The sequence below is a fragment of the Prinia subflava genome (assembly GCF_021018805.1).
Source record: "Prinia subflava isolate CZ2003 ecotype Zambia chromosome W unlocalized genomic scaffold, Cam_Psub_1.2 scaffold_43_NEW, whole genome shotgun sequence".
Classification (NCBI taxonomy): domain Eukaryota; kingdom Metazoa; phylum Chordata; class Aves; order Passeriformes; family Cisticolidae; genus Prinia; species Prinia subflava.
Genome location: NW_026960615.1, coordinates 794,826 through 863,714, shown reverse-complemented (window position 1 = coordinate 863,714; position 68,889 = coordinate 794,826). Strand labels below are relative to the sequence as shown.

The 68,889-nt window shown below is 42.4% G+C and overlaps 1 protein-coding gene and 1 long non-coding RNA gene across 5 annotated transcripts; one reads left to right on the top strand and one right to left on the bottom strand.

Moving 5' to 3' along the window:
• The first annotated feature begins 17,570 nt into the window (after nt 1-17,570).
• On the top strand, nt 17,571-18,898 carry LOC134565245 (uncharacterized). The gene is made up of 2 exons (XR_010083829.1): nt 17,571-17,830; nt 18,007-18,898. It is a non-coding gene; the product is annotated as an uncharacterized LOC134565245 (long non-coding RNA).
• A 15,243-nt stretch (nt 18,899-34,141) lies between these two features.
• LOC134565248 (PHD finger protein 6-like) lies at nt 34,142-64,178 on the bottom strand. 4 transcript variants are annotated; one of them, XM_063424753.1, is made up of 14 exons: nt 63,867-64,178; nt 61,786-61,867; nt 58,911-59,090; nt 58,630-58,731; nt 55,479-55,612; nt 55,142-55,185; nt 48,258-48,313; nt 45,355-45,487; nt 42,285-42,448; nt 41,964-42,107; nt 40,637-40,741; nt 39,201-39,334; nt 38,433-38,562; nt 34,142-38,145 (listed from the first exon to the last, which is right to left on the bottom strand). In XM_063424753.1, exons 3-13 carry the CDS (start codon nt 59,046-59,048, stop codon nt 38,433-38,435), a joined length of 1,284 nt encoding a protein of 427 aa, XP_063280823.1. In that variant the 5' UTR covers nt 59,049-59,090; nt 61,786-61,867; nt 63,867-64,178; the 3' UTR covers nt 34,142-38,145. The 4 variants fall into 4 exon arrangements, with proteins under 4 accessions (XP_063280823.1, XP_063280822.1, XP_063280824.1 ...); XM_063424752.1 differs by lacking the exon at nt 61,786-61,867 and having other exon boundaries at nt 63,867-64,176; XM_063424754.1 differs by lacking the exons at nt 45,355-45,487; nt 48,258-48,313; nt 61,786-61,867 and having other exon boundaries at nt 42,285-42,451; nt 63,867-64,172.
• Between the last annotated feature and the right edge of the window lie 4,711 nt (nt 64,179-68,889).

The window sequence follows — 68,889 nt, the reverse complement described above, 5'->3', positions numbered from 1 at the left end:
TCCCTGGCACAGCAGGATGCCCCATCAGGCAGGCGAGGGATGATCGCCGGCAGAGCAGGTGCAAGGTAATGTCCCTGGCATAACAAGACAAGATGCTCCAGTAGGCAGGCGAGAGAAGATCCCCAGCAGGGCAAGTGAGAGGCCCCTGGCAGGGTTACTCCAGAAGGCAGATGAGAGAAGATCCTCAGCAGGGCAGGTGAGAGGTCCCTGGCAGGGCTGCTCCAGAAGGGAATTGAAAGAGGATCCCTGGCACGGCAAGATGCCCCATCAGGCAGACGAGGAAAGATCCCCGGCAGAGCAGGTGCAAGGTAATGTCCCCGGCATGGCAAAACAAGATGCCCCAGTAGGCAGGTGAGAAAAAGTCCCTGGCAGGGCAGGTAGAAAGTCTCGGGCAGGGCAGGTTGCCCTGACAGGCAGGCAAGGAAGATCCCTAATAGGGCAAGTGGGAAGTCCCTGGCAGAATAGGGCATGATGTCCCAGGAGGCAGGTGGGCTGTCCCCAAGAGAGTTTAAGCATATCCGGGCAAGCAAGTAAGATATCATTAGCAAGCAGGAAAGCAGGCATAAAGGTGAGGAAACAGACAAGAAAGCAGACAGGCAAGCAAGAAGGAAAGCAAGATTTATGAGCAAAAAAAAAAAAAAAGGCAAACAAAAAGAGCAGCCAGATAAACAAAAAGGGAGGCGAAGGGGACTCGGCCGGAGTTCAGGTGTGAGGCTCGGCAGGACGTTCGACCTCACCCCGGCAGGGAGTTCGAGTCTCCTAAGCCTAGGGGGCAAGGGGGGCTTGGCCGGAGTTCAGGTGTGAGGCTCGGCAGGACGTTTGACCTCAGCCTGGCAGGGAGTTCAAGCCTCCTAAGCCTTGTAGGAAAGGGAGGCGAAGGGGACTCGGCCGGAGTTCGGGTGTGAGGCTCGGCAGGACGTTCGACCTCACCCCGGCAGGGAGTTCGAGTCTCCTAAGCCTAGGGGGCAAGGGGGGCTTGGCCGGAGTTCAGGTGTGAGGCTCGGCAGGACGTTCGACCTCAGCCTGGCAGGGAGTTCAAGCCTCCTAAGCCTTGTAGGAAAGGGAGGCGAAGGGGACTCGGCCGGAGTTCGGGTGTGAGGCTCGGCAGGACATTCGACCTCACCCCGGCAGGGAGTTCGAGTCTCCTAAGCCTAGGGGGCAAGGGGGGCTTGGCCGGAGTTCAGGTGTGAGGCTCGGCAGGACGTTCGACCTCAGCCTGGCAGGGAGTTCAAGCCTCCTAAGCCTTGTAGGAAAGGGAGGCGAAGGGGACTCGGCCGGAGTTCGGGAGTGAGGCTCGGCAGGACGTTCGACCTCACCCCGGCAGGGAGTTCGAGTCTCCTAAGCCTAGGGGGCAAGGGGGGCTTGGCCGGAGTTCAGGTGTGAGGCTCGGCAGGACGTTTGACCTCAGCCTGGCAGGGAGTTCAAGCCTCCTAAGCCTTGTAGGAAAGGGAGGCGAAGGGGACTCGGCCGGAGTTCGGGAGTGAGGCTCGGCAGGACGTTCGACCTCACCCCGGCAGGGAGTTCGAGTCTCCTAAGCCTAGGGGGCAAGGGGGGCTTGGCCGGAGTTCAGGTGTGAGGCTCGGCAGGACGTTTGACCTCAGCCTGGCAGGGAGTTCAAGCCTCCTAAGCCTTGTAGGAAAGGGAGGCGAAGGGGACTCGGCCGGAGTTCGGGTGTGAGGCTCGGCAGGACGTTCGACCTCACCCCGGCAGGGAGTTCGAGTCTCCTAAGCCTAGGGGGCAAGGGGGGCTTGGCCGGAGTTCAGGTGTGAGGCTCGGCAGGACGTTCGACCTCAGCCTGGCAGGGAGTTCAAGCCTCCTAAGCCTTGTAGGAAAGGGAGGCGAAGGGGACTCGGCCGGAGTTCGGGTGTGAGGCTCGGCAGGACGTTCGACCTCACCCCGGCAGGGAGTTCGAGTCTCCTAAGCCTAGGGGGCAAGGGGGGCTTGGCCGGAGTTCAGGTGTGAGGCTCGGCAGGACGTTCGACCTCAGCCTGGCAGGGAGTTCAAGCCTCCTAAGCCTTGTGAAGTTAGAGAGTTCAAACAAGACTCAGCAGGGGTCCAAGCCTAGAAAGCCTAGAAAGAAGTTCAGACTTAAGTCGAAAAGTTAAGAGAGATACCCTTAGCAGAAAAAATGGGTGTGATTCATAGTAGTACGTGTCATAGCCAAGAGAGAATTTTAAAAAGAGACAGACGAAAAAGTGTCAAAAGTGGGTTGCCAAGAAATTATATTCTGACCCTTTAAAGTTCAGCAAAGAGATTCAGAATGTTTAGTTGTGAGAGATCAGACAACCTTTAGTTATCTTAAAGTTTAGATTGCCAATCAGAATATTCCAGTTTAGATTGAAGCATTGTTAAAGTACTTCGTTTTTCCTTTTATTTTAAGGTCTAAAAACTGAGATGATGTTATAGTAAACAAGCAGACCCTTCCAAAAGGACAGTAAAGAAGATTCTTCCTAACATCCCCCTAGAACAATTGTCAGACCAATAATATCCTTAAAAGACCACAAAGAGTCCAGATAAAGTTAAGATGACATGTTATAGTAAAAGAATATAGCTGAGATTAAAATTACAAAGAGAGTAGTCATAGTGTAAGACCTGAATTCAGTAAATGTGTAACCACTTAAACCAACATCTCTAAGCCCAAGAAGACCCTGATGTAAAACCACTATCTTATGCAGCCTGCTGGCTAGAAAACTATAAGTAATGAAAATGTGAAAATATGCAAACTCTCCCTCCTACCCCAGCTGTACCTCCAGTCTCTTCCTTAACCTCTCCAACAGTTCCCCTTCACCAATTGTGATACCCTCACTTCCCCACTTGGGAGTGGGAACCACCCCTGCCCAGTGTTTCTCTTGGCCTGTCTCCACTACTGCTCCCTCTACCTGGTGTTTTAGAGGAAGAGACAGATTACAACACCCAGTCCAAAGCACCAAGAACAGAGGAGGTCTTTCCCCTTAGAAAAGTTCCTATAGATTAATTAAAAAGATTAAAATTTATAAATGCACCTTTGACAGCCCCTGAAGCCCAAGACTCTAAGAAAGAGAGAGGGTTTAGTAGAAGCCCCCATTGGAATGTCTAACCAGCTAGACCAGCTTCTGAGGCCAAATAGTTATTTCTAGAGAGAGTTAAACTCTATTCTAATAGTTCTGTTCACTCCAGAAGAAGCCCGGATAGTCCAGATAGCAAAAATAAAAAAAAATAGACTGTGACACCCAAGAGACCATAAGATGCCCTTAATAGACACCAGCTAAAATTCAGACCAAGAAAAAAAAAAAAAAAGCAAAGCATGAGAGACTATAGATCCCTGATAGTGAGAATCAAAGTCTACGGTCTATCTCTCAAAACTACTAGACCCAGTAGTTAAGAGATAACCAACTTGCCTGCAAACAGTTGCAGTAACAGCTACCCTAATAAAAGAAGTCTAAAAGGTTGATCCTGCAAAAGAAAAATTGCTAAGCCAGAAGACTTTACACTAGTTGACTGACTCTAAAATAATGAACACAAGTGACTTAGAATTAATCACCCTATGCAGTTTCTCGCTAGAGAACCCCTAGCCAATCTAGAACATGATTCAAAGTAAGAAGAAAATTAGTAATTGCAGACAAAGAGAAAGCAGAAGTACTTTATGCTTTGTTTTGCTGCTATCTTTAGTGAGAAGACAGCTTGTCTTCAAGACAGTGGTCATACTGAGTCAGTAGATATTTTTAAAGAACAGAATAGTCCTCCTGTTATCAAAACCAAAGTAGTCAGAGAAGTAGTAATTTGCTTGAATGCCCACTCACATGAAATCCATCCCAAAGAGATGAGAGCTAACTGATAAGTTTGCAAAGCCACTCTATCATCTACCAACAGTCTCAACTCACTAGTGAAGTTCTAGATGACTGAGAGCTAGCCAATGTAATTCCCATTCATAAAGAGTAGAGAAGAGCCTAGTAATTGTATGCCAGTTAGCCTGACCAAAGTACCGAGTAAGATGATAAAGCAGTTTATACTGAGAGCTATTGTGCAGCACTGATGAGATAAACAGAGTATCAGACCCAGTCAGCATGAGCTTAAGAGAAGTAAGTAGTGTTCGACCCCACTAGCCTCCTCTTCTGACCAGGTGACCTGCCTGGTGGATACATGAAAAGTTGTTTATGTTGTCTATTCAGACTTCAGCAAAGTCTTTGACACTGTTTCCCACAGCTTATACAAGAACACTCTTTGCTAAGTTAAGAACTGGCTAGATACCCAAGCCCAGAGGGTAGTAATGAATAGTGCTGCATCCAGCAGGCAACCAGCCACCAGTGGTGTCCCTCAAAAGTCTGTGCTGAAGCCAGTTCTATTTATTATATTTATTAATAACACAGATGAAAATATTGAGTCCTTCATTAGTAAATTTACAGATGACACTAAGCTGAGAGCACGTGTCCATCTGTTAGAGAGTAAGAAGACTCTGTAGAGAAACCTAAAATGATTAGATAGATAAGCAAAATCCAAGAAGATAACGTTTAATAAGTCCAAATCCCAGGTGTTGCATTTTAGCCACAATAACCCCCTGCAACCTTACAAGTTGAAGGTAGTGTAGCTAGACAGTACCCAAGCAGAAAAAGACCTGAAAGTGCTAGTTGATAACCAACTAAATATGAGCCAGCAGTATGCCCTGATGGCCAAAGCTAACAATATCGTAGGCTGTATTGAGAATAATGTGGCCAGCAGAAGCAGAAAGGTCATCCTTTCCTTACACATAGCATTGGTGAGGCCACTCCTTGAGTACTGTGCCCAGTTCTGAGCCCCTCAGTTTAAAAAAGACATTAAGATGCTTGAGCGTGTCAAAAGAAAGCAACAAAGCTAGTGAGAAGCTTAGAACACTAGCCCTATAAATACTAGCTGGAAGAGCTGAAGTTGTTTAGCCTAGAGAAAAAGAGATTCAGAAGTAACATTATCACTACAACTCCCTGAAAGGTAGTTATAGTAAAGTGAGAGTGAGTCTTGTTCTTCAAGCAGCAACTGATAGAACAAGAAGACACAGTCTTCAGCGGTGCCAAAAAAAAAAAAAAAAAAAAAAAAAAAAAAAAAAAAAAAAATTCTGCCTTGAGAAGTAGTAAAGTCACCATTCCTAGATGTGTGTAAGAAGAGAGTAGATGTAGCACTTAGTGACATCATGTAATTAGAGTTAGACTTAATCCTAGAAGTCTCTTCCAGCCTAGTGATTCTGTAATTCTGTAACTAAGAAGAGGAAAATTATGAAAGTCTCTTCCAGGTGCTGCTCACCACACATACCGCAGTGCGAACTCCAGAGAGAAGTCAGACCCACGTTACCGGAGTCACAGGACCAGTACCGCCCCTGATGCCGAACCAGACCCAACAGGACCACCTGCCACCTCTTCTACGTAGACAGCAATTGAGGGACCAAGAGACCTATCCCTAGTTAAATTGTTATCGAGTGTGTCTTAATTCCTGATAAAAAAACCAAGTTTAAAGGCACCCCTCCCACATCTGCTCAGTCTCCCGCTGGGCAATTCCCCTAGAGAACTCCTAAATTTCTTTGAGCAGTGTCTACTGAGAAGATACACAGTAGGAAGCTGCAAGTTGATGCGGGCTACAGCCCGATCAAAGAAATAGAGGAGGGATTTGTTAGGAACGAAAGAAAAAAAAAAACAAAACAAAACAAAACAAAACAAAACCAAAAAAAAAAAAAAAACAAACAAAACAACAAAACAACCACCCCACAACTGACCCTCTCCTGGCTAGAGTAACACCCCCCCCACACCCCAGACAATCTGAGCAGGGAGAGCTGCCCTGAAGGCAAGTTGCCTGGCAACTTTTCCCTACCTAATTGAAATGTGAAAAGAAGCTGCCCACACCTAGATAGCCCTATTGTCCTTTGTAACTACCTCATTTAGCAAGAGTAACCTCGGCTACAACCAGGACAAATGCATATGCATTTGGATATCCAGATAGGGCAGGGCCGCCCCCGTGGATCCTGGGAGGTTTTTTTGGGGAAACTGCACCCCAGGACAGGAAGCTGGATTCGTCAGAAGAGAATTGGATAGTGCCCTGGCTGAGCGGGGAGTGGATGCACCTCCTGGCCTGGTTTGAAGATTGGCCATGACCTGTGAGGAGCCTGAATGGAATGGGAACCGGCCAGCTGAGCTGACTGATGCAGAGAATGGGAAACTCTTGAAACTTTTCCCTGAGGGCAAAGAGCTGACTGCCAGTGCTCTGCCTTCTGATGGTTGACCAGAGAGAACTGCCAGCTGTTTCTATGGGAACAAGGACTCAGCATCCATTGGGACAGCACCTGCTCCTTCAGATGGCTGCAGTAGTGTGGAAAACTCCGATCGGACTTTGCAATCCTGCTGATGATTTTAATAATGAGCTGATCACTTTAATAAAGAGCTGAATATTAATAAAGGCATATGACCTGTTCTTTTCAGGCCAAGTAACCCCTCTCCTGCCCTCGGACCCTTTCTTATCTCCCTGTAAGACAATAGGTCACATTTACCCCGACTCATTTGACCATTTCTCAAAACCTTGGTACCCTATATAAACCTCACTTCTGCCCAGTTCAGCAGAAGAGCTGTCACTGAAACCCTTCGCAGAGGATGCCAATAAAGACTCATCTGTGGAACCTCATACAGCGCTTCTCCTCTCCCTGCGTCTGCTAAAGGCACTTAGCAAGCTAATAAGCTGAAATCACTAAGAGCTGAACCTGCTAAGAGCTGGAAATCACTTATAGCTGAGCTGCTAAGTATTGCCTGTGTCTGGGAGCTTTGCCTGAGGTACTTGGACAGGAGGTACTTAGCGGTACCCCTCTATCCAGAAATACCTAGGCAGCCGGGATCGGACTGACCCTGAAGCCCCAGGCAGGATAAAGAGTGGGTGGAAGGAGCCTTTATCGAGTTGCCTGGAGCAGCAGAATGAAACGCCCTGCAGCTAGCTAAGGGATATCAGGAACGTGTCATAGCTGGACTGTTTCCAGAAGGCCAGGAAGAACAGCTGCCCTGTCAAGTTCAGGGAGAGCCTGACATTAGTGGGCAGTTCTTGTGAGGGTTTTCCAGAGAAATATGGGTTTGAGTCTTTTTTCCTTTGAATGCCCATGCCAGAAGCAAAAGAAAGAGTCAGAGTTCACCATCTCAAGTTTCTCAAGGTTGTTTATTGTTTCTTGTCTCTAAGTTTCTTCTGTGCAGCAGGCTGTTTCTACAGGTTAAAAGATCTTAAAGGTCCAAAAGCATTTTAAGGTTTATGCAAAGCTGTTTATTACATAAATGCATAGGTCTGAAGGCAAAAGAGTTCTGAATGAGCAGTCTTACAATGGTTATGAGTATAAAATCCCAGAAAGATGAAACACCAGGATAAACAGTAATTTAGCACAGATGCCAACACAGAATCCCAGCCTCTGAGCAAAGAAACCTCCCTCTCCAGCTCCTGTGCCCAAGCAGCATTCCCAGCAGCAGGGCCGCAGTGGCAGGAAGGTGTTCTGGGGTCCCAAGCCCCGAGCAGCTTTCCAGCTGCAGGGCCGTGGTGGCAGGAAGGGGTCCCAGGGTCCTGAGTCCCAAGCCGAGTTCCGGTGGCAAGCGGCGCAAAGGCAGAGGGGGACCCCGGGGCCTTGATCCCAAGCGGCAAGGACTGCAATAGATAGTACATTATAAATCCCGTCTCAGCTCCCAGGCAGGGCTTTTCCCTCAGGCTGTGGAAGGTGGAGGTTGGATCCATAGATCGGAAACCGATCAATCGACGCCTCCACTCCCAATCCAGAGGCTTTTTATCCGTAAGTCATAAATGCATATTCATACCTTTATCTATAAACTACCCAATCTAAGTCCAATTCTTAAAGTTCGTAAAACTACAAAAAACTATGAAAAACAGTATCAAAAACCTACGCATATAGCATATCATATAGCATATCTATTAACGTAAAAAGCTCTATCTTACTAACATAAAAACTCTATCTTATTGTGTGTAAAAACTATCTTATTGTACGTAAAAAACTTTATCTTACTTGCGTAAAAACTATATCTAAAGTTATAAGGAGTACTCTACTATATTTTTGTTATGTCTAAAGTTATCACTAAGCCTGAAGCTCTTGAACTCTATGCTAGTAATTAGGCACTTGGAGTGTCTTTTCTTAAAGTTAAAGCTTAAATCTCTATATATGCGTGGCTTTATATATTCTAATTTCTCTAAAGGCTTTATTTCAACTTCTGTACTTTTCTCTCTCTGTGGAGAATCCATGGAAACATGGACCCAACCATCATGCACAACGTATTTCTTATTTACAGTCTATTACCAATACCTACTATCTATACTAGACATGTCAATTCTGTCCTAAACCAATCCCTTGTGACCCACCACAGCAGAAGATAGAGGACAAGGACAAGAAGGAAGAAGGACAGGGCCACACCCTGATTCCTCCATCTTGCCTTTCCCATTAGCACCTGGTGATAAACTAACTACTATTTACATCAAACTCTTGGGGTCTGTAGTTCTTTGTGCAAAGCTGGTAATTTTCCCCATGGGCAGAGATCAAAGACGGCGTCACTTTGGGCCCTGTGCCAGGGTCTCAGACCACCCTGGCAGGGTCCCGGACCATCCAGGGCAGCCAGAGGGATGCCCTGGACTCTGACAGGCAGTGGGCAGTATCTATGGAGAGACTCTGCAACCTCAGAAGAATTGCAGGATCTGATTGTATTTGTTACTGAAGACATTTCTCATTAATGATTAATATCAATGTCTCCCATGAAAAGTAGCATCCAACAGCATCTTTCTGATGGCATGCAGGAGTTATTGGCTTGACTTCCATGTGGTTTCTCCCCAGCAAACAAAACCATTAGTTCTGTTTTGCCCTTCTGGATGAGCAATTTCTTTGTTCCTCCTGTCAAACAACACATTCCTGAATCCAAAGCATTTCTCATCCCGCTGGCACTTCATTATGGAGGGGAAAACATATTTACAAAAGCAAAAGTATTTGCTGATATTACAGGAAGATGATTAGCTGAGATCAGCACCAGATTTAGTAGATGAACAGGTTTGCTCTTACTGGTTATGAGGCCACTGAGGCTTGCAGGGCAGGGTGAGGGAGGGGGTTCAGAGGTACCTGGGAACTGCACATTTTCTGTCTAGATGATGCATAAGGTGGGAAAGCCAAAGTTTTGATTTCTCTGGTATGTGATGCCACAGCTTTTTACAAGGCAAAATAATGTAATAAGTGTGCAGAGTGTTTTGTCTCTGAGTAGACTCTTAATTTCATAATTATTTTGTCCTCTTGCCAGGCAGGCATATCTCAGTGCTTAGGCACAGTGAACCATGGCCTGTGTGAGCAGCAGTTGTAAATATTTTTGTTAACAAACTTTTAAAAACTTTTCTTGCTAACCACGTCCCCACTGGTGGGGTACCTGGAGGTATCAGCTGAGTATTCATCTTTTGGAAGCCCCTGAAATGGTGTGCACTGGGTCATATCTTCTGGTCAGTGCCCATTCTCCAATCCCCTGCTTTTCTCTCCATTTTTCCCTCCCAGCTTTGCCATTGCTGCTGGGTGACTCACAGGGAATCAGCAGAATTTATCTGCTGGTTTTGTTTCACAAAACAAGTCTCCTAAAAAAAGCAGAGTACAATTTTCAGCAGATTAACTAGATCAGCAAGACTCCCTTGTGACCAGAAATTTGTCTGTGCAGACAGAATGGGGGGAAATGGAGAATTCCAGGGATGTTAATCCAGTCCTGAGAGGAGCACCACCATTTTTAATCAAGAGGAAAACCAAAAAGAAGTATCTGAGTAAATTATATAGAGAGCATTCACTAGAATGTGAATTTAGCGCATGACTGTGACTGAGCACGTGTGGTGAACCTTCCCCCAGCAGCTCTGGGGTCTGGGCTTGCTCCTCTCCCTGCTCTCCAGAGACCTTGTTCCCTGGCACAGAAGAGCTATGAGAAGTGGCTTGGATGGAGAGGAAGGTGCGCCTGAAATTGAGAGACCTATCCAAAGGACACTGTGTTTGTTTGAACCTGTCCTGACACAAGGGTTGAAGCCTGAGCAATGAAACTATCAGTGTTATAAATGCCAATCCAAAAGTCCAATTGAAATTATGATTTGGTTCATTGAAAGATCAAATTACAGAATTTCAGTAAAAAACCCCAGTGGAGTTATGCTGACGATATACCCGGGATTGTCAATGGGTCAACAGGGACGCAGTCTCTAGCACACTGCAGCCCCCCCCAAAAGTTCACAAATTTGCCTCATTTGGGGCTCAGGTTTTATACACTTTATTTTGCCCCTGGCACAAGATTTCCCCACAGTCTCTCTGTTCCCGGGACTGGTTATTCGAATTCATAGTCATCGTTGGTCTGTTGAAAAGATTTTCCTCCGGTAGGGAGAGGTGCCAATTTCGGGCTTCCCGTGGGTGAATGGAAACCGAGGTTTGTGAATGGAAAGGCGTTCTTCTCCAGAGATCCAGGCGATGATGGTGCTCTGATGGCTCTGCTGTCCACGGGAGGAAGGACTGATTGCTTATCTTAATGTGTCCTCCTTTCTGATGCCAACGACGGAGCCCAGATTTCCCAGCAATTCTTTGTCTTTTCCTAAATGGTAATTCTAGGGTAGTGCCTGCCTCGGGAATTCCAAGGCGGGCTGGAACTAAGGTTACATTTTCATATAACATATTTACAGTGGTTACTTATGATTTTTAACATACCATAACCCATAAGAACATGAATTAACATTCCATGTTTTTTACAATCAGGAAGGTATTTTTCTTTTTTCTTGTTGGAAATGGCTGTTTTCCGAGCTCAGCTTGACTCACTGGATGGTATGCCCTGATGGAGTTGCTGACTGAGTAAGAAAATAAGAAAGTTCTTAAATACAACCACAGCTCAGGACCAGCAGCAGAGCCACTTTAAGAGCTGCAGCACCAACCCTTTGCTGCATGAGCACCATCCCTGCTGCCACAGTGTTATGAACAAATTTCCCGGTCGGGAGGGGCTGGGCTATCTCTGTCCTAGCTCCATAGCAAGACAGTCCCCCCATCCCCCCAGAGGAAAACTCAGAGCACCCATTAGCATATTAAAAGAGCTCTGAGCTCTCAGAATGCAACCCCACCCTCCTCCCAATTTGTGCCATCTCCCTGCCTTTTAGAAAAATGGGGGTTTTTCCTTTTTGCAGAGAACCCCATAGCTGGGGTGAGGCTGCTGTCCCTCAAAAGCAGCTGGCCCCCTCCCGGCTAGAGGTAACCCCCACACCCCAGCAAGTTTGAGGACAGAGGGAAGCTGCCCTGAAGAAAAGTGGCCCGGCAGCATTTCCCTACCTCATTAAAATGTGAAAAGAAGCTGCCCATGCCTAGATAGCCCTGTCATTGTTCTCTGTAACTACCTCCTGCAGCAGGAATACCTCTGCTGCGACCAGGACAAATGCATATGCATTTATATATGCAAATAAAACCACCCCTGTGAATCCTGGGAGGGTTTTTTTAGAGAAACTGCACCCCAAGACAAGAAGCTAGATGCATCAGAGGAGAATTAGATAGTGCCCTGGCCGAGCAAGAAGTGGACGCACCCCCTGACCTGGTTTGAAGATTCACCATGACCTATGAGGAGTTTGGATGGAATGGGAACCAGCTAGCTGAAGTGATTGAGACAGACAACGGGAAACTCTCAAGGTTTTTCCCCAAGGGAAAAGAGCTGACGTCTGTTATGCTGGACTCCAGTGAAAGACTCTTCATGGCTCTGCCCTCTGATGGTTGAACAGAGAGAGCTTCTGGCTGTTCCTGTGGGGACAGGGACTCGGCACCTACTGCGGGCAGCTGAGTGAAGAACTGCAACAGCACCTGCTCCTTCAGATTACCACAGCAGTGAGAAAAACTGATCGGACTCTGCAATCCTGCTGATGACTTTAATAATGAGCTGATCACTTTAATAAAGAGCTGAATATTAATAAAGGCATATGCCCTGTTCTTTTCAACAGGAGGGGGACACCAGTGTTTATCAGCCACTGTCACGTGGTGTTGCAAACCCATCGGAGGACACCATAAGGCCCAGGCTGACCTCCTTCCACTCCTCCCACACCTCCATTGACTGCAGCACAGCCCTTTCCACCCTCAAGGAGACACCTGAGGTCCCCAGTAATCCCTTGTAATAGCAAAGCAGAACAAAGAGCAGGGCCATGGAAGTTACAACAATCAGATTCCTTTCTTTGCTCTACAGCAAGGAATAGTGAGAGGTACATTTTCTCCAAGGGAACCTTTTCTGCTCCCCTCATTCAGCAGCACACACATCAGCAAGATACCTGGGTGACCCAAAAGATTTTATGTGGCATATTTCAGTGTAAACTACCAAAATTAATGTGACTGATGGCAGCCACATTACCCCGCTTGTTTTCTCAAAATTAAATGGTCTCTGGGAGCACAGGAGAGGACAGATGTCCACATTGCAACATGCATGTGCAGCGAACTCCCAGGGCTACAAAGGAGTAAAAGGGCTTCTGGGAGTTGAGCTGTGCATGGGAAGTGCTCTTGCTCTTAGTCTGGCAGCTTATTTTAGCCAACAACTTAGTGAACACAGCCTCTGTTTTTTCAGTCACTCCTTAGATGGAGCCATGAAGCAAGAAACCAAAGAAACCCTGCAGCAGGACTTCAGCCTGGGATATCTGCACTGGAAGCTCATTTGCACACACCTTCCACTGAAGCCTGAGGGAAGGCTGGACTACTCCAAATGCAGGTGGTTGGTGCTGGCAGGTCCTCTCACTAGGGAAGGGCGATTGAGGGAGGAGAATTGTGGAGTTCTCCCCCTTGCTCAGTTGTTTTCAGAGAAGTGAACAGGTTAATCTGCTTCCACTAGGCATCTGAGTGCGGGAGCTGCCTGCAAACCACAGGAGCATTTCTAAAAAGCTGTAAAACACTTGCTGTGTTGTGTGTCTGAGAAGAGGGGTCTGTACAGCCACATACAGGTGAGACAGGTGCAAGGATTGCTTAAAAAAAAACCCCAAACATGGAGCCTGTTGACACCAGCATGGACAAAGGGGCCAACAGATGTGAGGACAGAAACTCGAGAGAAGGCAGGAGGCAGTGGCAAGGCTGTTTGAGTACCAGGGAAGAAGGAAGAGGAAGAGAAAGACGGAGCACAGCCAGCAGCCTGATCAGGTAACTTGCTGATGAGACAGAAGGGCTGCACTCACCAGGGCTGGCAGATCCAGCTGGCACTGCCTCAATGTACACTAAGCATCAGGTGTCAGGGCTCACATGCCAAGGCCCCTGCCTCCCATGCAGATCCTGGCAGCCGTTCAAGTATCTCAGAAATCTTCTCTGGGCAGATTACAAGGGAAGCAGAGATGAGACACAAACACCAGGCCAGCAGGGAGCTGCACTTCAGGACTCCCCTCTCCTTTGCAAGTCTTGAGATGTGTGGTATGAGCTGGCAAGATTGTAATTCAGATCCTCAAATATGAAATGCTGTTCTAGGAGTAAAGCCTGATCTGAATCTGGATTTGTGTTAAGGGTGCAAGACTGGATGAGGTGCCTAGCAAGGATAGAGTCCAATAGTTCAGTTGAAGAGTGCTTTTAGAACTCAGTTTATATTTGAAAGGGAAAATAGATTAATTTTTAGAGTCCCAAGCTAAATGCCCAGGCAGCAGGAGCTAGAATTCCTGCTGTCTGTTACCCATACAGAACCTGCTTGAGCCAGTGGAAAACACCTTCAGAAATCTATCCTCAAAAAGTCTCATGAAACAGGGGTGGGAAGGGGGAGAACTGCTCTCAAAGGACTGCCAGACCCCATAGCACTGAGAGAAAACTTTTTTTCTGGGACAGAGAAAACAGGACCTCACCTGAACCCTCCCTCCAGACAGCTAGAAAGCTGAAGGTCCCCAGAAAAAGAAATAGACTTGATGCTTTTTAAAGCTGTCTGGCTGCAGATGCTGACCTGACTTAGTGAACAGTATGTTCCCATGCTTGCAGAACAGAGCATCTGTATCTGTGACTGCAGAAATGTAAGATGTCATAAAGTGCTTAACAGAGATGACAATAGGAGAATTTTGCTCCAAATAGCACTTTTTTTTTTGTTTGTTTTTTGCCAAATCTCTGCTCTTATCTCTTAACTGAAATCCATTCCTCAAATTGTAAATCTGTGATATCTGATGGGCTAATACAAGTTTTACACAGTGATAGCATCAAGAGTTTAAATTTACCAAGGCTTATCAAAGTCTCAGGTTGCTTGGTTTCTTCAGAGCCTGGGAAAGTTTTCCAAAACTCAGTTCCCTGCTGGTGTAAATATTGTTTGGCAGCATCAGAAAGGCTTTCCAAGGGGAAATGAGAAAGACTGGAGCTCCTGTCTCTTTGAACCCCAGCCAAATGCATCTTAAATTACAAACTTAGACTAGTGTGGTCCTGTTCCTGATGAGAGTTTAAAGAGAATGTAAAACACAATGACACTGATCTTCTGTTTAATTGCCACACAAACCAGATAATTGGATACAAAGGATTAAAATAAAAACTGAGTATTTCATAATACAAAATGTAGAGGGAAAAAAACAGCTGTGCAAAATTACTGTGTTATCAGTGATTCTTGATCATTTTCATAGCTGAAAATGACCCAGAGATTTAATTAGTCTTGGAAAATGTTCTTCCTATAAACTTGTGATAAAGGAAAATGTGAATCTTGTTATGTCTAAACAATCAGCAACTGTGGTGGTGTGGAATTAAGTTCATGGTTTATTGGGTTTGTGCAGGTTGATTGTACAGTGGTATGTTCCTTGTACCCCATTTTTCTCCTGTTGGTATTATCCTGTAATTCCCCAAAGTCATGTAGCTATTCAGTTATTTGTCAATCTTTTCTCATAGTCTGTGTAAATCCCTCCCTGTTGTCCCTGATTGGTTTCGGTTATGTCACCCCATGTTCGTACCACCTCTTTAGTTGAAACCCATTGGTTGTAACCTCCTTACCACGCCCCATTTCACTGCTGTATAAAACGGCAGGTCAGAAGAGCCTCGGGGGCAGTCTGAGCATCTGGCAGGTGGTAAGGAGGTCCCGTGGGACCCCCCAAAAAATCTGTCATTTTACTGGACTGGCTCCTCCCTTCTTCTTCTCCGTCGTTGTCAGCATTCTCCACCACCTCACACAGCCTCCCAGGACAAGAACTCACAGGGATCAGCAGGCTTGCGTGACTTGCCTGGCTGTACCCTTTAGCCTGCTTCGGTGTCTGAGCTAGCCAGGCAGGCAGGCAGACTAAGTTCTCTTAAAGGCACCGTGACAAGCAACTATTGAAATGAAGGAAGATTGATACTGAAACTGAAACATCAGTCTTCACAGTCAATATGTACAGAAGAATGTGACGTGATTTTAGGGCAAAATGTTGGCACTAATAAGCAGTAAAAACACTGAAAAATATGGCAAACTCAGCTCATAGGCTACAATGCCTGAATGAATCACTGCTGTCATTCAATCCAATTGCTCAGAGTCTTGTGTTTATTCTTTTTAAAGTAGTTTTATTTAAGGAACCAACTTTCCAATTTCATATCACCACAGTGGGATTTAAGTATGTTTAGTTAAGAGCAATCTGGAGAATTTTAAAACCTTTTGCAGCCCAGCTACTGCACTTCCAACTCTGCAGGAAAGTGTCACCTGAGCATTTCAGTTTTAGATCAGAGGCCTCCTCCCTGCTTTGAACTTTGCAGACTCCAGGGATTGACAGTGCCAGTCTCAACCATGGTTCAGGTTAAAAAAACTCCTGACCTTAGATCCTGAGTAAGCTACCTGCGCAGTGGAAGAAGCTGAAACTGAGACAACACAGCAGGGAATAGTAAGATTAAAAGCATTGCTAACTATAACGGCGCGTGACTGGGAGGGGTCCCGGAGCATGCAGCACCTAGGGGAGCGACACTTCCCCCCGGAGCTCTGATCCTCTCAGCTGTTGCTTCCCAGTGCGCAGACGTGACACAGAGACGGGATGGGTCTTGGGGTGGAACTGAGGAGGTTTATTAAAGGTGTTGAAGCTATCGAGACCAGACGCCCAAGACCCTGAGCAGGGGTCAGGCAGTGGGTTTTATGAGGGGGAGGTGCAAAACAAACAAGCCATGAGGGTACATCTAGGGAGGAGTCCAAGGCGGGGTTTACATCTTACAAACTTATCCGGGGGGAACAGGGGAGAGGAATGATACACAGGGACAAATAGGGCATCAAGTAACTAAAGATTGATAGGGAAGGTTCTCGAGAGAGGGATAGGAATACAGGAGATTGACATATAATCTGAATGAATAGCAATTAGGGTACGAGTCAAAATATAGTACAAACTGATACAAATAAAGACAGGCACCATTATAGGGAATGGGGGAAGATAGGTCTCAGGAAGACATACAGCAACTCATAAAGCATAATCATAATTTCAACCAATCCCCTTATGATTGCTAACTCACACATAAAACAGAAGGCTAGCCAAGAACCTAAAGCAGAAGCACACTGCAACAGCTAACTGTGCTTAACTTCAGTGACTTTCTGTTTTGGAGAGGTATTTCGGCTTAAAACTCTCAGGCAGCTGCATGGGTGCCTGACATAGCTGGAAGAATCCTAGCTAGCTCTGACTCCCGGCTGTGCCAAGGACCAATCCCAAATCTGCCAGCAGATTTAGGTAACGGTGCAGAACAAGGCTGTTCTTCTACAGCAACAGGTGTTGCAGTGTCTAGACTTCAGAGCAAGGACTAGAGAAGACTCTTTTCCATACGATTTCTCAGAGACCTTTATTCCCCAAGAGGGGGGTATGAAAAGGAGCCAGGAACAAAGCCCACGCCCACTTTTAACAGCGAGGGGTGGGGGATGTGGAACAAGCAGGTGATTGGTTCCAGGACAGATGGACAGGGGTTTTTCCATAACATAGGGCAGGGTCAGGGGAAAGATGGACAGCTGACCGAAGCTTCTAGGGACAGGACAGGGGTAGGAGAGGTAGACAAAGAGACAAAAAGGGGGACATGCCTGGACAGCACCCGACGCATTGAGCGGGGAGAAACAGGGAAGAACCATTGAAATACAGAACTCAAAACAGCTTAACAAAAACCCACGACCACAGCTGCCTGTCAGAAGGAAGTTCACAGCAAAGCTGTTTGCACAGCATCAGCCTATTTTTAGTGTATGGTTTGGGAGGGAGTTTCTTCCTCCCCCTGTCCCAAGCCTCTGAAATTCTCTTCACTGGCAGGCAGAGCCAAATGGGAGTCTTTGCACAGGAATATGGATTTTCTTTTGGCCAGCAGAGTAAAACTGGGTTTTGCATGTGTGCCAAGCAACCTGCACGTCTACCCAGGGTATGAAAAGCTGGGCAGCACCAGCCCTGGTTGCTTTCTTCTCAGCTGGAATGTTGTTTTAGGAAAAATAAAAGCAGAGAACCCAGTTTAAACAAAGTAAGATACCATCTCAGGCAAAAATTCAGATAAAGGTTTAAGATTCCTGCCACAGTAATTGGGTAAGAGAGCAGCCACTCCAAACTCTGTATCATCCCAGTGCATACACACACACAATTAAGAAATGGTTTGTGTGCATTAATCCTACATTCATATGAAGTCCTGCTATCACTTTGCTTATTTTTGCACAACAAAAATGTACATTTAAGGTGTGGGATTGTCGTGGTTTGAAGGGAAGTGAGTTTTTTTTGGAAGTAGTGGTCAAACCAATCAGTCTTTAGATTTGACTATTGGCACCTTTGCTGGCCACTAAGAGGGTGGACACGCCTCTGAGGACACGAGGGGTTAAAAGCCGGATTTCCCAGCAGGACGCTCTCTTTCCTGCTCTGCTTTCGGAGAGGGAGCGTCTTCTCCTCTCCCCTGTCCGGGCCTGGTTAGGCCGGGTGGGGGAGGGGAGCAAGGTGGGCCTGGCTGGGCAAGGTGGGCCTCGGGGTGGGGAACAGAGGGAGCTGGAGTGGAGCTGGTCCAGCTTCCATCTAGAATGGAGGGGTGGAGGGAGAACTTTGGAGGTGCCTTCCGTCCCCCTCCCTGTCCCATCCCGTTCCCCCCCCCCTCCTTCCCCCCCCCCCGGTCCCGTCTCTCTCCTCCCCCCACAGAGAGAAGGTGCCGAGCTGGAGCTGCTTGTGAGACCTGCAGTGCCTGCGATCGCCTGTGCCTGACCTTGGTGGTGGGAGATAAAGCTTTTAACTCTTTCTAAGGCAGAAGAGAGTTATCCCTGGACGCTGTATTCTCATAGTTGGTGGTTTTAGAAGAGAGAGGACAGCCTGGGACCGAGAGGGTAATGTGAGATGAAAAGAAGCCCCTTCGATTGCCGGAATGAAGAGGAGTGGCTTATGAGGCCGGACTTTTCCTGCATAATGATAGCCATAGACGGACCTTGGACCCTCCTGACTATAAATAAGACTGTGTTTGGGTGGATGTTTTTGGCTCAAACCCAGAGACGTTTTGGCCTGCTTCGTGGAGCCCCCGGCCCCAGGGGTAAATGGGGGGGACCTGAGTCCCAAAATGAGAAGATGGCTGGTTTTTGGTACTTGGCCAAAACATCCTTAAAAAGAGCCCTGTTGCAGTGCAGGTCCATGGACGGCAGTGAGAGTGCCGGACATGGAAAGGAGGGTGTCACCCTGGCAGACTCTTCGAGGCAGTGCCATGGGTGACGTGGGAACACGGGATGGTGGACCTGTGTTTCCTGTGGGGGGGGCGGTCTGTGGTGCGAGAGAGACTCCTCTCGTCCTGGATGGAATGTGGATTGTCTGAATTTTAAAGGATGATGGTTTGGATTAGGAACCCAGGGTTGTTGAGGGATTAAGCAAGTAGATGAAGGTAATGTGCCGGAGTCAACTGAGTGAGCATGTATGGAATGGAATTGGGGGGAGGAGAAGCAGTGTTTTTGGGAGGTTTTCTCTTCTGCTTTTGGGTGGCTGGGTTTTTCTTTCCTTTTCTATTGTCCATTGTTATGTAATATAATAAATTGTCTGTCTGTTTCAAGAAGTAGGCCTGCTCTGCTCTGTTCTTGACCACATCTCACAGGAGTTCATTAGGTAAAATATATCCTCATGGGTGCATTGGCATTTTGTCAAATGTCAACCCATGACAGGGATGCATTCACTGTGAAAGCTGAAGTACTCCCAAAAATTTGAAACGGAAGCATGGAGAGTGCCTTGCACTGGGCAGTGTCAGGAAGTTTGTACTAACTCTGCAGATGTGGGCCACACTGCCAGTGTGCCCACAGATGTTATTACCACAAGTGCTATTTTAAAAGAAGGGATGAAAAAAGAAACACATGGCTGTGAGCCCCAGGGCCGTGGTCCAGAGCTTTGCCAGTGCAGTGTTTACTCCAGGGCAGCTCTGACTCCCTCACAGGCCTGGGTATGAGAGGGTCACAGGGCAGTGTACGTACTGGGAGCTCTATACTGCTCTTATCCCTAGCACCTCCAACTCTCCTCTGTGCCAGCCCTGTACCATGCCCAAAGACTCCTCCTTTAAAATCTCAAATTCCAGAGATTCCACAGCCTACCCAGGAAAGGTATTCCAGAGCTTTGCTGTTCCTGCTGTCAAGGCCAATTGCCCATTTGGATGTCTCAGCTCAGTATCTCGCTGTAATAGAATCTCTTTTCCTTGTCCTACCCACAGCAGTGGGAGAAAGCATTTATTTCCTTCTTTGCACCCACCACTAACTGATTTGAAAACATCTCTCCCATCACCTTGAAACCAGCCCAGTCATCCATCCTGTCACTGCTCTCATTGCTTTTTCTCCAGTCATCTCCAGCTGATCCCCATTTTCCAGGAAGTGCAGTGCCCACAGCTTGATACCATGTTCCAAGCAAGGCCTTCTGGTACCACATGAGGAAGAGGGACCATGCCATGTATCTCACAGATTACATTCCTGTTCATACATCCCATAACAACATTGGGGTTTTTTTCAGGAACAGGATGTAGAATCATGTTCAGCTAGTGACTGGCTATAACCCCAGAGAGAACTCTTCTTCACAACTGCTACCGTAGCAGCCTATTCTGTCCCATCCTATATTTGTTCAGCTGATCACGGCCTCTGCTGACGTCTACAAACATGCATTTGTCAAATCCATTGCTGGACTTACTGCATCACATGCTAACCCTTGAATTTGTCAAGTTCGCGTTCAGTTGTATTTGTCTTCTGCTCAGTCAGTAGTTAGCTCAAGTCTGGTGCTCGCTACAATTTAATCAACATATGGCATCCAAGTTGTTAATGCAAATATCAAGTAATCTCAAATGGGAGAAGAACTGCAGAGAATCCTCCTCAATACATCCCTGCAGTGTAAATTTCTAATAATTACTCTGAGTAGGGTTTTCCAAACAGTTATCACCTCACTTTTAAATTTATGTCAGACATTTCCCTGCTATCTTACATAAAGTCATTAGAGTCACTTAAAACAAAGCTGTGCTCACTGCTTCTCCTCTGCTCAAGGAGCTTGTTAACTTGGTGCAGATTAACAAAATGTGATTTTTCTTTTAGACACTCACTGATAAGTTTCCCTTTTCCATTCATTTTCCAGTTTAAACTACTGACCCTGAGTTCTGAGCAGGCAGAAGGAAGTGGAGACAAGCTGATCCTTCAGAGGTTACAGAAACCCCTTTGTCTCTAATGCTGGGAAGTAATTTACCATATGGGGTGTCCAACTTAGGCACAAAGACAACTACAGTTGTGCTTGTGCTGCAGTCCCTTACACAGGGCAGAGTAAGCAGTGCTTGTCTAAGTGAGGACCTGACAGCCCTCAAAGCATTCATTGCTCTGCTCTGACATCACACTACACAAGGACAATGAAAGCCTTTTCCTCCTGTGCCTATGGGTCTCCCCTCCACTGCTAGAAGTGTCCAGCTGTTCCAGTGAGAAATCACATCCATGAAACAGAGAAGGCTATTCCACAACGTCTTGGGTTGCAATATATAACCAAAAGTGTGTATTCTATTTGCCATCTGTTGAAACCGGTTGGGGAGGTGTTCTTCTTTCTCTCTTGTATAACCCATTCCTCATAACTCCAGGGGGGAGGGGGCAGGTGCCTTCTGTTAATGGGCCAGCTGTTAAAACAAGGTGGAGTGATGTTCCTTATCTCTTCCACTGACCCATCCCCCCTCCGGGGGATATCTTCTGTTAATGGGTGATTAAAGCTCACTACATGACTGATAAAATTACATCATTCCATCGTGAGATGCTCCACCCAGTGGGAGGAGCCAAGCACCTGAATAAAAGCTGAGATTCAGAACAGCAGAGCAGCTGGTTTTCCACTGGATTCCTGTGGCAGCAGATAAGCCTGCCAGGCCTCTGCCCTGGAGGGATGTCCCTTGAATGGAATGTGATAAGCTCATCTCAACCCTCCCCAGGAGAGATAACCCTTAGATGAGGCTGTTCTCCCTGGTCATGGCAAGTACTCATAATGCTTTGATATACCCATGCAGATTCTTTCTAACCCATTAGTTTTTCCCCTTTGGTACCACCCTTGCTTTCCCCCATAAATACCCCAGCTTCCGCCCAGTTCAGGAGGGAGCTGTCGTCCCTGGCCTCCTTTGCAGGGTGCTGGACAATAAAGGCTACCCTGAGGAATCGCCACATGACACTCTTGTCTCTCTGTCTCTGAGTCGGCCTGGGATCACCTCGCAAGGCAGAGCTGAAATCACTTGCAGCCACAGGCTGTGCCTTGCTGAGGCTACCTGGCGGCTGGAGGACTGCCCAAGACCCCTGGAAGGTTCTCTCTTGTGAGACCTCTCTCTGGGAAGGTTACAGCATTCCGGGTCGGACCACAGACCCCCCCTTGGACATTCACAGATTCCCAGAAGAAGACTGGACCCATCTCACCACCACTGGACCCTTCTACAGGATCATCTCTACTCCAAGAGAACCACATCTGTCACTCCAGGACTTATTTTGGACTGCTCCCAACACCCTGACCAACAGGGTGTCAGGTTGTATTCTGACTCTGTCAGTGTTTTTAGGGTTTTTTTTTGTTTGTTTGCTTGTTTTTTTCTTGTATTACTACATTTTTATTTTTAATATTCCTAGTAAAGAACTGTTATTCCTATTCCCATATCTTTGCCTGAAAGCCCCCTTAATTGCAAAATTATAATAATTTGGAGGGAGGGGGTTTACATTCTCCATTCCAAGGGAAGCTCTGGCTTTTCCCTGGCAGACACCTGTCTTTCCAAACCAAGACACAATATCCTGCACTTGCCACAAAGATCTCAGGTGACTAGATTAAACCACAAAAAAATCCAGCAAATAAAGTAAACATGCATCCAGTAATAATTTCCATGGCATCAGAAGCCATGTGATGAAACTACTCCCAACATTAACTTTGGTAAACAGCCTTTTCAAGAAACCTTTGCAAAGATGGTTATGGATCACAGCATCCATAATTACACTCTGGAGTTGTCCTGTGCAGGCCAGGAGTTGGACTCAATGATCCTTGTGGGTCCCTTCCAACTCAGGATATTCTATGATTTTCTGACTTCATGAGCAAGACCTGATCATTTGGCAACTCTCAATTGAACGTGATACTCAACAATTTTTTCCTGATACCTAAGTCTGTGCAGACAGGATATAATTTTTCTCAGGTCCTAGTAATTACCTAATGTGCTCATTAAATCAACTCCTTGTTTAAGGTGATGACATAATTATAAAATCTTCAACAGGGCAATAGTGCCCTTTCTCCTATGGAGTTTTCCCAGCACATTTCCTGAGTCTTTAAAATCGATGACAGGTATCACTGTGTTGGGGGTTTGTTTCTTTTTTACTTAGAGATTTTTTCCCCATAAGTTGCTAGGAGACTTAACTACTGGGTACTTGTGGGTGCTTGACCAAAACAAAGAGGTGGCCAAAAGTCGGGAGAGGACTGTAGCATTGGGCTACACTTCTTTTGTTTCTGAGAGTTTCTCTGGTAGGGGGAAGATAACCCGAGTTTTGAGGGCAGTTACTCTCTCTCTTGCTCTCCAAATCAGAAGGAGGACGGCCAAACTGTTCATTACTGCGGGAAGAATTCACTGTCACCACCAAGTCTGGTCCTAGGAAATCTACCACCATCTGAGTGTGTGCCCAGGAATTCTGAGCTCGCCTCCTCCTGCCCTGGTGTAACTGGGCCGGCCCTGTCCCGCCGCTGCCACTTCTTCCTGCTCTGAGTCTTTTTGCTATGCTGTAGTCCCACACCCCCCTGCCCTGTTGGGGCATCCCGCCGTTCCAGCTACCACCGTGGAGCTTCTGATATATCTCATCCACCAGCCCGGGATTGAGACACTAATTTTGAAGCTTTGAGAAAAGCTAAGGTTACAGTTAACAATAGATGTTGCTTATTTAGCTGAAATGAATAGATAAGCTTTGCTGAAATCAGTTAAAAGTTAGAGGATGGTTAAAAGAAACCGGATTTAGGATTGTGAAAAAGGCTTGTTGTGTGTGTGGCTCTATGCAGATATTTACTATATACAATAATGCTAGGTAGAAAAGTTATGCTGTATTGACATTTGAATAATATAGTAAATGTAATTTTTAGCATTAAGTTTTAGTAATAAAAGAATTGTGTGTAAGATATTTTCTTTAGCTCAAGAAGGAAAAAAAAAAAGGGGAGAGGCCCAGAGGTGTTTCTCAACAGAGATAACAGTTACAACAAGAAGAAGAGAACCCCCCCCTTAGGACTTTCAGAAGACAAGATGCATATCTCCCTGCATCCACAGAAGCCACCTGGTCAAACCAGACTGAATCCACAAGGGCCACCTGATCGAGCCAGACACCTGGACGCCAAAGATTAGAAGAGGGACTCTGGGCAAACAGGTCTGTCTTAAGATAAAGATTGCACAATCGTGAAATTTTGGTCTTCAAAAAGGGGACATTCCTCCCAAAGAGTGCCCTTCTCCTTCTCAGCCTTTGTCTGGGAGGGAGGGGGGACGGTAGACCCGGGCTACCTACTTTGCTCTTATTTGCCTCATTATTTGTCCTGTCTCTGAAAACCTTTTTAAACTTTTATTATTGTATTAATTTTTGTAACCAATTTTTATTCTTTATTAAATTTTTCATAAATTTCAAAAAAGCGAGTGATTGGCGTTTATCACAATTTGGTAGCAGAGGGATGGTTTAAAATACCCCCACTGTGAGTACTGTGAGAGGATTGGGAACGGGGAGACGCGTCCCGCCTGCATTAGGCGGCCTCGGCTCTCGTCCTCGCAGAGTACCCAGAAAAGGGGTAAGATCCAAGGACAAAAGGAGGCAATAAGGCAAAGAGAAGGGAAAGAATTCCCTAAAAACCGCGGTAACCAGCTCCTAACATCAAAGTGTACACGAAGAATAAAGACCCAAGGACAACGGAGTGGTAAGAATTGCTGGGATTGGGGGTGGCAGCGTTTGGCGCGGAACGGGGGCTGAAAGTGTGTGACTGAGAGGCGGGCTGGGGTAACACCCAGACCTTCCAAGCGAGAGCGGAGTCCCCTACGCTGCGGTTCCGTTGTCCCGCGAGGGAGACGGCCAGCACGGGACGAAAGTGAATGGTAAAAAGGAGTGAGAGAAACCCCCCCAGGGAAAAAGGTAAAGTGTGTGAAAAAAGGGGACCCTAAAAAAAAAAACAAACAAAAAAAAACTTTTGCTGGGATTGAGGAATTATTCCAAGAGCACCCAGGGTTGATAACCAGCTGGATTGGAGGAAGCAATTCTGAGACATCCAGGGTTATGTTAAATTCTGCAGAATCTATGAAATAAACCCAAGAGCACCTGGGGTTGGGAAGGGAGAACCCCCAACACTGCCAGATTGAGGGTTTGTGAAAGGCATTTTCTGGCCAGGAGAAACTTTTGCTGGGATTGAGGAATTATTCCAAGAGCACCCAGGGTTGATAACCAGCTGGATTGGAGGAAGCAATTCCGAGACATCCAGGGTTATGTTAAATTCTGCAGAATCTATGAAATAAACCCAAGAGCACCTGGGGTTGGGAAGGGAGAACCCCCCCAACACTGCCAGATTGAGGGTTTATGAAGGGCATTTTCTGGCCAGATACTCTTAAAAGAGTGTAAAAGTGTGTGGAAAGTAAAAGGTACCTTGTAGTTGTGATTGTTTTGTTGTGTGTGAGATTAAGTGAAAAATAGAGTGGAGTGAATGTGGACGAATGAAAGTATAGAAAGTGTAGATTTTTATTTTATTTTAAGCTTTATTATAGTTCCTCAGAGAAGGTAAATTGTATTAAGAAATAGTGTGGGAGAAAGGAGAAAAGTAGTTTTTGTGGGGGTAAAGGGAAGGTAAACAGAGACAGGGATGGGTAGAAAAGAGAAAATTTTGAAAGAAAAGGGATAGAAGTCCAGTGGGGAGAGACCATCGACAGAGATACCACCCTAAGATCGTCCCTTGGGAGTTGCATTGCCGGCTCCGGTGTTGGTGCCTGTCTCAGTCCCTGTGCTTGCCCCAGGTTCTGGCTTGTCGCTTGTTTCTGCCCCAGTTTCCATCCCAGGCAAGAGTCCGCTGTTAGCAGCGGCAGCCCAGCCGGTTTCCCCCCTGCCCCCCTCGCTGTTCGCAGCGGCGGCTCAGTCGGGACCGGCACCCCCCCGGTCCCTCCGCCCGCCGCTTCGGGACCGGCTGCCGCTTCTCTGCAGCGACGGTACCCGGCCCCCACCCCGGTCCCTCTCGCTATTTTCCCGCAATGGCTTTTTCAACCTCATTCCCAGTATTTGTTTGTTAGTTTGTTTTAGCAGCGCTGAGCGTTGCCGCGGCGAGTACAGTCGCCATGAGCCACGTGGGGGGTGACCGTGTGGTGGCTTAGCCGACCCTGGAAAAGCCCCCCAGCTGCAGCAGCGGCGGCAGGGCGGCCGGTTCCCCTCCCCTCCCCCAGCCACGGTGATGAGTCCCCCTCCGCTTGCAGAGCAGCGCGGGGGGGGGGCTGGTTCCTTCACCCTTCCTCCCAGCGGCGGCGGCGGGTTCCCCCTCACCCCCCCTCCCGTTCGCGGCGGCGGCGGGGCAGCGGGCTCCCCCTTCCCTTCCCCCCCTTCCCGGCGGCGGTTCCTCCGCTGTCGGCGTGTGGCGGGTTGGTCTGGTCCCTAGCTGCCTCGGTGGCGATTCCATCTCCAGTGGTGCTGGGCGTGACTGCCGGGGGCGGCTGGAGCTGCCAGCATGGGCCGTGCAGAGGCGCGGCCGCATGGAGGAGACCGGAAATTGCTTCCCCTTCGGGAATTCCGGTGGCAGACCCCGCCCATGCCCCGTCCTTGGAGGACCAAAAGTCAGTGATCAGTCCTCCAAAGCTTCCCACTTCCTGTTGGGAAAGCCGTTCCCTTGGAAACCGCAGTCAATGCAGATCTTCTCAGGAAGAAAGGGAGTGGGCAGAGAGGGACGGTGGGCCGAGCGCCTCTCCTGCCGGGAGTAGGAGGACGAGCGAGGCTCTCGTCCCCAGTGGCGGCGGCGGAGAGGGGCGGCCGCCGCATTCCTGCACAGCCGTGCCATGGCAGAGGGGCTGCCCGGTGGAGGCGGCGGCGCCGAGCCGCGCGTGGGACACGCTGCTCCCTGCCCGCCCCTCCTCCAGCTCGTTTATCAGCGCCCACTGCAGCTGCCCTTTTCCTTATGACCGAGTGACTCGGGTCATAGAAGTTTTAAAGATTTTTTTCAGTGTTTCTCATGCGCTAGCCTTCAGTTTCTCTGAAATCGGTAGCCTGTAAACTCAGACAGTGTGCACACGTGTTCTGGGATGTTTTAGGAAGGACTTGTGGTTTTTTTTGAGAGGAAAGGAGACAGTGTCTGAAGCTGTGCTTTTTAAATGACTGCTGCTTGATGTGCTAACATTTTTCAAGCGTTTTTCACTTGGTGAGAGAGAGCTTGGCCATGTGAAGTCAGTGTTTAGTTCTTTTTAAGTGTCTCTTCTACAGTTGATGAATGGATGTGGAAGGAGGAGGAGTGAAGAAAGGGAAGTATTAGTGTTCACTGGATTATTTGCTTAGTCTATGCTATAAAATGAGATGTGTAGAAAATATTTTGTAAGATGCAGACAGGAGGAAGAGTTAGAATTTGTGGAAGGTGCAATAGCAAGAAGAATTTGTTTGGTAGATATCTCAGGAAGGCATAGTGTAAGTAAAGATGCAGTGGAGTGGTGGGAGCAAGAAAAGAGTTTTGCCTGTCATCAGGGATGCGGTGATATAGAGAGATACCAGAATTTAGATAAGAGATGTTTTGTTAGTCCCAGGAACAAGGAGTAATTTATTGGGACGAGACTTCCAAATAAAATTAGGAATAGGAGTTATACCAGAAAATGGGAAGATGACAGCTAAAATATTGAAATTAGAACAGGAGGATGAAAAGAAAATTAAGAAGGAGGTATGGGCTGCTGAAGGAAATAGGGGAGGATTGAATATTGATCCCATTAAAGTTACAATTGAAAGAGAAGATTGTCCCATACGGTGCGTCAGTATCCTATCTCATTAGAAGGACGGGAAGGTTTGAAGCCGGTAATAGAAGGACTGATAAGGGATGGTACACTAGAACCCTGTATGACTCCTCATAATACCCCCATTCTTCCAGTAAAAAAGTCTGATGGAAGTTACAGGCTGGTACAATGTTTAAGGGAGGTAAACTAATTGTGTGCACGCCTCATGCAGTTCGAAATGTGTTAAACCAAAAGGCTGAAAAATGGTTGACAGACTCTCGGATGCTAAAATATGAGGCGATCTTGATAGACAGTGATGATTTGACATTAGAAGTAAATAAAAGCCTGAACCCAGCTCAATTTTTATATGGGGAACCAACAGATAACTTAATACATGATTGTCTAGAAATTATCCAATACCAGACAAAGATTCGAGAAGACCTTGAGGACCAGGCCCTTCTAGAAGGAGAAATAATTTATGTGGATGGATCCTCCAGATGCCTACAAGGGAAAAGAATGTCAGGATATGCAGTAATTGATGGGAAGAACATGCAAACTATTGAAAAAGGGAAATTACCTTCAAACTGGTCAGCTCAAACCTGTGAATTATATGCTCTAAAAAGGGCACTGGAACACTTAGCACGTAAAAGGGGTACAATTTATACTGACAGCATGTATTGTTTTAGAGTGGTACATACCTTTAGAAAAATTTGGGAAGAAAGAGGTTTGCTGAATTCAAGAGGAAAAGGATTAGTACATGAGGGGCTCATTTTAGAAGTCCTAGAAGCATTAAAATTACCTGAAGAGATAGCTGTAGTACATATTAGAGGTCACCAAAAGGGAGTAACTCCAGAAGTAAGGGGAAATAATTTGGCAGATCAGGAAGCAAAGGATGCAGCAGAGAATGGAGTAGAAAAAGTAATGTTGGTATTAACTACCAATGAGGAGATGTTGGAAATTCCAAAATTTAGTGAAACAGAGGAAAAAGAATTGAAAGAGATAGGAGGTGAACCAGATGAATCAAAGAAATGGAAACTTCTTGATAGAAGGCAATTACTTAATAAAGTACTTACTAGAAAAATATTAGAAGACATGCATCAGAAAACTCGCTGAGGTACCCAAGCTTTGTGTGATTATTTCCTAAGAAACTATGAATACATTAGGATTTATAGGATAGCAGAGAAGATAACTGAAAAATGTATAACTTGTCAAAGGATAAATAAGAAAGTAATGAAGAAAACCACCCGGGGAAGTCGGGAATTAGCCCTTAGACCATTTCAAAGTATCCAGGTAGATTTTACAGAACTTCCTCAAGTTCAACGATGGAAATATATATTAGTAATAACAGACCATTTAACTCATTGGGTGGAGGCAGTTCCCACTGCCAAGGCTACTGCTAATGTGGTAAGTAAAACCCTTTTGGAAAAAATTATTAGTCCAAGATATAGAATGGTTAATAAGAAAGACTTGGGCAGAGGAACACATTTTATGCCAAAAGTGTTACAACAATTAATTCAAAGCTTTGGGGACCCCAGGCCCAGCAGCTCTGGCTCTGTAAGAAAACCCTAGCAGAAGCTGTGAGGCAGCTGCACCAGGACCCCCCTGACCTTGGGCCCCTTTGGGCATTGGGGTCTAGGAAGAGAATGAATGTCTTTGTCCCCAAGAGGGAAATCCCAGAAGCCCCAGAGTGTCCTTAGGGAAGTGTTCCTGAGTTCTGCTTCTGTTTATTATTAATGCTAAGGTTGGTTAACCTGTGTATACACACCAGAAAGGAACTATTATTATAGTCCCATATCTTTACCTGAGAGCTCCCTAATTTTCAAAATTACAATAATTCAGAGGGAGAGAGTTTGAATTCTTCATTCCAAGGGTGGCTCCAGCTTTCCCTGGCAGACACCTGTCTTTCAGACAAAGACAGGACCATTTTTTTGTTATCATTTAGAACTTAGTTATAATATAAAATTTAAGTGTAATACTTATAACAACATTTTAGCATTGTGCAGCTTGTATTGCAAGATTTTGTTAAAACCTATGATCAATTTAATATGCTGCCATTTCTGTCGGCTATATGGTGCACACACAGATAGATTATGTTGTGCCAAAATATAATTCAAAGGAATTATAAATTGCACCATATCAAAATTGTTGTGATTAATATCTCTAACTCCAAAATGAGAAAGTCCTTTTCAGAACCGAGACTGCGATCCAGACCAAGGAACGAGGGTGGATCCACGCCAGCAGAATCAAAGGACCTGTAGGAAAGCCTAAGGAGTGGACAATATCATCGGAACCGGGTGATACGAAATTAACCCTAAAACGGGAATGAGAGGTGATGAACTGGGGAGATCCACATGATCCAGGAAACATACACAGGATCACACCAGACTGGGAAGCTAGACCGAGTTTGCACCAGTGGTTTCAAATACCACCTGGGAAAACTTTGAGACACCTCCAGTACCCTCCTTGGGAAGGAATACTTCCACCACAGACAGGAGGATCGGGATTGTTTTGGACAGAAAACCCCTGTGTTTTTTGCCTTAGCCTGTGATTTATATAAAGAGGAGGGGGAATGACAACCTCATACATTGCCAAGCCAAAATACCCTGTTTGATTCACCCAAATACTGGACATGCTGGTTGGTGTAAATGTAAGTGTTTGAGCTGTGGGAAAAATTGGTACTGTAGTTCACACAAACGACGCTCTCGTTGCATGAAGTGTAGAGTGTCACCTGAGCCCCCTATCCAAGAAGAATTTGAAACAACTAAAATAATAACTTTGATGTGTGGATGGGAATTATTAGTGCCTGTTGAACGAGAGGTGGCTGAGGAAAAGTGGGAGACCACGGTTAAGGAGTGTCAAGAACGATTTGCCTGGAAATTAGCTAAGAGAAAGTGACAATAGAGGAGAGGGCAAGACCAGATTGGCCTCTATAATCGCCACCAAGAAGATCACATACACCTGCTGTGGGCTGCAACCCCATAGGCATGGGAGGTGGGAGTATAAGCCATACTGGACCTCTCCTGGTTCTGTCACTCATTTTCTGGCTCTTCCCTTTTGGGATGCCGACCAGGCCATGCTACAGGTGTTACCAAAAACTGTATATGGAAAAGACACCGAGGCTCCTTCTTTATTTCTCACACTCATATCAACAGTCACTGTTATAACCCTTCCAGATTAGGAAACTGCATGTACAATTGGAAAAGTATTGGATTGCGGAGAATTTAGGGGGAAGTGAATATGCAAAAGGGGAGAAATGGATGTGTTTCACCCACATTACTGAGAGTAAAGCAAATGTTTTGGTAAAAGAACAATTGATAGACAAAAAAAAAAATTTAGGCCAACACCACCACCTAAACCTGTACCAATTTCACTTGACGGTTTGTATAAGAAATTGGAACAACAATTAGAAAGAAATAGATATTTCACGGATGGGTAAAAATCTGTTTGTAGAATTGGGAGAAAGAATAAGTAAGGAACTTAACGTAACCAATTGTTGGGTCTGTGGAGGGGCTTTGATGTTAGAAGAATGGCCATGGAAAGGCAGCAGCTTAGGCCCAATCGAGCTCCTTAAGTGGAACCAAACAAGTATAAGGGGGAGAAAATCGGCCAAGAGGATGGATTTTAAGTTCAGTAGTCATAGGGGAGGAATGTCTTTGGTGTGAAGGAAAAAGTTCCTTCATGAAGTAGGAAAAACCCCTTGTAAAAGATACAAGGTTAGTAATAGAACCTTTGTATGGTGGATCCCAGAAGAACCTACCATGTACTGGACCCAGAAAAAAGAAAAAAACGGAAATTGTGAAAATAATAATAAAATCAGGTTTTTTCAATGTAATGATACAGAAAAAAATTCTTATGTTGGCATCCCAGAGATTTCTAAATTTTGGGAGAATATGGATGAGCAAAAATTGGACTATTGGAAAGCTCCAGACGGTTTGTTCTGGATATGTGGGAAGAGGGCGTATCCAAGACTCCCTCCCAGTGGAAAGAGAGCTGTACTCTAAGAATCATACAGCCAGGATTTTTTTCTTTTGCCTGGACCTGAAGGGGATCACTTAGGGATACCAGTTTATTTCTCCCTTGTTTGATCCCTTGTTTCATTCGACTCATCACTAGTGTAGTTCAAGGAATGCAATTAGTGACCATGGATCAAAGGATGGATACAACAAAAACGGTGCAAAGGATTATGGTATTAAAGAAACAAGATAGAGTAGAAGATCCCCTCCAGGAAGCTAGACTGATTTATGAAGAAAATGAATGTAGAATGGATGCAGAAAAGCAGTAAATACTGCTCGAGCCAAAATTATTATAAAAAGTAAGAGGGGGGATTGTGAAAAAGGCTTGTTGTGTGTGTGGCTCTATGCAGATATTTACTATATACAATAATGCTAGGTAGAAAAGTTATGCTGTATTGACATTTGAATAATATAGTAAATGTAATTTTTAGCATTAAGTTTTAGTAATAAAAGAATTGTGTGTAAGATATTTTCTTTAGCTCAAGAAGGAAAAAAAAAAAGGGGAGAGGCCCAGAGGTGTTTCTCAACAGAGATAACAGTTACAACAAGAAGAAGAGAACCCCCCCCTTAGGACTTTCAGAAGACAAGATGCATATCTCCCTGCATCCACAGAAGCCACCTGGTCAAACCAGATTGAATCCACAAGGGCCACCTGATCGAGCCAGACACCTGGACGCCAAAGATTAGAAGAGGGACTCTGGGCAAACGGGTCTGTCTTAAGATAAAGATTGCACAATCGTGAAATTTTGGTCTTCAAAAAGGGGACATTCCTCCCAAAGAGTGCCCTTCTCCTTCTCAGCCTTTGTCTGGGAGGGAGGGGGGACGGTAGACCCGGGCTACCTACTTTGCTCTTATTTGCCTCATTATTTGTCCTGTCTCTGAAAACCTTTTTAAACTTTTATTATTGTATTAATTTTTGTAACCAATTTTTATTCTTTATTAAATTTTTCATAAATTTCAAAAAAGCGAGTGATTGGCGTTTATCACAGGATAAACTACCCCGGATTTAATAACTCGTTGCTTGTCAAACAGAGAAACTAATCAATACAACACCAGACCTCCTGTTTCCAGAAACCCACTGAAATAGTCCTGGAAACCAGGAAGCAGGGAGTTCTACCACCCATCAATCACATCTGCATTGAAAAGGTTGAAAGTTTAGAACGAGGAAGACTCATTTTACTTCCTCCTTTTGGTGACCACTCTTCACAAAAGGACCACCAACCCATTTCAGGGAACAAACTACGCATGCTTAATAGCCTTCTTGTCAATTAGCATACGAAGTGGAGAAGAGGAAGTGACAGGGGTATGAATATGCATGTGTACTTTGTATATTCAACATTTTTGTAAATAAAAGGCTTTGTAATTACCTGTGATCTTTGCAGTGCGCATTAGGGAGCTATCCCACGAGCTGCCCGGCGTCACAATAAACATACACTTTCTAACTTGAACTGTTAGAGTCTTTTGTCCCTTTCTAACTTGAACTGTTAGAGAGTCTTTTGTCCATCACAGTTGAATATTGATATTAGATCGATATTCATATTTTAATAAATCAGGATTTTCCACCATTCCAGCTTGGTGCTCTCAGAGTCCCGCAGGGGCACCGAGATCAGACTGCCCTGGGCTTTGTGAAGCAAAGCCCCTTGAGGTTCCTGGTTCTGTTTTGTTGTTAATGCTGTAGTTGTTGTTGGTTGTTTGCCTTGTTAGACATACTAGTAAAGAACTGTTATTCCTATCTCCATACCTTTGCTTGAGAGCCCCTTAATTCCAAAATTATAATAATTCGGAGGGGGTTTATATTCTCCATTCCAAGGGAGGCTCCAGCTTTCCCTGGCAGGCACCTGTCTTTCCAAACCAAGACACACTGTCTTGCTCTAGGCAGTTATATATTTGGACAAATCCAGTGATTTCCAAGTGAGCCTTTGCTTTGTTAATCTCTTATGCTACATTTCTATGGTTCCAAAGTGCATCCTGGATGCAGCTGCATGTGTGCAGTGTGCTTAACGTGCACTGTCATGGAACCCCAGCTGGTAACTCAGCCCCACGCAGACGCTCACTCACTGCTCTTCCCGGCAGGATGGGGGAGAGAACTGGGACAGTTAAAGGGAGAAAACACATGGGTTAAGGACAGTTTAATGGGACCAAAAAAGATGAAAATAATAATGGTGATGATGATGATAATGATAAAAAATTTAGAATATACAAATCAGGTGATGCACAATCCAACTCTCACCACTTGCTGACAGATACTTGGCCAGTTTTCGAGCAGCAGCTCCAGCCAGCTTTCTCCCCATTTATGACGCCATATGGTAGGAACTATCCCTTTGGGTCAGCTGTCCTGGCTCTGTGCCTTCCCAACTTCTTGTGTCCTTTAGCCATGAGAAGCTGACAAGTCCTCGACTTAGTATAAACACTACTTAGCAACAACTAAACCATCAGTGTGTTATCAACTGTATTCTTACACCAAATCCAAAACACAGCACTGTGCCAGCTACTAGAAGAAAATTAACTCTATCCCAGCTGAAATCAAGACATAATCTGCATTCCTTTGGTCTCTTAGTCTAAATGAACTCACTCTTTGAAAAAAAAAAAGTTCTTGAAAGGTGAGAAAGGGAACCTCTGGAACCTCCAGCAAGTCAGTCACTAGTCACTTTGCATTAAGCAGTGGTAAATCCAAAGCAGCTTACCCAGTGCGGAGTTAGAAACAGACAAGCTGAGTTACCACCAAATGCCACACTGTAAGCATGATGCCTTCTCACCTCTCTCCTGGTAATGCTTTCCTGGGCCTGTAACCTCAATAAGAAGTACTGCATTTATGCATTAAAATGACAGTTTCAAAAGTTATACTTTTGGAAAAAGGACAGATATGCAAACATAAAATTCATAACTCATTTATTGAATATATATGCAAGGATACCAATAAAAAGAAACTAATACTGCAAACTACAACTTTGGAAGTAGAGCCAATATAACAGAAACAAAATATACATAACATCATAGATAGGAATGCATTTACCCTCTTCCATACATTCCTTGTCTTTACACCTAATGTAAATATATGCTAGAGCAAAAGCTGCAAGTGTTTGCCTAACCTGAGTGCTTTCTGACAAGCAACAGCTTTCCAGGATTTGCTAAGGGCTGAGATGTCACTGCTGACTAATGGCTGTGCATACATATGCACGTATAGGAACTGCTTCACCTAGTATATAAATCAAGGGCTATGTTCTGTTTTTTCACCTCCATCACTAATATAGTGGAATCTGACTCTGATGACATGGAAGAGGAGTTACTAATTGCTATCACACACTTTCAGTTCTCTTCAGATTAATTTAATCTAATGCAGATTAATTTTCTTGTCAATCTGATTCAGCATATTAATATTTTTGGAAAGCACTGGTTATCACCTGCCAGATAAGTCTGATATTTCAAATAGATTATCACCTTTTCATTTTTCACTCCATTTCAGCATGAAGTTCTCTTTCCTGTAGGCAGGAGTAAGAGGCAAACTGTCTTCTGTTACACTATATTTTAGGGCCAGATTTGGCAGACTCAAACCACTGTAGATAAGCACAGCTCTTTGTACCTTGAGCTGAGACTTTGTGGAATGTAGGTAAGACTCCTAGTAGAGCCTTATCACAGAATCTCCTGTGGATCAACCCCTACTGAAGGAGTAGATCCTCTGCTTACCTCATGCTCGGAAGCTGCACTGACACTGAACCAGCCTTTTCCCCCTGCCCTGGACAGCACAGCCCACTGATATGGGGTTTGACCTTGGGACTCTGGCATTGTACCAGCTGTATCCTCAAGATATTTGAACGGGATCCTTGTGATGCCTGTCCTTCCTTGGCATGGTCCTTTCTGGGAATAGCACAACCACAGATCTGTGAGACCACAGAGACACAGTGAGTTGGGGAGATCTCTTAATGGAGAGGTGCAGGGAGCTGGAGAAAAACCTGCTTTCTCAGAGGTTCCAGGCATCTTAAACAGCACACAATCCTCTTGTGAGCTAAAGAAATGCCCAAAGGCAAAAAGTAACAATAATAAAAAATAAAAGTAAAACCAGTTTTTAAAGACAAGTTTTGTTGAATTCGTGATGTTGAATTTGATTGGGAGATGAAAGCAGAAGGTACCTAGTAAAAAAAAAAATCTCAGTAACGAAATGACTGTATTAATTTAACTAGCTAATTTAAACATACCTTGTTCACCTATAGAGCACTTTCATTACTTCTAACATTTCTGGGAAGGCAGTAGATGCTCCAGAATAATCTTCAATATATGTCTGCAAAGATTACATTGCTTTACCAAAAAAAACCCCAAACCCTGGAAACCAAAACAAACCCCAAAAATTCAGACAGACTCTCTGAAATTCCAAGCTAAAATATATATAAAAAGACAGTAATGGCAGTATTTTGCTTTTAAAAAAATTATGTAAATGCTGTATACTATGATATATTATCATGCTTTTTAAAACTACAATTAAGGACATAAGAGATGTACAGTAAATACACTGCTGAGGTACATTTCTTCTAAATATTAACACCATGACTGAATTACTCCCCAGCAGGTGATGCTAATTGGGAACATATAAATACAATTTTTACATTGTAAGGCACTTTTACCCAGCATACATGAGTTGAAGTCAGTTATGACAAATTTGAGGCTTGTAAGAAAAGGTTTTTGCTTTTAACTTTGCTTCCATGACTTCTGAATTGATGAGTTTCACCAGACCATTTCAGCACACAGGGGTTACAGGGAAACCAGCTACTCGCTTTTCTGCTACCTGAAGGTAAAATGCTGTTCTGGTTCTTTGAGGCATGGAATGGGGTCATTTATCTGTAACAGGTGAGCTATTGGACTGAATATTATACTAAGCCACTGACACAATGAATTAGTGCTCAGTCTCAAGTACAGTCAGTATGCTGGCAGATCTACCCCATGCAAACTTAGCTAAATACAGTAGCTGCAAACAAATTGCCTTTTTTCCATGGGAGGGCCATGTCTGAGTCACAAACTGAAGTAATTTAAATATTGAAGGATGCTATTTTGCATTCTAAAACTGTTCTCAGTGGCTGAAAAATGTTCCTATTCTAGGAGAAACAAAACACCTTGATAGACAATTTCAATAATCAATCTGTCATTGCAATTCAAGTCACGCTTTTAATTTTGAAACTTACAAATACAAAATAAAAATGATCAATGGCATCATGTTTAGAGCAGTAACTGAATATTTTCTGTACACAGCAATATTTCTTTCCAAACAGGATTATTCTCCAGGAAAGCAAACAGAATTGATTGAATTCTAACAGGTAAAATGTTAGAAACTCCAATATACAGTAACTGAGTCCCTCAAGACATTAAGGGAATGCATAAGAGGACAAATAACACGTTAAAATCTTTTAAAAATACAAGTAAAAAATGCTACAGAAACTTATGTTACAAATGAACTGTTTTTGCAATACCAGTCACAGAAGAACTGTAGCAGTTTATAGTCAAATCAGTGTCTTTTACTTGTTTCTTTCCTTCAAATCCAGAAGTTTTGTTGGGAGTTCAGAGCGAAACAAGTCAAAACCCTAAACAAACAATAAGGTGATGCAGTAGCAACAGACAAACATGGACTAGATTCAGCTTTTTGGTTTTATTTAAGTAAGTCTGAGGATGTGCTTTAACAGACCAATTGAAGAAGCTAGTAGCCATCTGAAATGACAAGGTGTTTTGAAAGCAGTCAGAGGACTGTTCTGTTAGGTTTGGTATAGCCTAGATCTGATTGTTCCCTCAAGGAACATCAAATTCTAGCAAGTCAAATTCCATGATGTGATTGTTGACTTGACAGAGAAAGGAAAAAAAAAATCACTAAAGCAATAAGGATGTACATGAAGCTTCCCATATAGTGGTCATATGATTTAAAAATAAATGCCAATCTAGCAAAAAAGGTTGTTTCCTCATTCTTCTTACAGAATATGGGACGTTTATACACATTCTTGACAAAACATGAAGTGCTCCACACAACAGAGAACACCTGAGGTATGGATATCAGATATGGTGGCTAAATTCCATAGTGAGTTAAGAGATGTAACTCTCTGAAGTAAAATAGATTGGGCTGCAAAGTCCAAACATTTGTATAGTAGGGTTTTAATCACACTTGTTGAAGTGTTCTTAGTAAATCAGGACACAGAAAGAGGTGGGTTTTTGGGGAAAGAATTAACTACAGCCCTTTGGCATGAGTTCTAAAGCTCACAGCTCAGAACCAACAGCTGCTCAAGTAAATCTCCTGCAAACAATGGCAGGCAGAATGAGCAATCACAACAGGAACAGCCTGAAATGTTCAAGTGTGCTTCATGAACACCGAGTCCTTTCCTACTGGGTGCTTCCCAAGCAAAAACAGCACGGCTTTGCCATGTACACCCTCTGGAACTTGTGCAGGAAGAAAATGCAAAATTCACAAAGTACCAGCTTGTTGGCACCACAGACTTGTCCATGTTGTTAATTAAACTAGCTAAGACCTTCTCTCATTGCATGAATCCACTAAACAACTTACACATTTCAAATCTTCAAGTTTTTATTCAGTCCAGAAATACAGATGTTAGTTCATTTCAATGTCTGCCTTAACTTTTGACACTGTACATATTACATATCATTTATATAGTGTTTAATTTTTTTCCAGACACTGCAGACTACAAACTACATAATATTGACATGTAAAACTCTGCCACTTACTAAAGGCTCACACACATGAACGTTTCAGGCAGTTCAATTAAATTTCTAACAGAGTTGGGTAGTAAAAAGTTACTAACCCTTTTCTGATTTTTAGAAAACAATTTAAAAGAATTAGTAGTTATGATGTCTTAGCCATTCCCAGTTCTATAACAATGTCCCTTGAACCTGTTTAAAAAAAGATGAAAACAATAGTAAATTTAAAATCATACAGAAAAGCATTTCACAGCTCTGACATTACATTTACATTGAGCAATAGAAATGAGGGCCTCCCTTCTTACACTGTTACAAAGTCAGCCAGTTTTCAAAAACAACAAATCCTCCCCATTCTTCTACAGTATGCCAATAAAAAGTACTCTGCATACACTAGATTTAAATACTTCACCGCAGTAAACTACATTAATTGTATATTGCGTTTCAGTCTTGGTAACATCTGTCAGGAGTAACTTCCATACCTAGTTTCCATTGAGCTGCTGCTGAGGAATGTCATTATGGTCAGTGCCTGATTTGCCACGGCTTTTGCTTTCTCTTTCTTCATCCTCTTCATCTCTTTCATCATTTCCACTATGGTTTTTACAATAGAGTCTGGCACAATAAAAGGAGCAGTGAGGATTTACACTGAAAATATCCCTCAAAACCTGACTTATCTCTCAATTAGTTTTGAGATGTGCTACAAGTCAGTTGCAAACTCTTAAGTCATTCACAGCCTTCAGTCAAGCACCAATTAAACTGAGAAGGAAAACAAGGTTCAAGAGTAGCCAACAAAACGGACCAATCCCAGTTTTGCAGAACTGCCACCGAACTGCTCGGCGAATGCTGTCTTGTGGGCACAGCGTGGCAGCTCAGCTGCAGCCAAGCCACAGCTCTTCAGGAAGGATGGAAAGTTGTGAGGTCCAAAAAGCCCCAGAAAGAAGCTACAAACACATCAATTTGAAGGAATCATGACATCAATTTTCTTGATCTAAATTATAGATGACTGGAGAAGGAAAATATAATACAAGTCAAATAATTTTCTCATTTCTCCTGTTTACAACACTACAGAAATGTTAAATTAGCAGAGTAACTGAAATGTTTTGTAAAGTCAATGACTACTTTAAAATATCATTTTAAGTTAAATAATATCCTCTTTTTAAAGAACACATTGACTAGCCAAGTTAGGCAGAAAAAGTGTCATAAAATATCTTTACTTTCATAATAGATTCAACAATTACATAGGTCCTTACTTATAAATTCCTCGTGACATATTCTCAATGTATTTAGCTTTGTCTTCTACTCCACAGTGGTAATGGTATGTTTTTATGCAGGCTTTGATTTCACACCCAATAGTAGCACCAGGCTGGCTGCAGAGTGTGCATTTCTGTGCAGGGGAAAGAAGAGAATAGCAGTGTTCAGCATCTCAGTCTTCTGTCTCTTAGTATTCAGTTTAGTGTTCCTCATATTTATGGCTAACATTTTGGAACAGAGTAATTCCTCTGGGAGATCATCCTTCCAATGAAAAGTTAATCAAAGACATGGTAGACCAGAAACTATAAGATACCAACTCACTAAAATTTGAATGCTAGGATTTACCTGCCTGTTGCACAGAAAATTGCTACATGATTGCAAAACATGTTATTGCATTTCCAAGGCCATTTTATTGCTGCTGAAGTTAGTATGCTAATATATAAAGTCTTAAATTATTTTTTCCGAGGAACAATATTGCTAGTTTTTTATTCTCTCTGATCCCTCATAAATTTCTTAGCACTTCAAAAACATCCTGAGTTTTAATAAAATAGTGTGATGTTTTACCAGCATTCACATCTCTGAGATCTTAATACGTTTTCCTACTAAAACACCAAAACAGCTGGAAACAATGATATTCACTGCAAGAACTGCATATTCTCTAATTTTATGTGCAGTTTCACATAGTGTCTTTGTAGTAACACAGGTCCAAAGCTGTTACTCTCCTGTAGTTACAGCATGGCTAACATGAATCATATGATTCTATTGATGCCTTAAGCTTTAGCTTTCATGTTTTCAGATTCTGTGCTGCTTAGGTGTACTTCTGAGCCTCATATTAAGTGCTAGTAAGCTCTCATCACAGAGCAGGTAGACAAAACAAATCCTTTCCTGCTGAGGACCAAGGACAACTTTCAGGCCCAAAAGCATAAACAACGGTGGACTGAAGGGAGGAACAAGAAGGATGAGACTTCACAACCTGAAGCTATAATTGGACACTTAAATCCTAATATGCAAATGGACCAAAACTTATAAAAATGTAAGATCGTGTGACAGGTCAGCCTTTTTGTGACCATTCTTAGTCCACCCTGGGTGCAGCCATGGTCTGGTTCCTGTCCTGCCCAAGGTGGATCCTGGAGGCCTTTCAATAAATGCCTACTTTATTCTCTAGCTCTGTCCAGTCTCTGTTTCAGGTGTCTTCCAAGGCATCACTATGATAATAATTATGCACATTGTCATAAAGAATCCCAAATATCACATGCCCAAACACCACGAATATTAAGGTGATTCCTATGTGGCTGCCCTTCCCACAAGTAACAATATATTTTAATTTTGTGTTTAGAAAGAGATGGAGAAGATTGCTCCATAAAAGTAAGGAGGCAGAGCTACACAGACCTTAGCAGAATCACTAACACATTCACCACATTCTGCAGGTGCATACCATTCTTTTTCCTCTCTTGATTTCTTGAAGCACAGTTTTGATATCAAAATCACCAAATTCTGCCCTTGAAGTTGTTGTTAGCTGGACAGTACCAGAAGAGAACAACTGTAAAACAAGCAAGTCAAAGTAATGTCAGGTCACCAAGATAATTGGAAAATTTTTCTTTACAGGAATAACTGAGCACTGAACATCCTGTTTTGTGATCTCAGACAGCATGTGCTTTACCAACAAACTAGGAAAAACCCTTGCTGAGCAATTAAAGTATTCCTGATCCCCACTTGACTGCTTTAACTAGAGTTGTTGTTGCCTTGGAGAAATATATTTTAAAAGACAGAGGAGTAGATGAGAAATAATGATAGGATGAAAACATAAAGTAGCAAATGGTCAATATTATCAATTACACTACTCAACTTTTTAGGAATATTCCATTTCCTTCCCTGTGACATATATGTAATTCAGGTTCAACCCTGATGTCAATATAGCTGTGAAGTCCTGAGGGATTAAAACGGAGGACAGAAGTACCACCCCTTCCATCATCATCCTGGTAATATTCAGCTTTAACTGCCTTAAAACTGAAGTTTGGGTAGACAAAGTACCAAGGAGCTTTGCTAGAGTAAGACTTGAAGCTGCTGGCACACACCAGCTCTGTTTAGTGAGGCTAGGTACAGAAAGTCAATGAGTAACTCCACAGATTGCCTGGACTATTTATTAATTTTGAGGTACAACATGAACCAGTGCAGTTTGTTACCCAAAGCCCTACCTCACTCATAGAATGAGTGATATGAAAGATGGCACTGTCTGCTCATGTTCATTGCAATTAGATCCTGTTCAGGCTGACAGTTCTATAAACATGATCATCTAAAGGCAAGAGCTTTCTAGAACTTCCATATCCCACACTCTACTTAAGTCACACGGCCTGAATCCACAGGTCAGAAAATGAATGAAGTTCATGGATTCTTCTCAGATTGTGCCTGAATGCCTGTGAAGCTGTTTAATTCTTAGATGGGATTCTTTTAATTAAAATTGTTTTCTGTTTTCCTTTTTAAATACTTCATATGCATTTACATGCTAAGGGAGCATTTTTAATAAGCTAAATAGTCTCCCTGAGCTAATTCCATCTCTTAGCATGAAGTCAACTTTTATTCATATCGCCTGCAGTGAAAATAAATTAATTGTTCACTTTGCAACACCTCAGTACTTAAGGAGATCATCAGTATACAGATAATACTCAGCATAATTACATGTGAGGGTACTGTATTAAAATCCATAATAGCAATTCAGACACAATTCACAGAATAGACTGGTTAACAACAATACTGTTACTCACCATGCACTTATAGTGTGCTGCAGCCTTTTTGGCATTAAATATATGAAGCTTTCCTCTAGCTTCATTTTCCTCTTCACCTGCATGACAGAATCCACATTTAGGTTTTGTATCACTGGGGCTGCTTCTGTGGGGAGACCTGTCTCTCTGAAAGAAAAACATTTTACTAAAATATACTGCTGGGATACAAATAAGGTTGCAATTTTAAAAGCCTGTGGCCACCAGCTGGAGGCTCAGACAAATGCAAATTTTAATAAAACTTATATTTCAGAGAAGAAATATGCAATTGTGTCTTCTAAGAAGTTTAGCATATTTACTACTTACATAGGAACTGCTTTCTATTTCATCTGTGCCATGTGAGGACGTAGATCTAGTGTCTTCTGATTGCCCTTTTAAATTTGTTTTTCTTGGCTTTCCCTTATGACCCCTCCTTTTTCCTTTGGGAGGTGAAGGCTCCAATTCATGTTCATTGATATTTTCTTCTAAATCTGCTTTAGAAGTCAGAAAACATCATTTAATAAGATTCTCCACAATTTTATAAAAAACCCAAATCAAATAAAAAACCCCCATAACCCACCAAAACCAGACAAGAAAAACCACAACATGTATTTTCTGAATTTTGATCAGAAATGAAAATAGCACTTTTTCCCCGTTTATTACAAACATGCAACTGCAGATCTTGAAAACATTACTTTTTTATATGTCACACAGCTCGGCATCTTTATAACATAAGAAGGTTTAGTGTTTCTTACAACTTCTACTTTCAGACCTAAAATGTGTCCTCAGATACACATCTTCACCTTCACTGAAAATAACATTCATTTAAACTACACTGAAACTGCAAAGTGTTTTCACCCATGAAATATGCTAATAATTTATTATTTTAAGATGCACAACTCCAATGTAAATTGATAGTATGCCAGTGTACCCAAATAATACCTCTCTCTGTGCTTTATTAATTGATGCCTGTTGACTTCAGAAAAAAATTCATCCATTGGGTTATAACATTAACATCAAGCTTGAAAACTGAAAAGTATTTTGCCTTCAGTGAAACAAATCTACAATTTTATGTCATTACAGAATATTTTTAGACCTGCAGCTAAAAGCAGCCTCCAGTTTAGAGGAAATCATTCCCACTGACAACATCCCATATCAAGTATTTACAGACCATTAAGAATATAAGAACACATTTTTTAATACAGACATACCAAAGAGGCCTGACAAATTCCTTTGCAAATGTCAGCTGAGCTGTGAATGCTACACAGAGCTGACCCTAGTCTCTGGGCACTGTCCTTTGCACAACTCACAGTTCTACACAGGAGACAGATCAATTCTGCAAGATTAAGATTGCTTCCAATGTGATCTAGTTAAACTGTATCTGACAACTACATCTAACAATCAGCTCTATTCAGTCACCAACAACTTTCCTACTCACAGGAGCATCCTCCTTTTTTTCCTTTAATATGTAGCACCCACCCCTGCTTGAACCACAAACATATTTCAGCAGACTTGTTTAAAGAACATGCACAGACCCCGCTGAAGGATTTTTCTTCTCAAAATCCAAACCACAAACATCAGTATGAGCCCCTAAACAGAAGGAAATGGTAATCAGAAGACTTGGAACATTCACTTGATGGATATTGCCATATTTTTTTAGTATCCAGATAGAACATCTTAGTTGGAGCCTAAATGCTGCCTTGCCAGCACTCGTCTTTCTTACCTATTATCACATAAAAATCAGATCACATTTCTATCTCTTGGTAAGAATGACTCAACTGCACAAAACTTGAAGTCAAAGTGCTGAACATATTCCACAGCCACCAAGTGGGAGCAGAAGACAACTGAAGCCCTGGCCCAGTCTGGCACACAAGTACATCCTGTTCAGCTCCATCTATTCTATCTGCCACTAATCCCCAAGAAAGCTACGGCTTCTGCTCAGTTATTAAGGAAGGACAGAAAACTCATCCAAATGCACCACAGCAGGTTATACTGAAAATTATATAGATCTGCAAATTATTTTGGTTTAAACTTACAGATTATTCACCTATATACAGGTTTGCCCAAGTTGCTACTAAGACACATCAGTCTGTCTACAACATCCCTATACTTTAATATATAAACGACTCTTTTCTAATTACATGTCAAAAGCACCATTTATTTTACTCTGATAAAACTAAATACATGATGAGAGATTATGTAATGAAACAATACATTTTACATTTTCTTCTCAGTATTTCCTATCTAACATTATTTTTCATTTGTCACCACTTGCTAAATTCCCCAAGCAAGATTATGCAATTTAGATATTGACCTCTTAGACTGCATACAGCAAATTTTATTACAATCTGAAAACCTCTTTCAAAAAAGAATTCTCTTTTATCTTGTTTATCATATGAACTCTCCACTAAGTATTCAAAGAAAATTGTGAATATTTTTCTCTATTTTTACATTTAGAGAAATCATAGATGGTTATTTTAGAAAAATAGTCTTACAAAAATGTGACTACTGAATCCATGACCCTTTAAATGACATCAATAAGAAGTTAAAAATATTCCTTCCAAAATAATTCAATGGACTTCCCTAGTGTATTTGATGAAGCAAAACATAGTTCATTCACTGCCATTCCTTATTTTTTCCAAAGCTCCTTGTCAATTTTGTCAGCCAAAATGCTTTCCACCTCAGTCCACCTTTATTTTCTACAATAACATTAAAGCATGTCCTGAATTCTTTACAGTCTCTCTTACAAAACTAGAAGTGAGTTATAATTGCTAAAAACCAAGCACACCTTATGAAAACAAATTTCTTATAAGTTTCAATCTCCTAAGAGAAGTTCTTAAATGTTATTTTTTAGTCTATAATTATTAGCATATTTACAATTTGTAAAGTAAAAATGCTGTATTTTTAAAAGATAGTTTCAGTGTAACATAAAAAAACATGAAGAATGCACAGCTTTCCTCAAAGGAGGAACCCCTCTTCTGTGCTCAAAACGATGACTTTCAGACATCATTAAAATCCAGATGCTACATGACTCTCCTTCACTAAAATACATTATTGCAGCGAAGGGAACATGAATACTTTCTCTCTCACATTAGAGCACACTCCTCTCTTCCAGGATTTTTAGCAGAAGGTAATGCGCGCGCAGATGAATTAACCATGCCAATTTCAAACACTCTGCCAAACATCTTTGAACAGGCAAGGTTGAGTCATGCATTCTTCCATCAAATTGCACAGGCACTGAAAGAAACCTTTCGCATCTCTAAGAGTCAAATGAGGGAAATCATAAGTGCTTGTCCAGACTGTCAGCTCGAGCAACCTCCTGCTTCCACAGGGGCAGGCAATCCAAGAAGATTGCAGAGTCTGCAGTTATGGCAAGCTGATGTCACAAAGTACCCACCTTTCAGGAAACTCAAAAATGTCCACGTTTCAGTGGACACCTTTTCAGGTGCAGTTTTCGGCTCTGCACACAGGTGAAACAGCACAACATGCTTGTCGACATTTTTTGCAAGCATTTGCATCATTTGGTGTACCTCAAGAAATAAAAACAGACAATGGTCCAACTTATAGGGGAAAAATACTTGACAAATTTTTGAAAAAGTGGGGTGTTAATCACACCTATGGCATTCCCCATTCTCCCACAGGTCAAGCAATCATTGAAAGGACACACCAAACTCTGAAATCCCTTTTGAATAAACAGAAAAGGGGAGAGACAGAGGCGACGCCTCAGATACAGTTGAACAAAGCTTTATATGTTTTAAATTTTTTGAATGGCTCTTTTGTAGAACCTACTCTACCAATCATCAGGCATTTCTTGAACAGCACACAGGCAAAATTGAAGGAAAATCCTTTAGTTTTGACCAGAAACCCAGAGACAGGGCAAATTGAAGGACCATTCCAATTAATAACTTGGGGCAAGGGTTATGATTGTTTCTCCACAGGACCAGGACTGAAGTGGGTTCAGCAAGACGCGTGAAGCCCTACTGAGTCTAGAAGCAAGCAGACGCTGACCCTGGAAACAGAGAAATGAGCACGCAGACGTGAACCAGTGTCAAGACTGCAGTCATCTCTTCATTCTACGTGCAAAGACTCTGGGGCGTGAGTTTCTTTTTCTTTTTGTGATAAAATGTGGTGTGGTGTTGCATTTCAGAGATTGCCATGGGAAATAAGGCCTTTGAACATGAAGTTCAATCAAGTATTATACTTGTGCCTTGTTATCTCACTGACTGCCTTAAGCAATGCGCGGTTTTGCCAGTGAATCAATCAAAGGAAAATGTTTGGGAAACTCTAGACAATGCGTCAGGCTTGGACACCATTTGTTTGACTCATTCAAAGTCAAAGAGGCCATTCTCAACATGTTTAGTAGGTTTGCCAGAGGACAAATGGCCAATTCCAGACAACATTGCTCCAAAACTTTTGCAGTTCATTTTGAACCCAGTAGATAGATGGGGTGTCTGGACCAAATTTCTCCCTGAAGCTCCTTATGAACCTCGGGAACTGGAAATCCTTGGATCAGTGAAGATGGATTTTTGTATAATATTTGTTTTTTTCTGGGTTGAAACAAAGCAAGAACAAGATGATAGATGTCACTCCAAATCATATCATTTATAAAAATGCAACATCTCGGTATAATCACACAAAGATGACAGTCAAACCATCCAACCAGGTTCCATTGCAATTGCCACGAGGGATCTTTTTCACTTGTGGGGACAGACTTTGGACTGCCATCCCTGCAAATGTCAAAGGCAGTCCATGCAGCACTGGGAGATTTTCTTTGCTAACGCCCAACATGACATTGATAAAAGAACAAAAACGTAGAGAAAAAAGATCTGTTAGTCAATATGATCCCAATTGTGATGACAATGTCAGTACATGGAAAAAAAGGCCAGAGATTTGTGACAGCTCTGCTTTTGCCACAGGCAGCAGCAGGAGCAGCCTTGAAACAACTGGATCAAATGGGCTGTTGGTTGAGTAAGCATGCCCATGCTACCTCTCTCGCACTGAGTGAATGGTTAACTGATGTTAACAGTGTGAGATGAACGACTCTTCAAAACAGAGCCGCAATAGATTATCTGTTATTAGTGTATGGACATGGATGTGAAGAATTTGAGGGAATGTGTTGTATGAATTTGTCAGATCATTCAAAATCTATTCATGAGAGCATAAGGCAATTGGAAGAAAGAATGAACAAGCTTGGGGAAGAAACTAGATCTTGGATGGATGGTGTGTTCAATTTATTTGACCTTTCACCAATGTGGAAGGGAATTTTAAGAACAGTTATATATATATTAATTGGTATTGTAGTCCTTTTGATGCTTGTGCTGTGTCTACTTCGGTGCATTCGACAATCCATGGACAAAGCTGTCAAAGAGGTGGTTTTGGTTCAAATGGGAGGGGGAGTCCAGGGTATGTGGAGAACCCCTCGGGCTGCCCTGAGGGCGTCTGAGACCCTGGCTGGGACCCCAGGAAGGCACTGCCTTTGACCTTAGTCCATGGGAAAAACTTCCAACACTCAGAGATGAACTATGAACAACAAAGATCTGAAATAAATAGTAGTTTAGTTTGTCACAAGGTGAAAATGTGTAGTTTTGGGGTTTTAGAATGGAAGTTGATGAGAGCAGGATGGAGAATTTTGGGCAGTGTCTCTTCTTCTTCTTCTTCTTCTTCTTCGACTCCATCTTCTGCTGTGAAGGTGGCACAGAGACATTGGTAGAATGGGTTTGAGGCAGAAATTGCATGTCTAGAATAGGTAGTGATTATTGGCACAAAATTGTAAATATAGTACGTTTTAAGAGTTAATTGGACTACAGATCTTTAAAAGACCTTGAATTTTCTGTCTGGGAGGCTTGCCAGCTGTGTTTTTTCAGTGCGTTAAGCTCGCACCAAGCAGCACGCAGACCTTGAGATAAGAAACTGAATAAACACCTCTAAAAACTAAAGCTGCAAGTTCCGTTCATCCTTTCAAACCCTGGTACAGGACTTTCAGAAGAAAAAAAAACCCTAATTAGGGTATCTTGGAAGGGAAATTCCAAGACTTGAAGATTTACGTCTCCTACTTCAAATAACGTGGACCTATAGAGTTTAAAAGCACCAAGATGTGAGGATCTGCTCTATCACGTCTGTCCTTCAAGACTGATAGATACCTCAAAACATGAAAGCTCTTCTTTTTTTGCAGCACCTTGAACTCACAGAAGAGAACAGGGAGACTGCAACCAGCTGTCAAACACAACTGGATGGTCTTCATGTTTAATTTAAAGCTTGGTGGGTGTCCTATCCCTCCCCTCAAGCCCACTGCCAGCTTACCCTGTGTCCCTGGCATCTGATGGTTGGGTGTTTCCAACTTCTCATGTCAGCTTGAACTAAGGAAAACACAAAAAGTTGTTTAACTCCTCCCTGACCAGGTGATGTTTTATCATGGATATCACCCAGTCTCTGAATCCCCTGAGATTCCCTAGAATTCCCTCTTGAACTACCCCCCATCCCATATCCCATTACTGCATTGATTTTTAAAATCATGACAATTTTCTCAGTATAACTTTATCTAAAGTGTTCCAAGGAGGTTTCTATGAGCTTCCCTCAGAAGTCCCTAAATACTAGATCTGAAAAGAACCCAATACACAACATGGCCTGAGAAGGGGGGGGTAAGGGTAGAAATCGAGAGGAGACAATCTACATTTTAAAAAGCACCTAGGAATATGATATTTTAAATTCAGATGAGTAGCAACAAGCCCCTAATTTGCATTTTAGAAATCCATGAGCAGTACAAAGTACCACAGAAGGAAGCCTGGAAAAATGCTGTATTACATCAACTGTTAACAGGGGGATTCAGTTTCAGAGAGAAATCTAAAAATTCTCCTTTTATCATGACTAGAAGGAAAAGGGATCAAGATGTTTTGCTGTTTGAAATAAGGCTTGGCAGAGAAGAGGTTGAGATATCACTGATCAATATTGCATCAGCTTGAAATACACATGGAATCACTCCTTTCCAAAAGCCAAGTTAAAGCAAAGTAATAAAGAATTACGTGATTTAAAGGTTGTGAAAGAACAAGTAAAAAGAAGATGTGTACAATAAATACTGCTCTATTGACATCCTACATTACCTTAAACAACAGAGTAAGAGAGCCAGAAACAAAGGAGGCTGAGTTTGTATGAGGAAGATAAAAACCAAAACTACCGGCAAAATATATTTGCAAGTAGGACTGGACATGAAAAAAAGCAAAAGCGTAAAATGTTGAGGTGGATGAGACATGCTGCTATATAAATCTGAAATCACATATATACATGTAAAGTTTTACAGTGCATTTGGGATAAAAGAGAAACTAAAAATTCAAGGAACAAAATCAATCTTATTAGATTTTTAGAAGATAAATGGAATATAACAGAGAAAGGAGTACTTCAGCATGCTAGAGTAAAATATTAAACTATGGCTGAAACCAAATAAACCATGAGCCAACATAGTTATTTCAAATTGGAAAGAAACACCAAAAAAACCCAAAAAGAGTCTTATTGGCCCAGTAGTTAATACTAAAAATGTGGATGCATCTATAAGCAATAATAAGAATCAGGGATTTGCATAAACCCCCTTGCAATCAAATACAAAATCAGGTAAACTAATCATGAAATAATAGTAGTTTTTATCAGCAGCTGATGTGAAATTAATGACCAAAATGCTGAATATATTTTTGCGTTATCTTTTTCAATGGAAAAAGAATACGTTACATTAAGCACATCTAAATTAAAGTAAGAACGGAGAGGAAAAAATTAAATTACCCCTTAGGTCCTGCCACTAATATGTTTTCCAAAAGCCCCTGATACTTCAAGGAACTGATGACTCTCATGCAAAAGTTATATGTTATGAGGTACTTAAGATTTCTTTAATTAAGTACATTTAACATAGAAAAATAATAAAATAGTCCTTACTAATCACACAATTTAAATGCATTTTCAAGCAAAGAAACACTGGCAAAGATGGAAGACAGATGATGCACTTGGCTTATTTGCACAATCACAAAGCTTATGACCCCTGGTCTGATGAATTTGTTGAGTAGCTGACCAAGCCTCTCTGTATAACACCTTGCCTAGACGGGAGGGAGAATTAGAACACACAGGACAGCTCCTCAGACAGGAGAAACCATTCACCATATGACTTTTACATTTTTCCTTTTCCATTAGCCATATGGTTTTCCATTAAAAAACCCTGGTGTGATACTTCTGCACAAACCCTCATTAGTTTATAATGGGACACAGCTAATTCACTGCCTGGACCAACTGTTTCTGTAGTGTTTTAGGTTGCTATGCAAGATGTAACCAAAAGTATGTATTCTATTACCATCTATTAAAACCAAGTGGGGCAGTGTTCTTTATCTCTTCCACTGACCCACCTCCCCTCCAGGGAGATATCTGCTGTTAATGGGCCATTAAGGCTCACTGCATGACTAATAAAATTACATCATCCCATTATGAGATGCTCCACCCAGTGGGAGGAGCCAGGCGTTCCTACCTGAATAAAAATCTGAGAGTCAGAACATCAGGACAGCCTGTTTCCACTGGCTTCCCAGAGGAAGACTGGACCCATCTACACCACCACTGGACCTTCAGAGGAAAACTATACCCTTCTACAGGATCATTGCTTCAACAGAACCACATCTGTCACTCCAGGAGAACTGCAGCCACGATTTGATTGGACTGTTACCAACACCCTGACCAACAGGGCATCAGGTTGTATTCTGACTCTGTCAGTGTTTTCTTTTTGTTTGGTTTTTTTGTACTACTACATTTTTATTTTAATTTTCCTAGCAAAAAACTGTTTTTCCTATTCCCATATCTTTGCCTGAGAGCCCCTTAATTTCAAAATTACAATAATTCGGAGGGAGGGGGTTAACATCTTCAAGGGAGGCTCCTGCCTTCCTTAGCAGACACCTGTCTTTCCAAACCAAGACACGTGAGAACACCATGTACACATTTGATGCCACACCCAGAGCATTCTCCAGGAGACAGACACCAAGCAGGCTGAGTCAGCAGAGCCTGGGAAGACTTTCTCACCATCAAAATCAAAGCGACCCCAAACTGCAACATTACAGAAACATTTACACCTGACTATGTTAGTGCAAACAACGTGAAGCAAACCTGTGCTAGGACCAAGGCTACAGAAAATGCAAAAGGGAACAAACAGTGCTTGAAGAATCCAAAGATGAATCAGAATGTTACCTAACTAGAATGCCAAAAAGTTGCAGATGTTTTTCCTGCCAGTCTCTGGTTTTCACAGCACTTTAGGTAAGTACTCAGTGCACTATAGGTTGCAGTGTCTCTAAATAGGTCTCAGAGCAATATCCTAACTCAACTTACTGAGCAATGTGTGAAGCACAGATTCCATGTCTGATCTTTAGAATGACATGAAAAGGATGCTAAGACAGGGAATGTCCTTATTTCCACTGTGGAAACATAATTCCCTGAGGCTTTGAGCACAGATACAACAGAAATGAAAACATTTTATTTTCTGACCCCACAGTTCTCAAGCAGCTGCTTTAAACATTAACAAGAGAAGTCACACAGCTTTTTGTTAGTCTTTGTCTTACCACTGTCCAACAGATGAAATTACATTTTTATCTTAGTTTATATTAAACTATTACTCATCAGCTGAATTTGTTTTAAATTCAACACATGAGCCAGGGCAGCCCCACCTGCAGGGAACTGAGAGAGGCCAGTTTTTTCATTTTTCAACAATTATTTCCAATACATTGGAATAAATTCCAACAAACAGTTCCAAAACATTAGTTCAACAATATTTCATTCTTCAAAAAGAATAAATGCAATTGTATCAAACTAAACAGTAATTCAACTAATGGTTAGCTGTGATCATTTGAAAGCACTGGCACCAATTCCGCTAACCTATTAGGTACTGAAAACTTAGCTTGCCTAAAATTATGAATGAAGCTGTTACCTGAAGTTCAGTTATTTTGTTAAATTTGTAACCAGCAAGGCAAAAACCTAGATGTCCTTATTCCAGTTAATGGGAACAAAATACAGAAAAATCACACTGAATTACACAAAGGAAATATAGGAAAAATACAAATTTCCTATTCTATGTCACCTAAATGCCAGGCCATATAGATAAATTAGATAAACCCAACAATATGTTGAAACAGATAATGAATTTAAGAGCACAGTACTCTGCTGCCATGTTTCACATTTTTATATTCAAAGAAAGCAGAAGGTAGTTCAAGTCCTGTCAAGTGAAGAAAAATTAATTCCCATCACTCATTAATTTTGTCTTGATGAGTAGATACCAAGTCTGATGAATCCTCACACCATCTGAATTTCATAACAGCAATAAAAACATCTACGAGGTCCTTTTTATTAAGTCTTAGCAGGTAACTTAATTCCAACATAGGTCCTTCAACAACATTTCCATGCAACCTCAAGAGATTTTCTTTAACTGTTATTAAATGTTTTACAGACAGTCTTTTTAAACTAGAACTTCTAACAAAAGTATATGAGCCAGATCTCAGACTTAGGCAAGTATGTTCCCAGAAGCATCCATTTTCTAGGGAAGGAAAAATCTCACTGTTATGCAGCAGTGCTGTCTACAGAAAATAAACTGTTGTGGACAAATCAAACACTCCTAAAAACTCTTTGAACATCTACTAACATAAGTGACAGAATAAAAATATTTGGACTGGAAAAATTAAATCTGGATACAAAGAACCAAGCATAAGAACCCACAGATGTTCTAAACTGACCAAGAAAAAAATCTGCAATAAATAATAAAAAATCCTCAACCAAAAGGCAACCCAGAGAAGGAGCAGTTAAGTTTCCATTATAAAGGACTGATAGTTCCAGCACCTCCATGCACCCACACTGGGTGACAGAACCACAGATAAGCTTTAACTGTTCTGTTAGGAAAACATTACTAAGCAAAGATTAATGAAAACAAAACTAAAACAAGATTTAAAAAAAAAGCCACTATGTTAACATCTAGTTTCCCTGTCTAGTCTAGTCACTCTTCTCTGCCAAGTCCTTTATCTGGTTTCACACAACACCATTCTTTTACACTGAAATGCCTCCTTGACATTGACATTTTCATCGAGAAACAAACAAAATACATATATAAAGCTTAATCTCACCATCCAACACCTTCCAGCCGTCATTTCACTGAGCAAACTTCAGCATTTAAGTATTAAGGAAAAAACCTCCCAAGTCCATTCTGAAACTCTGAAAACCACCCTGTAATTTCTGTCTGCTAAAGTTAATTAGTGTTCAATGTAGCAAAATATCATTGCTATGGAAATTACTTATAGCATTGTATCAGGCATTGCAATTTGTATCTCTACTTTCTTTGATTTAAAGGAGGTCTATCACATAAGAGCCCCAGCTTCTGGCATTATCAAATCCACAATTGTAAATATTAATTATTTTATGGGTAAAGTTTCCAAAACTGTATGGACTAAAAAGAAAACATATTCTTTGGAAAAGAGCACTGGGTGGAATTTCAGTGAAATATTAAATAAAGAACTGAAAACAGGAATGTGAAGTATAGCTTCACATAGTTCTAGAAGTGCAAAGCTATTTCTAGAAGTGTAAAGCATGACAGAAGTAAATATTTTAAACAAAAAAATGTGTGCAAAGAGCTAAATAATATACTATCGGGTTCTTTGGCCTCAGCTATTCTGAGGGATGTGTATTTCTCCTTTCCTACCCTCAATCTAAGAGGCTCTTTATATGAGTCTAGATTAATGTTTTAATAAACTACCATCATCAACATTTGAAAAAAAAAAGCCCACTAATTTTTCCCAATATATCAATATAAAATTTAAAAGCCTTTGCTATTAGAAAATGACACTGTAAAATTGGAGATAATGGTTTCTGAAAGCTCTTAAAGAAAAGCACAAGTTCAGATCCTGCAAGGAATCCCAAGCAGAAAAAGTAATCCATTGGTTTTGAGCTCCATGCAGAATTGGAGGCATTTTTAAACACATGTCAAACACTGAGACATTTGTGAGTAAGTATAAAAGATTATTTTAAAATATCTGTTAAAGAAATTAATCTCTCCGGACTCAAAATGCCTTTCATATTCTGTGTCTGCTAACACACAAAGCAACCCCCAAAACAAAGTACCAAACTACAAGATAATGTGGCCCCTTCTCTCTGGAGAACTAATTACAACATATATATTATTTTTTTTGGTTTAAACCCAGTAACAGTAAAATTAGAGTTTCATATATAGGCACACAACAATAATTATGTAAATAGTCTAAAAAAAAGAAATCCATTTTCTTTGCTATTTTCTGCTGCCTTCAGAATCTTTCTGAACATTGACATAACATCCAAACCTTTCCCATTAATAAGTCTACTACTTGCAGCATAAAAATCAAAATATTATCTTAAAAATACATTTGGCATAGAGACTGAAGTAATTTATGAAGTTTAATCATCACTAAACAGTTGTATACTACTTATTAGTTAAATCTGATGACATTTCAGTTGAAAGCAATGCAAGAAGTAAACTACCAACTGTTTGCTTACCCAAATTCAGATGCAGTAGAAAAAAAGAAAAATACCTTAATAAATGCACAATAAATAAAGACACACTAGTCTGGAATTTTAACAGATCACACAATATACCGACATTTGTGGCATTTCACTATTCTTTTCTGCAAAGCTACACAGCTTTCATGAATGGATCCTTAAAACTTTTTTTTTATCAATATGATTCAGAAACTTATCTGTAAGTGAACTCATCACAACCCTTTTCATTTACTATTGGGTGTTTCTTTTTTCAAGAGTTAAACTCTATTTACTAGTCCAAAAAACAATGAATATTTAGGAACATAGGCAGTAGCAATTATCAGCTGTTACCTGACAATATATTTCAGATGTTAATATTCTGAATACTTAACTACAAATATAAGCCAGGTTCTTCCAAGAAGGGAATGTATAACTTCTACCCAAACTTTAGTTTTATGGAGCATCATATCTTTTGAACATCCTAGAATTTATGGTTGGGGTTTTTCCCCACCTCAATCAATAATTTTTAGAGAAAATACAGAAATCAGATGGGCTTCCAAACTTGTTGTTTCTCAAAAAAATGTAGTTCTAATTTTTACTGAAAACATTTATATTCTCCAGAAAAATTAAATTTAACCAAGTATCTTTCTACAATAGGAAAAGTTTATATTGAATGATTTTACCTTCAGAGTTATGCGTAGTTTTCTTGTGTTTTCGACATAAAATCCTATAAACAAAGTAGTTGAAAACTGTCAAGTCAGTCACGAATCACAGATTATTTACTCATCTTTTAAATTTAAATGCCAGTACATTTTTCTCCCACTTATAAGACTCATTGATACACAAATTTTGCAGTGAAAATGTTTTTCTAGCACATCACTATTTTGAATGCCACAATCCTAGTTAGAATTTTTTGCAACAGTTTTGTTTAGATTCCAAAGTGGGGTTTTGTTTTGTTGTTTGTTTTTTAAACAAAGAATGTAAAATACAAATTTAAAAATAAACATAAATAATAGTTACATATAAATGCCTTGTGACGGTTTCTCTCTTATCTGAGCTTTATCATGCAAAGCACAGTAGTAGTGATATGTCTTGTGACAAGTTTTCACATCACAGCCAATGGTCGCTCCAGGACAGTGGCATAAAGAGCACATCTGGAAAGGAAAAGAAAGCACAATTCATGGTACTTTTTGTTTAGTACTTCTGAGTTCAAAAATAATATATTTACCACTCCTGGTGACAAAACAAATGGATTTATGCACTTGGTATTATTCTTCCTGCTCTCAAGTGTTTTGTATAATCTATTTTAAAATTAAGAAATTTGTTAAAAGTGTGCAACAGTGCAATAACCATCAGATGCATTATCAATTCAACCACCATTATCAATTCAATGAAGAAAATAAGTAATTTATTTTTGTGGAATGTATCTGATGAAAGTGACACATCTATTCACCTGAATATCCCTCTCAAAAGGACAGTCTGTTTGTACCAACCATTTTAGAAAAGTTAAAATCGTAATTGTACCTGTTTAATTCGGAATTATATTATAAAGCCAAGAGGGAAAAAATGACATCCATTTGAGAATGAATCCTGCAGTCAGAAATACTGATGACCTGCAAATTTACCTCAGCATCAGCAGCTAACTTTACTTTTTTTTCTACAGTTATGTCCTTAAGTCCTTTCCAAACCACTGAATTTAGTGAAATATTTGGTAAACACAATTAATTTATTTCAACTAAACTAAATTTTGCTCTTTATACTTATATTGCAAAAAAGATTAAAAGTGAGGCTGTTGCTTTACTCTTCTTTCCCATTAATTAATTCTTCTTGTATCAGACACATAGATAACAGCAGCTATCTGCCTTCTAAATTGCTCATGGTCCTTCTTATACTGTGGTAGGAAAGGAAGTAATTGACAGTATCACAACATTTTTCTCTTTATTGTTCTCTACTGACTTAATATTCCCCAAAATCTCAGAATTTCCCATTGAACTCACCTCCCAAGACACTGGAGCTTTTTCTTTGTATCCTGCATACTGCCCACAGCCCCAAAAAGGTTACAATCAATTCCAAAATTAAGTATGCAATGCAGGATATTCCCTACATATATATATCTCTTTGTGGATACATTTTTTTCTCCACTTCACTTGTTTAGTCAAGTTCTCCTTGCTACCCTAAAATATGCCAAAAAATATACCACCAAAGTTACCAAATATACCACCAGCCTGTTTTTCAATTTTAACAAAGTCAACTGAACAGTAAAAATGTCAAAGCCTTGGATCATCTCCATTTACTCCTCTGCAAGCTCTGAAATAGTACAGTTATATACTGTTCCCTAGTTGTTATCTAATTTGTATGGGCATTTTATCTAATAAATCTGTTACACATTATGGGTTTATATATAATAATTGCTGATCAAAGTCCTTTAGAAAAGCCTAGGCTTATATATCCAGCCAATCAAGTTTAGTCAGAACCTCAGTTTTTTTGAAATCCAGAAATGACTAAAAGAAAACTTTATTTTTATGAACACCATAATGTGTCTGTAAAACAGAGCACACATGTTTTATCCATGTTTCTAATAAGTAATAAAATACTTATTCCATTGGCGCATGTCTGCTGTCCAAACGGTCACTAACTCAAGTTATATTGGGTATATAAGAAGTTTTATAAGCTGCAAATTACGTATATTCTTCAAAAAACACAAAACCTTTCCATTCACATATACTAGAAATAATACAGATAAATAAGATATCAGTGACTTGTACTTCCAAATATTTAGACTTCATAAGCTTTTGTGACTGGCCTACCAAGGTTTGAACCTACCACCTTTTCTCAGACACATCTATTACCATCAGAAAGTCTCTACATTCTGTCACTCTGGTAATGAGGTCCCCACTGTCAAGTGCCCACCTGGCCAGCAGCACCTCCTGAGGAAGGACAAACTGAGCCCAAACCATCAATATATTTGCTTAACCCAGTGCACTGAGGTTTTTGCTGAATGTGTTCCCCTAGAATGGACCAGGCTAGACCAGCAAGCAGACCTGAGAGAAGGGATTTAGGCTAATGATAAACCTTGACCTTTAAACTTCCTACATGCCAATGGAGAAAGACAAGATCCTCCAGAGAGTGATTCAGAGCTGCAGCTTTCTAACAGCTACAGACACGGCACCTAAGTTAAGATCTAAAATTATCTTGTACATTTTCTCCAAAGAGGAAACAACTCAGGACTATGAATCCATCAGATTGACCAGAACCAGGTTTTCTACAAAAACCTGAACAAAGTGCCTAGTACACACAGCTGATGAGCTACAAGAATGAAGCCATTGTAACAGAAGGAACATAAAGAGATTCAGAAGCAGAAAGAGAAACCACCAAACACATAAAAAGAAAAAACCTTTAAAATCCTTTAAGAGACACAAGAATCAAGAAGTTTCTTTATGATCAGTAGTTTCATTTACTACCATGTTCTTTGGAAAGTCCTAATCATAACATGAATGACTTGTGAACAATTATTTATTTATGCTTCTGCTAATTAGAGCAAATGAAGTTCCCTGGACTGAAAAAGATTCAAATGAGATGGTGGATGAAATAGTAAACTATTATTATAAAATTGTAGTTCTACAATAATACTTTGGACTTCTCTTAGTGGTCCAAGAGCTGCTAAATACATAGCTTTAAATAACTAAACTGAAAGGTTTTAATGTGAGGAGTAAACTGATAATCTGCTAAAATTATTTTTAAAAGAGCCTCACTCATTTCCCCAAATGGAAAACAACTAGTTCTAAATAAATAATAATAAAAAAATTCCTCATGAATTAGCGTCTCAGGAATTAAAAAGTCATTGCTGCTCAATCTCTTTAATTTGGTGTAGCTGCAATGACTATTGTACCCACATACGTCATAAGCCCTCTATATTCACAGCATTATTTTTTAAATCAATACAAAAAGAGCAAAAAGTGTATTTGGTAGTTAAAACTAGATTTTGGTAGCAAACGCAAATACTGGTAAAGGCACAATAACACTCTTCCCAGGACCCTAGAATATGGGTTTCTTTCAGAAATCTAACAGAAAATATTAAATAGATTAAATACACTGAACAACTTCCTTGCAAACTTTATGGAAAGTATGAAAATACCATCTTCTGTTTTCAAGAGCCAAAATAGGGACTTACCAGTTTTGTGCCTCTCTTTATTTCTTTCTGAATATCTTCAATAGAGAATCCACCAAGACTCTCATTATCAGTGTGTGAAGAAACCAGTGCGGATGAGAACAGCTAAAATTGCAAAGACAAAACCTGTATTTTAATTTTTAAGGGTATAAGTGATAGAGAAATTTACAGATATGAAACCCACCAAATTGCAGTGGTTAATCATGCGTGCAAATTCCAATCTGGTTGGCTTTTCCACGTGTTTGCAGCATCTTCCCGGCTCCATCCCATTCCCAGTCACTCACCATACATTTGTGATGTGCCGCCACCTTCTGGTTCTCCGACATCAGCAACTGCCCACATTCGTTATCTCTATTCGACCGACAGAACCCACACTTCCTTTGTCTGGAGGAGACTTTCTTCTGTCCGACTGAGCTTGTCATGATTTTAAATGACCTTAGAATGCCACTGCAATCCTCTCAATGCTACAGGGAAAAAACACCTGCAATCAGCATGTTAACATCAACAAAAGGCAAATTAACATAGCTTTATAAATACAGCATTGGATGCTTGGAAGTGATTTGTCCCTTTTCTTTATGCTACTTCAGTATAGCCAAATAAACAAGCGACTGGCAGAGGCAGTATTTTGTCAAATTTTAATGACATTTCTTCAGCAAGAAAAAGCAGTTTCTTTACGCAAAAAAGTTTGAGAATTAAAATAAAACTTTGGATGATAATACAAAAGCAGAAAATGGAAAAGAAATTAGTGGGAAATAGAACAAGAGAATCACTCGAGGAAAAAAAGTTACTGCAACACATTTTTATAAATATTTATTACAGGAAAGGAATTTGTAGAATATATATATATATATATGTACATGCAATGAAATTCATGCTACTGAACTTCTTCAAAAACAGAAGCCAAGAAAAACCCAGAGTCCAGCATAGCCTCGAGCACAGGTTTTGGCTGTAAAGGCTCACAAAGTTTCAGGGCAGATGAGTAAAGATGAGATGATGAAATGTTACCACTTGGTATCAGAGGTATCTTGTGGCTACTCAAACAGCATTAGGAACAAAACTTTAGACACCTCTCTGACTAAAGTGCTGCAGTGGAAACCTCTCTGTGACCCACAGTTAGTTTGGCAGTACCATACCAGGTTTCAGTAAGTGCATGAGAGCTGCTGTTCTCAGCTCAGAAAAGTAATTTAAAATTAAACTCAGTATGAATCACAAACTTTTCATGTGCTACCAGCAACATATTTTAAAATGTAACACTGAGGTCACAGCACCCAACTCAAGCAGACATGGCTTGTGCAAAAGTGAAAATACTCAATGAGTGTATGAATTTCTTGGCCCAGTATTAAGAAGTATGTGTTCATTTGCTTCTACATCTATCAAGAAATAAAAAGATCATCTTCTTCAAACAGACTTTGTTAAAGCTTTTTACTTTGGAAATTTGAGCCTTACTATCAGAATTTGCCACAACTGCAATAAAATCCTCCTCAGCCTTTCTCTTCATTTGACTCGGCCAAATAAGAAAAGCCATCATAGAGTTTGATATTTGTTTTGGAAAAACGTGTAAAATCCAGCCATGAATAAGAGAGCAGAGTTGCAACACATCTGGACTGGGCTACAATGGCACAGATCTGCATGAAAATGCACGACTGCTCTCTGGAATTTGCACATGCAGACCCGGTACTCCCCAGTGCTGTCAGAAGCTCATAATGCTGGTATCACTCACTCCTTTTCTAACCGAAAGCAGCGTGTCCTCCTGCTGACAGACTCCTGCTGCCTTCTGTTTCAAGAGATTTTCACAGACCGAGTTGTAACTGTTGGCCTTGCACTGTTTACTTCAAAACTCCTGCCTCAAAAGGTGCCTGTCCTGTCCCCCTCACCTTTGCTCTCCCAACAGCTTCATTTGCTTTCTGTTCTGTGAGCAGTTTACGTCGCTGACACACACTCAGAACAAAACTGCAAAGATTTTAGATCTTGCTGATTTGCATAAAAAATGTACCAATCTGGATAAACTAGTCACATCCTTTTGCAGTGGCAATAGGGAGTCCTTAAGTGTTAAACACAAAAGAATTATTATACTGTATTCTTCTAAAGAAAAAATAAGACTATTCTGTAATCCCTTCTGAGAAGAAAGAATGGTTCTAGAAGAGACAAAGAGATAGACAGATATATAGATATACATGTATGTATATTAAAAAATAAAAATCTGAGTAATTTTTAAAACTTTAATATTTGGGAGCAGAAAAAGACCTACAAAAGACAAGCAGGAAGTAATATCACAAAGATTACTTGTTTACATCTCACATTCAGTAGATCAACATAAATCACAGAGGGATGTTTAGAAGTATACTAACAAAATAATGTAAAATGCAAAAAGTTCTGGTTTTGTATAAACAGTGTGGTATATACACACAATCACTTGGGCCTACCTGTTTCATTTTAAATTATGATTATATTATTAAAATATTGACACCAACGATACCAGTTATTAAAAGGAAGATCAGGAATTTCCTTGTACATGTGCAAAGGTCCTACTGACTCTCAGGAACAAGAATTACTACTAAAACAGAGCTACCCTTGAATTTAAGCAGCACATTTGTATTTTAGAAAATGAAAGTAATTTGTAGCACACATAAAAAAAATTAAGTGGCTCTCATCATATTTAATTTATAGGAAAAACAACTTTCCAAGACACAAGATTATAAAGAACTTTCTCACAGCTCGCTGCTTTCCACCTCCCAATGCATTACAGGCACATCACTGCAGCAGCACCAGAACCTGACACAGCCTGACTTCCTCAAGTACTTCTGCATAATTAGATTTTTTAAGGCTCACAGTGAAGTTAAAAATAATGCCAATCTCTACTCAGTACATGGATGCTGATGTTTTAAAAAAAAGCAAATATGTTTTGAAATACTTCACAATTAAAAATAATTTAACACTTGAAAAATTATTCAAAACTCAAACAGGCCAAAAAGGAAATTCACATTCTTTTCACCATCAGATTAAATTACTCTGAAAGCATTTTACAAGGGTATCTAAAAGTTTTCTCTCCAACCCCGCATTTGGGGTTTTTTTTTGTTTGTTTGTTTCACTGGGCATTTACCCTATTAATACATTTTTAAAGTGTAGGCAAAAAACTGAGCATGAGAAACATCAACAGACCTCTCCATAAATTGTATTTGCTTTCTCATGTGCGAAGACACTACTCTTGGATCACTTTTCTTTGTGTCAAAATGCACTTATCCTGTACATTAAAAAAAGAAACAAAACACATTTTCTGAGATAGATGAACCAAGTTATGCAGCTACAACCCTACAATTCTGAATGCATGTACGCAAAATTCTGTTTTCAACTCTCAAGTTAAATCATCCAGAACAACTAATCTAGTTTGCCAAGTATCAAACTACATTTCATTGGAATGAGGAAAAAATGCAACTTGAAAACAGCTCAATATTTTGGTTTTCCATGTTTAAAAGGCTAACAAATGGGTAAGAATTACAAAAAATAGTGATTACATCTACTGTTGACAGAATCTTGCTTGTCAGCTTTGTCAAAGTCTCACAGACTGGATCACAAGGAGTGACGTACTGTGGAATCACTGGCTGGGATATTTTCACTGTCTCCACCAAAATGGAACACACATACTACAAACACAAAGATTATTCCATACAGATCAATTTTCCACAGGCTTGACCTAAGAAATGAGAAGTTACATGTACCCTAGAATCACACAAGTACAAATTCACTCAACCATTCTTCACTGCAAACTTTGGGTTCATTTACATTCACATTTCTTATGTGCACTAAAGTATTAAATGTGGCACTTTCCCTCACAGCATCTTTATCTTTAAAGCAGCAGGTTTTACACCCTCCTGTAGCTTCTGTGCTGCTTTACTGAGCTCTAGACAACAGATTCCCCAACATAAAAGTGCAAGTTCAATGACTCTCAGGCACAGGATGCCCTCAATGCATGAGACATTGTTCAGCATCAAAGAATGGAAAGTAACCTGGACTCTAATTTCTATTTATTGCCCAAACATGTTTCAGGAGCCTGATTATAGGAGTTAAAACCTCACTTGTATTTTCTACAAAGGACAGTGACCTACACGCTGCACTTGTAAAGTCTGTTTTGCTGTGTGACCTGTACAATTCCCAAACTATATTAAAAAAACCCCCAGAATTTATATTTGTGAAGAAAACTTCAGATACCTAAGGAAAACCTGTGAGAAGTAAACAAGTTTCAGAAAATGCCACTGCAGATGCTGAAGTGGTTTGGTCTCTCAGGAAAAGCTGCAGAAAATATTTGGGCTGATTTTTCCAAGATGCTCATTGGAGATATCAGAGTCACAAACTTACAAGTGTTTCGCAGTTTCCTGGGTCAGTGATCCATTGGGAGGGAGGTTTATTTTGGAGAAGGGGGGAGTGAAGAAGGGGAGAGGGAAAGTATCCTGTAGGGTTCTGTGGCTGAGGACCCAAATCACATGTCCCATAGAAATTTTTATCTAAAAGTTACATTCACACAGCATCCTACAGTCACTATAAAAAGTAGGACGGGAATTTATCCATGCAACTTCCTTAAAAAAAAACCCAAAAAGACACCGAAGAGGGGGCAGATGCGAGGGGAGAAGGGCAAACCCTCGAAAGTCTAAACAATGAGAGCAGAGGAGGTGACTAAAAGTGACACAGAGAGAGCCCGTGGTCAGGGAGATCTGGCAGACGGCGCTGAGGGATCTCCAGGAAAGTTTACATCCTCCCACGGGGAGCGGGAGATGAGCCGATAGCGGCATCTCTGCCGCTACCTCCCCGGGGGATCGACGGGGCAGGACGGCATCTCCCGGGCAGGAACCGCCCGACCTTCCCGCGGGGCCCGATCCCACCCCAGCCGAGGGGGGCGCAGGGGGACGCGGGAAGGGCGACCTTCTCCCGATTCAATGAAATTTTGGGGGAAACGGGACCGGGAGACAAGGGGGGGCGGATCCTCCCCGAAAGGAGGGCGCGGACCGGGGCGGGCGGAGCGAGCAGCACCGCCGGCCCGGGGAGGGGACAGGGGGCCGCTACTGGCACCAGGAGCACCCCAGAGGAGATACTGCGGGGTGCTGCGACCCTCGCGGGGCTGCAGGGGCCGGCTGAAGCCCCGGGACCGGCGGGCGGGCTCCGGGCCGGGGGCGCCGCGCCTGCCCCTGGCGCACGGCGCAGCGGAGGCGGGCAGCGGGCGCTCGGCGGGTCGGTCGTCGGTCACTCACCCGTGCGACGGGCAGGGTGCGGGCGGAGAAGCCGCTCAGCACGGCCCGTCCCCGCTCGCGGGTCGTTCAGGGCCGCTCACCCGCCGGGACGGGCGCGTTCATTCGGGGCTCGGGACGCGCCGCCGCCGAGCGCACACACGCACGCACGAGCGAGCGGACGCACGGCACGCCTGGGCCACGGCGGCGCTGCGGGGCGGTGCCCGATTGGCGTGAGCCGTTTCGCGGCCTCCTTTGCGCACGCGCAACGACGCGCGCGCCTTTTCCGCTCCTGGTTCCCGCTACCCCCGCGGCGCTTTTCCCCGAGGCCGGGAAACGGAAGATGGGGATGTGTGGAGACCGGCGGCTCTGCGCATGCGCACTCGCCGCCGTCACTTCCCCGCGAGGTCCCGGCGCGAGAGAGCCGGCTGGCGGGAGGCACAGACACCCAAGGAGAGGTGCGCATGCGCAGCGCTCAGCCGCAGCCTTTGTGGGGGGCACACGGGACACGCGCTGCTGCGGCCGCGCAGCCGCAGCGCCTCGTCCATGCGCAGAGCGGGCAGCAAGGGGCGGGTGGCGCTGCGGCACCGCGCGCGCGCGCCCCTTGGGGCGGGGGGAGTGGCCCCGCGCGCGCTCCCTCACGGTGTCCCCTCTGCCACCCCCCCCCCCCCCCGCCGTCCCTCACGGCGCGCTGGGCCCGGCGGAATGGAATGGAATGGAATGGAATGGAATGGAATGGAATGGAATGGTCAAGGTTGAAGAAGACCATCGAGATCATCAAGTCCAGCCGTCCATCCAGCCCTGCCTCTACAACCCCTAAACCACATCTCAGCACCGGATCTAGACGCCTCTTAAACACACCTTTCATTCAGGAGTTGCAGTGGCAGTGCTGGGTGATGTGGTTTTGGGGTTGCATGGCAGCGCTGAGTGGATGGCTGGACTTGATCTTGAGTCTCTTTCAGCCTTGACGGTTCTGTGGTCCTAAACCACATACCTCAGCACCAGATCCAGACACCTCTTAAACACTTCTGTTATGAACGTATTCTCAGTGTAAAAAGAACAGGGCATATGCCTTTATTAATATTCAGCTCTTTTTTAAAGTGATCAGCTCATTATTAAAATCATCAGCAGGATTGCAGAGTCCGATCGGAGTTTTCCACGCTGCTGCAGCCATCTGAAGGAGCAGGTGCTGTCACAGTGGATGCTGAGTCCTTGTTCCCATAGAAACAGCTGGCAGTTCTCTCTGGTCAACCATCAGAAGGCAGAGCAGTGGCAGTCAGCTCCTTGCCCTCAGGGTAAAGTTTCAAGAGTTTCCCCTTCTCTGCATCAGTCAGCTCAGCTGGCCGGTTCCCATTCCATTCAGGCTCCTCACAGGTCATGGCCAATCTTCAAACCAGGCCAGGAGGTACATCCACTCCCCGCTCAGCCAGGGCACTATCCAATTCTCTTCTGACGAATCCAACTTCCTGTCTCGGGGTGCAGTTTCCCCAAAAAAAACCTCCCAGGATCCACGGGGGCGGCCCTGCCCTATCTGGATATCCAAATGCATATGCATTTGTCCTGGTTGTAGCCGAGGTTACTCTTGCTAAATGAGGTAGTTACAAAGGACAATAGGGCTATCTAGGTGTGGGCAGCTTCTTTTCACATTTCAATTAGGTAGGGAAAAGTTGCCAGGCAACTTGCCTTCAGGGCAGCTCTCCCTACTCAGATTGTCTGGGGTGTGGGGGGTGTTACTCTAGCCAGGAGAGGGTCAGTTGTGGGGTGGTGGGTTTTTTTGGGGTTTTTTTTTGGTTTTTTTTTTTTCTTTCGTTCCTAACAAGTGGGTATGAGTGCTCCAAAGGCTGCCCCTGTTGCTGCTGTGGCCCTGGGATGTGGTGGGGTTATGTCTCTAGAACACCAGCCGCCGGGCAGCCACAGCCACGCCGTGCGGCCCTGACAGGCACAGCCGCTGCTGGCGGGAACAACGGCCGTGCTCCGACCAGAGCAAATGGGGAGCACTGGGACCCCAGCATTTCCCAGGGATGGTAAACCCCCTGTCGGGAGGGTTGTGCCATCCCTGTCTCAGGCCCCATAGCAAGACAGCTGCCCCATCCCCACAGAGAAGAATGCGGAGCACCTACATTCCTGAATTAGCATATTAAAAGAGTTACTAGCTAGGTAATTGCTCAGAATGCAACCCCCTAACCCCATCGAAATTCATGCTGTCACCCAGCCTCTTAGAAAAATGTGTTTTTTTGCAGGGAACCCCATAGCTGGGGTGATGCTGCTGCCCCTAGGGAGCCGCTGGCCCCCCTCCTGGCTAGGCGAGATGTAGCCCTGCAGGAGATGACAAAGAAGCACTAACACCCCAGCAAGTTTGGGGATGAGAAGAAGCTGCCGTGTGGCATTCTCCTACATCATTAGAATGTGAAAAAGAGCAGCTACTGTCTAAATGGCCCTGTCATTGTTTTGCTGTGACTACCTTTTCCAGCAGGAATGCGGCAAGAATGCCCTAGCTGCCTGAAAGAGCAGCGACCAGGAAGGATGCATATGCAAATAAAACTGACCCTGTGAATCTTGGGAGGGTTCTTTGAGAAGAAAGGCACCCCAAGATGGGGATCTGGACGCAGCGGAGGGGAACTGGATGGTGCCCTGACCGAGGAGGAAGTGGACACACCCCCTTGGCCTGGTTTGAAGACTCGCCACGATCTACTGAGAGTCTGACTGGCATAGGAGTGAGCCAGCTCGACTGACTGATTCAGAGAGAAACTGTCGAGGTATATCCATCAGGGTAAAGAGCTGACCTCTGCTGCTTTGCACTTCAGCAACAGACCTGCACCACTCTGCCTCCTTAGGGTTGACCAGAGAGAGCTTCTAGCTGTTCTCATGGGAACAAAGACTGAGTACTTGCTGTTTGCAGCTGAAATGGTGAACTGGGACATTTCCTGCTCCTCCGGATTGCTACAGTAGCGTGGAAAAGCTGCATCGGGCTCTACCACCCAGCTGATCACTTTAATATAGAGCTGAAAATTAATAAAGGCATTAGTCCTGTTCATTTCACTTCCTGGGATGGTGACTCCACCGCCTCCTGGAGCTCCCCGGCTCCCTCAGCTGCTGCTCATCAGACTTGTTCTCCAGTCCTTCCAGGATCCCTGCTGCCCTTTGCTCCAGCACTTCCTCATCCTTGTAAAAGTAAGAGGTCCAGAACTGAATGCAGCACCTAAGGTGTGGCCTCACAATAAGTAATAAAAATTACACTTATTTTTTACAAAGTTGTCATCATATGGCATATGTTGACCGAATTATAATATAGTGAGTAACCCAAATGCTGATACACATTTAAATTTTCAAGCTGCTACCATTTTACATCACAATACACGGATGGTTTACACACTTATCTCTGCAGAAATGATTCTGCCATCTTGTTATTTTGTTTGTTATATTTAATTAATTAAGTTTATTAGTAAAAAATTTCTTTATTTAGTTCCAGAAGCTACTGCATGGCATAAGGAAAACCTCTCTCTTTGATGTTTTTTGGTGTTTACTTATCAGTGAATGTTAATTAAATATCAGTTGTTGAGGAGGGAAATAAAGCCTTAAAACAATTGCTTTGGGTTTTGCCTGAAAAAAACTTTTCCAGTGGTTGTGCCTCCTTCTGAAGACAACTATTTTTCTTCCCCTTTGGCAATATTTTTGTCCTCCTTTGGCACAAGGAGCTTTAGAGGGTAGCATTTGAAATTACAACAGTAAAGATGGTGGTGATGGTTGATTTGGCTGCGGTTGAAGTCAGTGCAGTGCCAGATGCTGCTGTATAACCCTGGCACCTGTGGAGGTGGCAGGAAAAGCTTTCTGGGGAGAATCCTGCAGATTTCACATTCAAGTACAAGGCTGTGAAAAACGTGAGATGATTAATTCATGTTCTTATGGTAAATTGGAAAATTATAAAGCTGTATAAATTTACATCAGGTAAAAGTCTATGTTTTAGGAGGTTTCTGCAGCAGATGGTGAAACTGACCACCCTGAAAATCAAGCGTCTCCATTCAGAAGGGAACAAAAGACTTTGCAGCCTTCTCCAATATTGGGAGGGGACCTGTTGAGATAAACCGGTATCAGCAACTCACACCTCCGGAGCCACCTTCACAGACCATCAAGCAATATCACCCATATCTCAAACATTCATCAACTATAAGGATCCATAAAAACTGAATATTAACACATGGACTTGGGAGGGGAGCTCTTTTCAATCCGACCGGAGACGAATTTGGGTTTGAATAGCTAACCAAGAAACAAAGGGAAATATGGGGAAATATTGCCAGAGCCAGAATAAAGAGTATAAAAACCAAGCCTCGAACATGGCAAATTCGTGTACCCAGCTAGAGACACAGATGGCCAGGGTCTGTGTCTAAGGGTCACCCTTGGCTCTTTTTCCCGGGAGAAACTCTGTCAAGTAGGTATCGCTGTTTGTGTGGGGTTTTTTTATTGCTTAAAATTCTGTGATTTGATTCCAAATTTTGTGATTTGAATTTTTAATAAACCAAATTATTGAATTTGGAAATAAATTGTCCTGGCATTTATAACAAAGGCTGAGAACCAAAGGTGTGGAGCATGGGCTATAGGTGGAGGCTACAGTTTGTATGCTTTATCAGAAAGTGATATTTAGTCCTATTTTATTCCTGATTTTCCAAGCACGTGTGTATTTTCCTTTCTAAAGGAACTTTAAATGAACATAGCCGGTAGCTTTACTCCTTACAGCACAGCATCTAAGAGCACTCTAGGGATGCTGCCCCTCACAGGTGTGAAAAACGAGGTTTGTTTTCTTGGTAAATTTTAAGAAATAGGTTTAATAAAAAAATAAGACAATTAGGAGACAGAAAGCAAAGGGTTAATACGGTCGACCTGGTAGCTTGGCCGACTGACCTTGGCGTTTAGCCAAGAACACACCCTCCTATCTTGGAGAGATTCTTTAAATACCTTTTCTATTACATGAGCCTGTTGCATATGCATGAATTATTATGCATATTCATCTTTTTCTAAGAACAGTTTAACATGGCCACTCCTTGGGTCCGCC

What these genes read in the sequence shown, in the direction of transcription:
- LOC134565248 (XM_063424753.1), bottom strand. Translation starts at nt 59,048, where the DNA reads ATGACAAGCTCAGTCGGACAGAAGAAAGTCTCCTCCAGACAAAGGAAG. An exon ending in AACTACGCATAACTCTGAAG is followed by an intron (nt 48,314 to 55,141) that starts GTAAAATCATTC and finishes TGTTTTCCTTAG; the next exon opens with TTCAAGCTGACATGAGAAGT. An exon ending in CAGCACACTATAAGTGCATG is followed by an intron (nt 40,742 to 41,963) that starts GTGAGTAACAGT and finishes CTTGTTTTACAG; the next exon opens with TTGTTCTCTTCTGGTACTGT.